The sequence below is a fragment of the Grus americana genome, chromosome Z (genome assembly GCF_028858705.1).
Source record: "Grus americana isolate bGruAme1 chromosome Z, bGruAme1.mat, whole genome shotgun sequence".
Classification (NCBI taxonomy): Eukaryota; Metazoa; Chordata; class Aves; order Gruiformes; family Gruidae; genus Grus; species Grus americana.
The window spans coordinates 60,304,623-60,376,711 of NC_072891.1; the positions used below are offsets into that span (position 1 = coordinate 60,304,623).

Here is a 72,089-nt window from a genome sequence, read left to right on the forward strand (position 1 = left end):
AGCAGTGAAAGGAAAACCTTGAATGCAGGTGTATCTAGCAATAAATATAAAGTCTTCAATGCAAACAAATGAGCCATGGTGAGATACTGGCAATACAGTGATTGCACAGCTGTGCTGATCCTTTGCTGACATGAGATAGCAATGAAGCAGCATAACCCAGTTTTGCCTTCCATGTTTTCTTTTGAAGGAATTGCAAAAAAAGCTAAAATGTGACTAAAACTTAGATTCCAAAGGGGAACTTTAAATAAAGTTTTAAATCTAAACTCCCTCAGCCTTTGGAGAAATTTGGACTTGGAGATGTCATGGATGACTACTATTTCTTTGGTGGCTAACTCAAAATTCTGTTCCATTTCATAGCAAAATATGTACATCTTTTTATTATTATTTAAATTTATTATCTAGGATATGTCTAATTTCTGAAGACATTCTTTTATGATTCTTCAGAAATATTTTCAACCTACTTTCTTGAGTTCCCATTTGAAGTGTTGTGATTATAAAGATAATAGCATTCTATAGTTACTGAAATAACTTGAAGACTAGAAAAAGTAGTATTCTACTTCATGTTCTTTCAAGCAGAGTGTATTTCTTTCTTAGTCCCATGGGAAGGCCAGAAAAGACTTCCATTTCTCAGGATGGAGGTAGGGTTTTCCCTGTGATTATATTTTTTTCACTGTTCTCCCAACATTTTTTCATGTGAAGATAAAGGTAAAACTGTCAGCAGTCATTTAAACTATGCCAATTGATTTTGCATTAGAGAAAATGAGGAATTATCACACAATTCTTCAGGCTCATAAAATGTGGCATTTTAACATGTAACTTTCCTCATGTGAGGATGGCAACAAGCGCCCACGGCGTAACAACAGCTAAGCTGTTGCAGTTTATTGCTGCAACCGGAGATAGGATGCATCAACAGCAAATTACAACATTGCGATGCAAGACCAGTGAGTCCTTGGACATTTTTGTTTGAGAAGTCTGAGAACTCTCATACTGAAAAATTGCTAAACATTAGGTTTTTCTTAAAATATCTTCTATAAACTACAGACAAAATGATGTTGAGAAAACTCTTTCATTAGCTTGCATCCAGACTCAATTCTAACCCATTTTAAACCCACAACTTTTTACTTTTTGTTTCAAACCCTAATTACAGCTTGAAAGGCATGCTCTTGCTTTATGTCTCAAAGTCACAAATGTAATCAACAGGATGCAAACTGCTGTTGCAAATATGATTCTGTAAAGTGCTAAGCACGACAGGCATGATCCTAATTTCTAATCATATGTTTAAACAGAGAGAAAAGACCATCTATTTGACTGGTGCGATTGGATTTGGAATATTCTGCAGTCTTCGCATCTGAGCCCTCAGACTGCATGCATTATGTTAGGTAAACTGGAGGAAAAGTTGTTCTTCAGTAAGACGCTCACATTCCAGTATGCTTTTTGCTGTGGTGCACTGTTACCCAGGAAGAGCATGGATGTGACAATTCTGCTTGTGGCTTGACCCTACCTTGTCAAGAAAGGCATTTAGTTTATTTATTTGGCCTTAAAACATTCCTGTTTAAAGATCACAAATAAGTAAACATAAACTGCACAGTACTAAAAAAATGTATGTTTTAAGGTTACTTGTGTAATAAAATGTACCTGTTGAACTAATTAGAAATTACTTCCACATTTAACCACATCTGCCATCTAGTAACTTTAGCACATTATAGATGCCAAGTATGTCCTGGGAAAAGTGGTGTCTGCTTATCTCTTGTTCAAAATTGTGGGCGGAGATCTGCAAGGTCAGCACAAGAGGCAGCCAGAGGAGGAGTTTTATGGTGGCAAGTTGGTCCTGGTTTGGCTTAAGAATGTGGAATAAACAGACAAACAGTTTCAACACAGAATCTTGAGGGCCGTGGTGCCTGGAGTGAGACCTTTTGCTTAATTATCTGTGAAATGAATATTAAAGTTAACACCCCTGAATAGGATAAGGAGCTTAAAGAAGTACATGCTAAACATATATGACTATACTACTCGACTCTCCACCCAAATCATGTTAAACATTTCCCCGAGAGGGAAACAGCTAAGGCTAGGGTATGAAGGATATTGAGGAAAATACCCTTGGCGGAGGAGAGAAGAGATTGAAGACCTCGAAGAGGCAGTTGATGGGCTGTGCTCCTCCTCCAGCGAAGACAGGGATGCCTTCTTAAGCACTGCGCCTTCACCTTTTGGTGAATACCTGGTATAGCATTTTGCGAGTACTAGCATCATATATTAGCACTACTGCAGTAAGTGTATTTATCAATGGCAATTTCAAACTTCTTGTATCTGTCACCTTAATAAATTACCTATCTTTTTCAACTTTGTGAAACTGTGTCAGTGAAAGTCCTTTGGGGGCTCTGACATGCAAACATTGACTCTGATAAGTGGCTACACGCATAATCCTTCAGACATAAACCATTTCTGGTGGCTGGGGGAAGTGTCACTTGCTTTTTTGCTTTTGTTGCAATTGCAATGGATATTTTCCAGGCTAATAATAAAAGCAAGCAAGTAGTTGAGGTTCTGGTGTGTTCAAATGATCTCAAAATCTCTAAAGACCATGTTAAGACCAAGTGTCACAGACTTTGTAATAAAATCTCACAAACTGGCAATTTTTTTGTCTGCATTGGGTGTGTATTCTTCTCCTTTCTGTATTTTGCTGCAGCATTAAATTGCAAATTTCTTAGGATGAGATGTTTAGTTTGCACGTGGCTTCAATAAATAAATGGAACAAACCTTAGTTATTTTACTCAAATTAATATTTTGGGAGGCTTGGAAACTGAACACTCAGATTTATTCATGGGAGGAATTATTTTAATGTTAGAGAATAATGGTGTCAAACACTACATATATGACTAGCTCTAATAACCACAGATGTCTAACTCTGATATCCCTGATGAAGATTTATGGTGCTGTCTCTTACTGCTAACTTTGGAGGAAACAGTGTCTTCAATTCTTGAATTGATTTCTTTCCACAAATGTGCTGTGCTGTGATGGCAGATGGCCAAATTGAAACCACTTTAAAATTAAAATTTATGTTAATATAGAATGTACAAGAACAAAAGTATTCATCCAAATGCTACAAATTTATTCCATTCCCCCAGGCATGCTGTAATGGCATGTAGCTGCTAGCCTTTCAGTCAGCCTAGCCTGTCCCAACCTTAAGCCTTGCACCATCTAGAAACTTAAAGGCAAACCCACATTTGAAACTTCTGGATGGAAAAGCAGAAGTCTTTGCAAAGGGTGCATTTGCAAAAAAAAAAGGGGTGCAGATATAAAACATCAGGAAGTACAAAATACACATTGAAATACAGTGCTTTCTCTTTTGTCTGCATCAGATAAATGTTGATGTCCGTTCACTGCTGTAAAACAGATTTTATGCATGGTCTGAGTTGAAGTAGAAACACAAATTAAAGCCACACAGAAGGCAACATTGCTTTATGTTTATTTACTAATGCTTACAAAAGTTGTGAATGAATAGCAATGCTAAAGATTACCTGCTACTAGAGCATCTTTTGAGATGAACCAGAAGATATAGCATGGAATTTTTAATGGAAAACAGAAATTGAGGGAAAAAATGTGCTTTCTTCTTACATCCTTGTCTCCTCCAGTGGTCTGTTCATGAAATCTTGGATTGCTTGGTGTAGGGGTAACCATTTATTAATTGAAGCTTTCAAAGCTGTAATCCACCTAGAAGAAATGAAAGACCAGCAATTATCTCTGATCAAGTGTTATGCATGCATTTTTACATTTTTTGAAACGCACCTTTTATAAATGGTGTTTGTGCAGCTGTGTTACTATGTATGCTTATAGAAAGTGGATTGGAGAAAGGCAGGAGGGGGAGTTGACTATAACAGCAATGTACCTTAACACCAATTTCCAACATAATGAAAAGCTGTGTCCTTTGCTCATTAAATTAAAACCCAAATCCTGTAATTAGTAGGCTTTAGACAAGAAGAACACCCACTGACAGCCATGGAATTTGGCTGGATTATGATAAGGGAATTCACCTTCAGAATGTGTTTTCATAGGCCATTTTTCTTTTTTAATTCTAATGTTCATTGTTGGAAGTAAATAATTCTTGGGAATGAAGAGGATATACTTTCTGTTATCTCTAACTTTCCATTAGTGGTACCATAGCTTTTCTGTTTAGTGTAATCACCCACATGTCATTGTGAAAGGCACCTTATCCAGGTTTCTTTCTGAAGTTCTGCAAGCCAGCCTTGCTGTAGTTCTGGCATTGTCAATAGCAGAACTGATGACTCACACGTGCCAGCATGTTGTACTGCAGTTTGACTAATGCTACAATTAAAGGGAAATTTGGGGAACAAGTGAAAACAGAATGAAAAGTTGTCACTAGATCTTTCCAAGGTACAGTGTTCCCACTTTCCTAAAGTCTGGCAAATAAAATTGAAAAAAATGTTTGGTTTACCTTTTGTTTTCATTTACATTCTCTGCACATAAGTAGAAAGTCTTAAATTCTTCAGATGGAGGTTTGAGTTCAATTACAGATCTCTTGGAGCCCAGAGACTGTTCACTCACAATATACCCCTGTAGGTAAAGGCCACCTGGACAGAATAAAATAGCATGCATCATGTATATTGCAGATACCATGAAATTACCGTCAATTACAAGCATACCAGCAATTCTTGCAAGTTGGGTTTTCAGATGCCTTGTGTTGGGTGTTTTGACAGAGTTGTAAAGAATTTACATATAAAATATTAAAAAATGTGGAAGTTCAGATGTTTTTTCTAAAAATTGATTTGAAAATAGTGTAAAACATGCCTCCTGTCCAGCGAATTATCAGTATAGTTTTATTTAGCTTTTCATTAAATAAGAAGTTGTAAAATATTTTTTCTAGCTTTTGATGTTCTTTTTCTTTCCTTTAAAAACTAAAGGGATAGGAATTTCAACATTACAAAAAATTCTGGAGTCAGTATTAGTTCCCCTTTCTTCCATTAGTAACTGGAACATCATTACAGGCCACACTAGCCAGCTGTGAAGGAAGGGCATTAGACAGAATTTGGTCTTCATGCCCTTTTCATTTTAGCTGGGATTTTTGTGGGGGTTTTTTGGTTTTGTTTCTGGTTTTTTAAAGATGTAACTGCAAGTTAGGCATATTTTCACTTTATACATACATGGTGAATAGCCAAAAAGACCTGCGGAGCTGATTAATTGCAGCCAAATGTTCCTGTTATTGTCTGTGTCCTGTTATTGCAGCTGAATGTCCTGTTAGGGTCTGTGGGGTTTTTTGCCTCTCACATTTAGTGACAAGAACATCAAATTAATGCTGTAGAATTGAGAATGATATGTGGGAGTGAAAATCTGTAGTGAAACTGGAAAAAAACAATAGTTACAATAACAAGAGAGAAAACACTACCATATACAACGGTATTTAACCATGAAAGTGACACATTTAGCAGTAGAAGGCCTGGGTGTCATAAACACATAATGCTTAATTTTTGCCTTTCCACTAATTCATTGCTTAGCTCTGGGCAAGCCTTAGCTTCGGTTTTGTGTAGAGAGGGAAGTCCGTGGTCATTTCATATATATGGCCTTTGCCAAATGAAAAGTGCTATGTAAATGGTATAGACTATAAAGTGGAATCCCTCTTGCCTGATTATGTGGCAAATAGCATAAACACTAAGAAAACAGTTTTCTCTTTTGATCTGAAAGCTGGCTAGTAAGCAAAAGTACAACAGCATTTTCTTTCTGATTCTTCTGACTGATAGCTTCCTTAGCACAGGGAGAGCGCATTTGCAGGTCCTGACCAATTCCTTCTCCCTGAGGTACCTCTTTTTTTTTTAAATACTGACTTTCATAGAGTTGTGCTTGCAGGCTGTCATCAGTGCCTGAAACTCAGCTCCTCTACTTTCAATTGACCCCAGTAGCCTCATGTTGCTGCCTTCAGAGAATGGCCAGACACCCTCTTCTGGTATGGGGAGAGCTGCTAGATGGCATCTGTAGCTGTGAATGACCATGGTCACACTCTGTACCACCAACCTCTGCTGGAGTAGGGAAGTTCTGCCTGTTGATTGGTGGACTAGCTTTGCCAAGGCCATGTGAAAACCTGGCAGTGGCAAAGAAACCAGTCCGAGTTCATGAGGTCCCTCCCTTCGAGGATGCTACCTAACATGCAGGAGTCGACAGCTTTCAGCAAACTGCCATCAGTGGGACTGGCTCAAGCCACTGTGAAGTGCTTTGGAAGGGTAGCTCTTGCTGCTGATACTTGCTCCTGAGACAATGTGCACAGATCCTGACTAGCTCCATTCCAGAAAGAAAAATTCAGACTGTGGGAGGAAAAGGAAAGAAGATGGGGAGGAATGAGGTGCCTATTTTATGAAAAGAGACTGAGTCTGGTCTTCCTTCACTCACCTTCACAGAACAGAGTAAAACATCATTAATGGTAAAAGTTATATTTGGAAACTGCTGTGAAACATATCTGCTTTAACAATCAATTAAAATCCATCAGCAGCCCGTACCTTGGGCAGGTGTAGAACGGAGAGTGGCATAATAGTACAAACAGCCATCCTTCAGAATGCAGTAGTGCTGAATCCAGATGTCTTTGCTTCTGTCCAGCTGGTGGAGGAGCCCCAGGCACTCTGGGTTTTTGATAGCCAAGGGTGGAAGTGTAGTGTTATGCAGTGTGACATCTACCCACACATGGTTCTGTAAAATAAACATGTAATGAAAAGCTCTGGTAAAAAGTTAAGGAGCACCTGCTAGTATTAAAAGATGGAAGCTCTACTTCCCTGCTAGGAAATCAGCTTTTCTTCTGAAAATAATTTGAAAAGTCAACACTGAAATTGCAATTAGGAAAACCTGTATTTGATGGCAAATAGTGATCTTTCTACTTTCTCCTTACAGTAGCTTGTCTTTTCTGCATCTGTTTTGTTTTTCAGTCCAAGTTTCACTGGTAGAAACAGAGTGATTTCAAAGCTGTATGAAGAAGCTTTTTTAAAAAAAATTGTCCGGCTGATTGACTGACTTCAGCAGTCTTTACTGTGTGTAATCTGGCAAAACAATGCTCACCATCTACCCTCTGGGTTCCAGGGAAAATGTGGTGATATCTGAGGCCAGAATACAGCACTCCTACTTGGATGGAAGCACTACCACACACAAAACATTTAGGGATGTCTTCCCATCCCTTTCTGGAAAGCAGGGTCTTTTTCACTACTAAAATTATCCTATTGTCATTTACAGGTGAAGAAAAAGCTCAACCCATGACACACTGCCATTGTATAGGCTATTTTTATGGTAAGAGAATCCAAAAAGAAAATCAGGAAAAAATAAAATGTTGTTTAGTAAGACCAAGTTGTCTAATGTGAGATTAAAGCATTTCTTTTCCTTTAAATCTGAGAGGTTTTAGGAACTCAGCCTCCCCTAGTCTGTTTTGCTTATCTGCAATACATATTTCAAATTCTACATCAACCAGTGTCATTGTCATTTGAAATCCATGGGGAGAATGTGTGCAGTATCAACAGCATCCTGATTGTTTCCACAGGGTTTTTTTTTTGCATTTATTTATGGTATTTCTTTAGTATCCTTGACAAGCAATGACAGAAAAAAAGACCTGGCACAATATAGCTAGCTATATTCTTTGTTATGAATGGGAAACCTGCTGAGACTTATTGCAGCAAAATGCAGAAGAGGACTTCAGTAATACTAAGTGTACTCATAAAATAGTTATTGTCGTAGATTCATTAAGATGACATAGCGTCAGTATATTGGTCTGTTAAATCACTGTGTTGTGAGCCCTACTGTAATGCACTAGCGATTGCAAAAAATCAGTAACAAACAGTATAGCAACCAAAAAAGAAGGAAAATATAAGCTTTTTCTATTCAACTGAATGGAAAGTCCAGTTAGACGGAAAGAACAGAAACAGTGTTCATTAAGAACAGAGGTTAGGCAATGACAGCAACATATTAAATCAAACTTTTTTTTTTTTCAGAAAAGGATATTGTTTGCTCAAAGACAAAACTAAAAGAGATAAAGCAGTCAAAAATAAGATGCAATACCACAGAAAGGACCCAACTTACTATGTTGTTAGTAAGTGATGCATGAGAGACCTTTCTGTATACATAATGTTGGAACTTTTTATCTAACAAGTTATTTTTCAATGTTACACTAAAGAATGACTCTTTTGATGTGTTTTCATTTGTGTATGTGTGCCTTTCTCATCCCTTTTGGCTCAGGCTATTTTTTGTTTCCTTTGGCTAGGGTACACACTTAAAATCGCTTGATTTATTTTTTTCTGTTTTCAAGTATATGGATTCCTTTGTATTCTTTTAAGAAACACTGCCAGGTAGAATATACTTGGAAACAAATTTTGTTTTGCACTTGCAAACTCATCTGAAAGCTGAAGCCAAAAGAAAGATATGTTTGATCAATTTTATTTCAGTGGAAAAGAAATTAAAGCAACAATAAACACCTCCTTTCACTGGAAACCCATCACTAAAGCACGTTGTTGAAGGAGTTACTCGTGTCCTCGGCTGAGAGGAGGAAAGTACATATTTTTTGGCACTGCATTAATGCAGGTTATAATTTGTACCTTGCAATTTTATTTTTTACTGATGATTTTATTTCATCTGCAAAAAGGGTAGACTTTGATACTTACTCTGCATTTGAGCCTCACATTCTTTCTGCTAAAAACCAAGCTGGTTCAGTAGCTAAGCCTTTTTAAAAAAAAGAATTTACAGATCAACAGCATATTTTTAGAAAGGTAGTCTACCTATAGGAGAAAACAGTAAGAATCATGGGGCCAGGAACAGGCAGGCTAAAGTGGCTTTGACCCTTACGCTTCCAACCCTGGAAGTACTAAAATTAGCTTTGCAGTTCCCAGTTCAGGGGTCAGCCGGAGACTATTCATACTAAATTATGTTGGACTGAGCAAGGTCTCTCTGTAGCAGCTCAGGATCAATTATGGCCATGTTTCTCCCAGCCATAGGGGCCAGCAGAGAGTATAGGTGTATAAAGAGATAGAGAGGTAAGTCAAAGTTTATCAGCTAACTTATCTTTCTTCATCTCTGAAAATACAGAAAAGAACTCAGCAGCATATCTTCCCCGCCCGCCCCCAGTATTCTGTAGGAAAAAGCAGGTAGCTGGCAAACAAGGCAGACTTGCAGGGAATACTTAAGAAGATAGAGCCCTTCTTTCTCTTTACCCCAAATAGTATTGCCTAGGAGAACATGTGTTGTGAGAGCCGTCTCTCCCCTTCCTCCCTTCCCACTACCCTCATTTTAGGCTATGTTTCTGAACTAGCTTAAAGCTGCTGATATCTGGAGAGGAAGCATTTTGATTCATTCCACCATATGGCAGCAAAGCATATTTGCTGAGTCACAATAATGTCTGTATATGGCTTTTAGACTGGAGCTGATTCACATCCCAGCAGCCCAGAACAAAAGTATGCAGATTCCACATTGCTGTCTGCACCTGACCATGTACTAATACATCTGCTGTCCCTCAGTCTTCTGCACAGTTTGCTATGCACATGCTTCTCATATAAATAAAACGTTACCTGGTGGACAGGATGCACTGCTTTATCCATAGCCTCCAGCCATCTGTAATATGACAAAAAATGAGAATAGCTTAATTTGGTAGAGCAGAATAAACGTGCTCCCCTGCCTCTTAACTCTTGCTGACATAGCATTTAGAGGGATTTGCAATTTTCAGGACACATTCAAGGTTTCAAGATAGAAAAACAGTGGATTAAATCTAAATAAACATTGCTAACTTGCAGAAAAATAAGTCTCAAAGCTTGCTGTGTAACACATTGTAATAGATTAAGGCAATATTGCAGACAAGGGAATCTATATATTTTGAATACAGTTCAACATGCCAGGCTAAATGATAACTTTTCTTGTGTCTTTGTTATAATTTAGATAAGGAATTTGTGGGAAACATAAAGACTCCTGAAATTAGAGAATTACAGAATAAAGCAAGCTATTTGTTGGCAAAGTTACTCCTTTTGCAATATGGATGGTATAGAATTTGGAATTTATATTACAGTGGTGGGTGCTATGTTAAGTAGTAAGATGTTATAAAAAGATGGGTGGATGAATACCAAATGTCATCCTACTTCATACCTATATATTTTTGATAATTCACAGTAAACCAAAGAGGAAAGCAAGATTAGATTTTAGTACATTTTGAAATTAAATCCTAAAATGTTGTTACTTGTGTTTTGGGTCATTTTGGTCTCTGTTTTGTCAGCTGTAGTCTTTGGGAAATGCAAAACCAGTATTTTTGAAGTCTAACTGAGAAAAATCCAAACTCATTGCCTCTTATCAGAACCAATATGCTTTTGTGGTATGTTTGCATTTTAAAATACTAAAATGATAATATGATAGAATGACAGAAAAGGAAATGGAAGATGGGATTGTGTTTATTACTAGCACTGTCCTTGCTGGGCAGAAGAGAGATCATTCATGTGAAATGACCGATAAGCAATTTACATCCACAGGAAGATTTACACTTCCATTTGAAGCAGTGGGGGAGAAGGCATGAGAATATGGGTGAAGATTTTTTTTCTGCAGATAAATCAAGAATTCAGGGGGATCTTGAGCAAAGCATGATTATAAAAGACTTTTTGGAAAAAAAAAACCACATCAAAAGAACTATGAAGCTGAAAAATAATTTTTGAAACTTTGCAAATGAAAATAAGAAACACCATCTTCCCATAGTAGCTGACAGACTGGTGTGTGTTCTGTTTTTCTTTTCTACTGACCAGGGCAGGTATTGTGAATATCCTCCAAAGATTCAGACTCCTCCTTCCCAAACCAGAATAACAAAACTGACCCTGTAAAATGAAAGTTCACTTACCTCTTCATTTCTTGGTTGGAAGTTGCACAGAAGTAGAAAATCCTGTTTCCGCTTTGAGGTGTGCATTTAAAAACAAATGGTTTACCCAGACTGGTGTCAACACCAATTTCTGCTCCTTCCAGCTTTGTTACTTCCAGGGGTCTGCACTTCCCCTCATCCTGCAATTAGAGACAGAGTGCCAAAATTCAGAACTAATATGAAATGGATTCCTGTGAGATGGGGATAAACTCAGGGAATATTCAAAGGTATAGAAGTTAGTGATAAGCTCTTATGCTTTTGAAACTATTCCAATCATCATATGGTTTAATGATCAGCAGAAAATATAGTGCAGTCATAAGAGACAAACTAGTCAAACACCCTCTAAATTTGGATCTCTATTTTTGCTCTCTTAATTGGTTTTGGTTCATCAGAAGTCATATCTGCATGTGGAAAACTCACTAGGTATTTGTAAATATTCCAACTTTTGAGGGTGCGGCTGAGTAAGAGTGGGATTTTCAAAGTGCACCAAAGAATTTAGGAACATGAGTCTCTTTGCTATGCAGTGCTGCTTGCAGTCTGGGTTAATGCTGAAAACCTCACTTTATATGTGAAGATGGATGGAATAAAGGTTTACATTCAGAACATAGCATAATTTAAAAGGCTGGATTTCATTTTTTTTGCTAAGTTGCCCTAAATATCAGTATGTTCATAACTCTTCCCATTAATTTCAGACATATTTCAATGGAAAGCATTTCAAAACTTTTTGTACTGTATTGTTCCTGATTGAGCTAAAGCTCTTTGAGACTGAAGGGTATTGTCAGTGTCTTTGTGGTTAGTTACAAGAAGCCATTAAGCTTCTTAATATAAGTCGGTAGGTGAAGCAGTTCCTCCCCCCACTTTCCCACCCCAGCTTCCCTCAGGTACATGTCTTAACTCAAAACCAAAGTGCACACATCTGGACAGTGAACTCTAGCAGTGTTTTAAACAACATTCTTAGCCCCCTTGCTTTGAAGAGCTATAACTAGAGCTCTAACAATTGCATCAAGTTTTGCAGCAATAAAATGGAAAACATGAGTTACTGCTGGGACATGAAAAGCATTAGTGCTTCTCTGGAAAATGCACAGATGGTGGAGTGTCATAGAATAAATTCAGTTGATTATTGGGAGTTAATTAAATGTTGTCAGTAGAAGCTGAATTGTAAATGTCCCATGTATTTTTTTTATTAGCCTAGAAATAATCATACATGTCCTTCCATGAACAAAACATGCACCTGTGGGTATTAGATAGTTAAATACTTGTTTTTATGCTCATCGGCACATGTAATTATTCTTTTGTTATACATGAATTTTCTGTAGGAATAAAATAACGCCTAATACTGAAAAACAGTATAAATAAACATTCATGAATGCATTTCCTAGATTATTCTGCTGCTTCTTTTCTTTTTTTTAAATGCAAAAGTAAAGTCAGTACAGAACATGACGGCAATCCTGAAAGTCATCAGTGCCGTGTGACCTACTTTACTTATAAAGCTTTCAGAAACAAAACTACATTGCAAAGACAGCATAACCAAAATATGTTTTCAGGCTCCAAATCTCATTCCTAGTGTAAAGAATAATAAGTGCTTGGTTGATGAAGTGTTACTTAGCAGGATCTTACCCACTGTCTGGGTTCTGCTGACTGTCTTACTCTGACGGCAACAGTCACTGCAGACACTGAAACGGCTGTGCAACCACTATTATTGCACATCCCTATAAACTTTTCTAAACACTCTCTGTGCTGTCTAGAATGAATGCAGATAGAGCTCTGTGGCATCAAGAGTGATTTATGTCCACTCCATTTCAAATGAATACATCTAGGGTGGAATAAGATGGATTTGAGGCGTTCAAAGTGAGCCCAAATGCCCTTCATTGACACATAGGCAGCCACAGTCCCCTAGTTCTGATAAGCCAGATGTAAGGGGTATTTAATGAATAATATCTTGAGAGCATTCCTTTGGCAAATATCCCTTTGTTAGAAAAAGTGCCCAAGGTATATTGCTGAAAAAAAAAATTATAAAAGTAATTTCTTATGCCTGTGACTGGAGCGTAACCCACTGATGATACTGCCACTATGGAGCCTAATATAACTATGTGAAGCTGCTTGAGTTGATAATATGCATTGTACAGATTTTAAATAAACTAACTCAGATTTTAGCTACTAATGTTCCATTCAGCACTTAAGAAAAAATGATTTCTTGTTCTCTCAAGGTTACTATCAGCTATTTCATGGATTCTTGGCAATCTGCAGTATCAAACATGGATGGAGTCTTCTGGGTAGAGGGCAGAAAGCATATGCTGCTTTGGTAAATGGTGTTCTGAGAATAATAGAAACATCTGAAGTAACCCTTCCCTTGCTGCTAGTTTTCTTAAGATGGCCTGAGTTTTAGGGGAAATGTTTCTACAAAAAAAAAAAAAAAGAAAATATTAAACAATGTATAACTATGAGAGACTGAAATAAGGGAGAAATAAGAATAGAAGAGTAGATGCCTCCTTCCTTTATTGTATAAAATGGTCATTAAGGTAGTGTATGTAGCCTGGGGGGGTTTTCACAAATCAGGCCTCTTTAATTTGGTGTAAATACTTCCAGAAAGTAAATGGCCTTCATAGCATTTCCTGAATGATTCACTGTGTTCAAAGAATTTTGTTTGAGCAGAGTTTGCTATTCTACTTAAGCTTCTTTATCTATTAGAATGGAGAAGCTGAAAAGTTATATGAACATTTCATGCTATTTGCAGTGAAAGAAACCAAAATCAACAACAGGATTAACTATGAAAAGAGATTAAAACTAAGCTACACAAGGGAGTGCAAGTACTAGGAAAATGGAATAAAAGTAACTTTACATAAAACAAGATCAAAGCCTAGAATAAGAAAAAAATCTAAAAGACACGGTGAAAACTGAGCAGTGGTAGAAAGCAGAAATAAAAGACTGGCTAGCTCAGGAGACTGGCAACGGAAAGTGTAATGCAGTCGCCCCTAGATCACTGTTTCAAATTGGTTTCAGACCAGTGGCAAGACTATTTTTTTCTGTCTTTCAAAAATGTCTTCTTGGATGTTCTTAAACTAGACATCTCTTAAATGAGATAAAAGAACGAATTCTTTTTTCTTTTGGCTTCTTATTTCTCATTTGCCTAACTTTCTCCATCACAGCTGTCATGGCCACAACTCCCTGGCACGCGGGCTTGCAGCATTTTCACCATCTGTTATTTTCTGGTTTTCTCTGACCAGCTTCTCCCCGAGTGCTGCTTGCTTAGTAGTATCTCTAAAAGCTTCCTCACTCTGTCTCTTTTTTTTTTTTTTTTTAATCACCATGCTTTGTGGTAGGCTTATTGTTTGGATATTTAGGATATTATAGCTAGAATGTCTTTGCATTTCTTCTTTTCTGGGCACATTGGTGCAGAGGAGAGACTAAAGGTTTTACACCTTTTTCCCTACATCTTTTTCCTTTCCCCTTGAGGAAAGGACTTGCATATGTCAGTGAACAGAGAGCTCTAGACTCCACAACTGTTTGTATGGCATTTTTTGCCAGTACAGCTAAATTTCTTTAGTTTTTCATTTTGTTTTGCTTTAAACAATTTACATCTAAACTAGAGAGAGTAGAAACATACTGAAGAGCAGGACAACAGGGGAAAAAGATGTAAAAGCTCCTCTGATTTGAAGAACCTAATTATCCTACACCTAACTATATTGGCTGTCAGACAAGGTACAATCAAGTGGTCTTGTGATATGATTAATCTTCACATTCCAGTTTGTACTTTTGTTGAGGTTGAGTCATTCACTGCAATTAATTGCACAAAAAGTAATGAACAGTTTGCAGGACAAAGCCTCACAGGAAGAACTATTGATTGGATTAAAATATTGAACAACTTGATTCAGGTCAAATAATATGACTATGACTCTTTCACTGGGTCAGGGTATGCAATCTGTTAGTAGTCCAAAATTAACTTGCATATCATATCAGCCAGCATTATTTATCATTTATTAATAGAAATAATACAATGGGAGTATTGGAAACCTTGGATTCAGCAGCTCCTTAAATGTAAATTGAAAAATATATCTTGGAGTCATGGAAGTCATGGAAAATTTAGAGAAGAAATCAGACTGTATACCAGCTCTAAATAATGTGGCAGCTCCCAGACCATGATGATAAAGCTCCAAGCAAGAATGAAGAACAAATAGAAGTGGTATCTTTATGAGCAATGGCTCATACCTGAATCTATTTATAGCTAAGTCTTTTATATAAAAGTTCTTAGGCTTAGTGATGAACACATAGGCCTGCTCAAGAGAATAAAGGACTGAACGTTCGTCATAGGCTGAAAAGATGTGAAAGGTTCACATATGGCAGGCAGCGGATTTCTTTCTTGCTACAATAATTAGACTCTGCATATACCACAGAAATTAAGATAATATAAAAGTTTCCCTTGCTTTGCCTTGCCTTGCCTTGCCTTGCCTTCCCTTGCCTTGCCTTCCCTTGCCTTCCCTTCCCTTCCCTTTCCTTCCCTTCCCTTCTTACAGTCTTAAGAGTGCACACAAGCAACCACAGGCATGTACTATATTGTCTGAGTTACAAACTTTCTGTAAATACACTTTGTGTAAAATGCCCTGTTCCCATCTACAGAGAAAACAATTGTAGAAGGAAAAGGGAACATTTAAGTCTGCATTTAAATTTCCTTTCTGCATTTAGGGAGGGCTTTCACTTGTTCTGTGAGGTCTGGGTGCAAAGTGATGTGTCTTGATGTGAATAAAGGGAAAATGGAAGACTGGTATCCAGCTGGTTATATGAGGTGTGTAAATGTTGTGTTGAATCTTATTTGGAATAAAAAGAAATAGCAAATTGTAATACAGTTTCCAGGTGTTCTGAATAAGGCAGAGGGTGAGAACAGAATGATTTACAAGTACAAACGTACCCTAATTGAGACAACTAAGGAACAGTTATTTCCTTCATAGAGACACCATTAATTAAAGAATATTCAATGAGGAAAGCATTCTGCTGTTGAGAAAAAGTGAAAGTTATGGGCCCCTTTGAATGTAAATAGCACTGTATAATTATCTGAGCAATACTTAATTGCCAGTGTACTAGCTGCATTAAATTGCAATAAACAGAGAAGACAAGATTCTGCTGAACTATTGAAATGGACTGACTTCATAATGGTAACAGGAATATGACCTAACATCTGATCATTTAGGTGATGTAATAGCTGTTTACCAGGCTGGGGTCTAATTGCTTTTAGATGTTAAGAAATGCATGTTTTTGTTCCCACTGCTCTCACCTCAGCTCTGAGAAGTTTTGTCTTAGTCATTCATACTGTGCCTGAGGGCTTCCTAGAGGCATAAAACTTGTGAGCCTAAGAAATGCAAATCACAATTCTTTTTTAAACTGACATTGTTGTATATAATCACAATGAAGGTTGACAAAAGGCACATCCCTCCACTGCTGCAACTGTGTTCAGTGAGAGTATTTCTCAAGAGTATGTGTTGCAGTTTTCTTACAGCATGTTTCAGATCATTACAACCATGAACTATCACAAAGGCCATTTCTCTGAGGCTTGGGCTACATGTGAAGGTGAATTTGCTCTTTATTCACAGTTCAGTCTCTTGCTATGTTTGAATCACTACAGCATGCTCTTTTACACTGTCAGGACAGCGATTTTCAACTTAACTGCTCTAACTTAACTGCTCCTACTTCATTCCTATCATAGTTTCTTCTTTTGACTTTCCTGCTTTGAGTCCGTACAAAATGCTAGCAGCAAAGTCGTACTCTTTAGACATTTATTCCTAATTACTGTTGTTCCACATCATTCTTAGCTGAGGGAATTGGCAAGATAAATGGAATAAATGACAAAAGTAACGTAAGGACCTGACAGACAAAACTGATTTGACAAGAATACATCAGTTTCTGATTTCTGGAAGGGAGGTCTGCAAGGGAGATATATTGATGACACTTTCCTCTTTGGAACCAGTCATCTTTATAGATTCTTCTAGACCATAACCTCAATGATACTTAATTCTTGTTTTCCTTTTCAGATACTAGATTAGTTATCTGTCTCACTATCCTCTTTCCCAGGGTCTATTTATGGCAAAAGGACAGGAAATAATTCCTAGGAACATAGCATGACACAAACCAGAAAGAAGCTAGGGCATTGTTTCAAACATAATCTTTTGTTAATTCTTTTAATTTTATCAACTCTACTTTTTTTTTCTCTTTTTTGACCCACAATAATCACTTCTTATACATATTTTTTTTAACCAGTGTTATTGTAGCAAGAAAGCAACGATGAATTCAAACTAGGAAATTCTGGCTTTGGCTGGCATTTTTAGTGGCTTTGTAAATTTAAATTTAAAAGCATTTAATTAGCTGAGCTCCTTATATGATGCATATTTGTAATGAGGAATTTGGGAAACATGTTTTTGGCTTTTGGCTTAGTTGTGCTTTTCCATTGAGCCTAGAACCCAGTTAGCTCTCTAGCAGGTATGTCCTCATGATAGAGGAATGCATGATCCACAGCCTTTAAACTCCTTATTGGTTCATTTGTTCCTGGATCACAGACATTATATTCCTTCTTTTTAATGGGTTTACAAGAGCAGTATTTCTTTTATCCTGAAGAACGCAGCAGGTTGTGAAGTTACCAAGTTAGCTGACAGGTTCTAAAAGCAACTTGGTGATGGCAGCTCAGAGATCTGTGTGAACTTATTTAACCTGTTGAGGTGATGCTCTACTTCCGTGGCTAGGTTGCTTTTGTTATCTTACTGGTCTTGTGTAAAGCTGATTAAGTTTTCTCTGTCCTACACTGCAGTCTTCACTGTAGACATTTTGCAGTGACTTTGTAGTCACTTCACTGTACTGAGCAGCAGATGCTAGTTTTAGAGGAGCAGACACTGCTATTTGTAAAGAAAGGATCAATGCTTGACTATGCTGATGTGCTTTCAGCTTTCTCTGAAAAAATGTGTAAGTAAGTTCAAGGACAAGAAACTTGATTGCTTATACTTGCCTCAGGGTAGGGCCTAAATGTTCATCATTGTCTATCTCCTCACAATGTCCAGATATCTCGCCTTTGGGAGAAAAACTGGGCACACTGGCAAAGAAGAAAATAGCATGTTTGAGACAATCCAGTGATCTGGACAATGGGGGATCAGAACTGTAGACTGTATAGTGGAAATCCAATGCTGCTGCTAAATGTAGGCAAAAATATTATAAATCATTATATCTCCACTGATCTCAGTAATTACACAAAACAGTTCTAAATTAATGTACCCAATGTTTTTACTATGAGGTGAAAAGTGTTTTAGTTACTTATACGGATTGTAGAGTCAAGGTAAGTAGCAGCATCTGTTTGAGTGTGACATACAAGTGACCTTGTATGTAAAGTGACTGAATCTGCTGCAAAAGCTATCACTTCATCAATATGTGACTGGATAGAGATGAGACTGAAACAGCAGCAGTTACATGGGCAAGTCAATATGTAAAAAGCTCTAGAAACATCAATCTCTTTTTTAATGTAGGTGGGAAGAGGGAAGCTCAGGATGGATAATTTCTGCCTGTAAATAGCAATGATAAGAAAATGTAGCTCTCTGTGTTTGTTGATAAAGACTAAGGCAGAAGATGAAACACCCTTTCCTTTCTCCACAGTAAAACACTATATGCACCCTTTCCAGCATAAGTAAAAGGCCTGGTTGTCTTTTTACATAGGTGGAAATCAGACACGAACTTGCTGTAGTCACTGGAATTACACTAATGTAAATTGCTGTTCTTAACATCAGGATCAAGACCTGAAAATTGATGACTCTGGTTAGTTTGTTGCATACTGACATGCAGATTATCCTGAACTATTTTTGTCTCCCTGAATTATTCTTGCCTTCAATGAGCTGTTTCAAAGAACATCTTATATCCACTAAGTGGAAAAATTTTTCCTCCTGAGTGACGCAAGGCCTGGAACATAATGTTTCCAACTTAATCACACAGCTGACATGTTACATAAATGCTGTGTTAAACTAAGAACATAATTTATAATTCCCTTAGAAAAGAAAGTGGGATGAGCAGCATCTGTATGCATTGTTGTTCTTAGTCCCTGATAGAAATCATACCAAAAGAAAGAAGAGCCAACGAGTCCAGTTGAGCTCCCTCTTACTTCATTTGGGCATTGGATCTCTCAGTAGTGAAGAAGCATATTTGCATTTAAGTAACTTTCTTTCTGTCTTACTAAATGACTCTTCAGAGTACCCTGTAAGCACATGAGGCAGTGAAGAAGGTCCTTGTGCTTTCAGTTGCTAAAATAGTACTACAATATTTCAGTGTATTCTTTGGAGTCCAGAGATAGAGCGCAACTGGCAAAAAAACGATATGAAGTAACTTAAAAAGTGATTGAATGGCACTAGTCTTGGATAACGCAAAAAACCAGTCAGTAGTTATTACTATAAACTGTTTATGTAGTGGTTTAAATTTATTTACACTTTTTAAGCAAAAGCAATTGCGCACTTTCAGTGACTAAAGAGCCTACTATCAAAACATAAAGTTGGCGTGATTGAGAGTGTTTAAAAGGTATAACTTTTTCTTTTACATTTCAGGAGTTTGATGAAGGGCCTGACCAGAGTAAAATAAAAACTTCTCTCCAAACAAATGTTCCTATATGCTCCTATATGTTTGTGTCCTTTTTAATGTGTGATTTGTTTGTTTATTTGTTTTTCTTTTGAGGCCAGAAGACATAATGTTGAAATAACAATGAGGGAAGGCCGGACTGCTTTGTGGTATACCCAGTGCAGCATAACCCTGGTTAGATGGCTAATGTGTATATCATGGTACATGCAGTGAAATAAGCCTACCACTTTCTGCTGGAAGTGTCAGGTGGATAGAAAATTGTAGAAGAGCAAGCTCTTTCTATAATTTTTAATTGCTTTTCATAAAATGTCTTTTTCCCACAGAAGTGTTTAGTTTTGATCAAGAAGCTTATATGTTGAAACCTTGATTAATTTCAGTTTGTATATGAAACTGCAGTGCCTCATGTGAATTCCTTTCTTTGTCTTAACAGTATTGTCCATGAAAAACTATGCTTAGGATCACCAGGAGGAAGGACCAGAATGCATTGTGGCACCTGTAGAGAAAGATGAACCCATGCAGTCCTCAAAGTGCAGACCTTGGGAAGCATTGCATCAGCATCTTTCAGGTAAAAATAATTTGGTTTCTAGTTTTTACTAAAAAGGAAAAAAAAATTAAAGTGAGGATTTTACTGGAGTGGGTCTACTGTTCATATAAAAATGACCAAACAGGCTAATATATAATATATGAGCTAGTACATGAGCAAAAATTGAAATACATAGATGGGAGATTGATGTATGAAACACAGAGAGATGGCATAGTAGAAAAAAAAGATGAAGGTAGATTCATGATTAGGAGTGAAGCCTGTAGATTAGCTTCCCTATTATCTGCTGTTGGTTGAACTTCCTTAACACCTAGATTATATTCATGTTTATTGCAAAATTGTGCTGGTATGTCTCCATACGTACGCGTGTACATGTATGTCTACATCCTTCATATGCTGAGTTGACCAAAAAGTGTGTGACCATGTTAGCGAAGATAAAAACTATGTACAGGTCAAGGACTTGGTTCCAAGCTCAAGTTCTCAAAAAACCCCCATATTTTTTGATTAAGGGTGGTTGCCATTGTATTTCACTAGTACGTGTTCAAATTGTGTGTTGGAGACAAACTTGTTTCTACCTGTTTCTAACCAGTTGAAATGTCCACTGATGCCCTTCCTAGGTTAGCTAGGAGATTCCCTGGAAGCAATATGGGCTTCATCTAGTGATAAATCCCTCATGATGCAAATTTTCCCAGCTTCACTGTTATCTTGAAGTCAGGTTAAAGTGAATGCCAAGTGGATGACCTTGAATCTTTTTTACAAGCTGTAAAATGCTTTACCACAAAAACTCGGAACAGACCACAGGCTTTGAAATCAATCTGTTTAATTTTATAGGCATAACTTTCTCAATTAATAACTTCATCACAAAGCTGCACAGGGGAAGGGATTAGTAACTTGTAATTACATGCAGCACCCGCTGAACCTCCTCACAGCCTACAGTAAAACACTGCTGCAGGGCAGGTGAGTTCACCAGCTCTGCCACAGCCAGGGCTGTGAGCTGCCCACTGCCCGCTGCCCTCATCTGCTGGGCATGGGCCGGCCAGTGCACACTGCCACCTCCGGGCCTGTCCCCCATCTGAACTGCTGGAAAGTCACCCCCGGTGGTACCCGCTTCAATGGAAAACTCCCTTCTTTTAAAGTTTGGGGTTTTTTTTAAATGCGATGTCTTTATTCATTTATTTAGTGGAGAATAACTGTGTAGGATACTCAAATGTTTGTAGCTGAGATAACCGTGAAGCCACTGATTAAGGACTACTAAGACTCACTATACAACTAGAGGGTTTTATATTATGCTATATTGAAGTGGAGCCTCAGGATAAAGCCAAGTAAAATATTTCTCTTCATGAAGCACCTGTTCTACTCCTTTTTTGGATGTCTACTATTAGATGAACTTGAAGTCTTACATACTACTTAGGAGTACTATACAGGTGGCTGCTCATATGACAGAGAATGAAGTGCTGGGCAATGCTACTCTGAAGAAACTAAGCCTTCCCAATACCTGTCTGTGCATGTCTATAGCTTCTTCACACACACAAAGAAATCTCATGGTCATACTTGTTTAAGAAAATACATATAATAGTAGATGGAATACAGAGCTCCTACACATCTGAAAGAGCTTCTTCTCATCAAGGCCTCGCAGAGCCTATTCAATTCATAGACTTCTTGGTGATTAGAACTAAGAGATTAAATGTCAATCCATAAAAGCCTGACAGTGTCTATGTCTGTGACTGAGATATAGGAAGGCAGAACTACTCAACAAGCCTCTTCTATATACCACATACTGAAACATCTTTAGTGCTGCTGTTATTCTGTAAAAAGTCAAGACAATGATCTGTAAATTTGAGTGCAATACTGCTGCGTTTTGTAGATGAGGTCACAGCTTGCTTCCTCACCAGCCTCTCTTCTTACCTTCTTGTGTTTGTAATAGTGTAGGTAGCCATTATGTTTCAGCACAAACCACCTCTTTCTCCAGCCCTTCAATATTGCTGACTGTGTTCGTTTGTGCAAATATCCTCGGCAGGTAGGTCTGGGGTTGTTAGGGTAACGGCTGATATCTGATCCCACCACCATAGTCAGGATATCTGGACCTAAAATATTACATGAAGAATGTGAAAACATATGTCAAAACTACAATCTAGACTGTCAATATTTTTGAATACCCCTACAGGGTATAGAGCAGGAAGGCAGTAGTCTATTGCATGCCCTTCTCCTCCCAATGTACAAGCAAAAAGGAGCAAAGCAGCCTAGGAAACGGTGAATTAAATCAAGTAATATTTGACCTTCTTTTAACAGAAATTCAGGAATGAAACCATTTTTTTGATTGAGAATTAGTAATGGAGCCAGCTATCTGAAGACACCTCTTAAAACAGTTTTTGTGACCTACCTTTGCAAGCATTAGCTTAGGTGCTTGCATATTTTATCAATTTAGAGAAGTGGTTGGATTTCATTGCTCAAATGGGCGTACTTAAATTTGAGTTCATACAAAAATTGCTGAGAATGCTCTTAGGGGCACCTTCAGTGTCTGTTATCTTACATACGTTCTTGAGAATTCTTTCTTTTCTATGTCTGGGAGTCTACTAACCTTTCCTGCTATCTGTGCCCCTCACTGAGGGTGTTTGCTGTTGGAGGCTAGCCTGTGCTAAAGTATCTGCTGATCATTTGCAAAAAGTAAGTGCTCGATGGAAATGTCGGGTTGCAAGATTGTCTGAAAATGTGTTATTGTTATCAACAATGCGGTATGATTTCATAATATTTGCTGATGCTATCAATATATCTATGGCTTTGGCCCTAAAGGCCTTAAATTCTGATTATATCAGATACTACTTCAGAGCAGGTGGCAACACCTTAAAGGGGATTGAGAAATGTGACTAGGACATATTTACATTTGCAAAACATTTCCTGGATTTCTCTTTAGGGGACATTTGACTTTGGGAATGCTGTCTGTATGCCAAGATTTAGGCCAGGGGGTGTTCTCTGAGGAGTTAAAAATACCCAGTAATCAGAGATTTATCTACTAAAAAACTTGACATACTCTTAAATATAACAGTGTGAATGGCACCTCTATAATTATAGAACTTGGTATGTGTCAAGTTAAATTTGTCACTGTCTTGTAAAAGCATTTGAATTTATTGAATTTCCCGTAAGCCCTTGTCAAAACCGTATCTGGGATAAATTAAAGAACTGCAGTAGATTAACTTCCAGCATGCAAACATAGGTATCTTTGGGTTTTAGTCATCACAATTCTAGGAAGAATAGGCATGATTAATATCACTGACTCCTTGTTTCTGTGGTGCTGTGAAAGGATGCCTCATGAAATAACCTCTCTGCTCTCCTGACTAGACTTAAGGTCTTGGCAACACAGAAATAAGCACTGAGTGCGCCGAACCAAGCTGTGAAGTCTCTCCCTGAGGAACCATAACGCATAAATAAGGTATTGGTGTCTCTGCAGTCAGTTTCAGGACTTCTTCAGTCACTTTCTTAAAGGCAGGAGAGCCAAAAGCTTTACTGTCACACGTGCTCTTCGGGGAATATTTTGTATGTCCGTTTTCTTCTGTGTACCTGGATACTCCTAGATAAAAAAGTGACTTAGGCAATATTACTGTATTAAATACTAATACATTAAACTGCTAATTAAGATTTCTGTTGCATTCATCACCTAACTTGTCTGGATGTATGTGAAGCATTGTACAGCAATCCTGACCCATCCGTGTAATTTATTGTGTTCTCAAATTTACCTTTCCTTGCCAGATTGGCAGCTTCTGAATGTGGCATGCTGGTGACATCAGTTCCATTGACTGCTATCAGAATATCCCCAACCTGAAGTCCTGCTTCTTCAGCTGCACTGTCTGGAATAAAAAAAGAAACAAAACATTTTATTTACAGTTAGGACATCAAGCATGTCTATGTGAGCAAGCTTTTCTAGCAAAACAGATATCTGTCCAACCAGTCAAGGATTATGCTTTGGGGTCTTCATGATGTCAGCTTGGAGGTGGACCAACTTTTTCTGAGCAACCTGTTAGTCATCTGTAAATAAAACTTCAGGATTTAGGTACTGGTTCAACACTAGATAATCACTGGCAGTGGAGAAATTTGATTAAAAATGCCAGTAGGATATATATGCTTTAAGATGAAAACAGGCATTTCAGTACCTGAGGGTTTTAGCCTACATTGTAAACAAAGATTTGGTTCAATTTTCAGTAAAGTCAGTAGAAAAGAAATCTATGATTCTGGTGAGCTTTAGACTACTTTCTGTGCTGATGATTCTCTTCATTGTTAGCAGAATTTGGCTATAGTATTTTGTGGGTTTTGTCTTTAGAAGGAAACAACGTAGTAAGTTAACAAAGGGTCAGTGAAGGAGGGACTTAATCAGATTTCTTAATATATCAACCTTTTGTTTATTTGTTAACTGTTGCAAAGTACATGCATTCCTAATAAAATAGGGCTCAGACATGTGCCAGCCAGGAATGGAGGCAAATTAGGGAAGAGATAAATATGCTCCATTCACAGGCAGCAGTACACAGTTACTTAAATCCCAGGTACAAATTTCTCAGACACAATTTTTTCCTTCTCATTTATAATTAGGCATTCCTAGTGTACTGTCAAAAAATTGTTTTTGGAAAATACTGTTCCATGTCCATACTATTTAATGTATGTTTTTAAAGATTTTGTACCCTATCATGCAATAAATGTGATTGTTCAGTGTATTTCTGAGGATGCTTAGAAGTTGTAGGGAAGAGATTAGTATAAGCTTAATAATAAACAGGCACAGAAAAGCCATAGAATCATAGAATGGTTTGGGTTGTGTCCTGGTTCTGGCAAGGATAGAGTTAATTTCACAAAGAGCCAGGACAGGTGAGCCAAGCTGGCCGGGGGCTATTCCATACCATGTGACATCATGCTCACCATAAAAGGGGGCTAATCGGGCAGGGGCGGGTTCGGCGTGGCTCCGGGACAGGCTGAGCGTCTGGTCGGTCGGTGGCGGATGGGTAAATTGTTCTTTGTTATCACCCATTGTGAATATCTGTTATCAGTACTGTTGTTGATTGTTTCCCTCTTCCTTGCTGTCCCAGTAAACTGCCCTTATCCCAACCCTCGAGGCTTTGCCGTTGTTTTTCCGTTCTCCTCCCCAGCCCGCCGGGGGAAGGGTGAGTGAAGGGACCTTAAAGATCATCTAGTTACAACCCCCCTACTGCAGGCAGGGACACCCTCCACTAGACCAAAGCCTCTGCCCAAAGCCTCATCCAGCCTGGTCGTAAACACTTCCAGGGATGGGGCATCCACAACCTCTCTGGGCAACCTCTTCCAGTACCTCACCACTCTAACAGCAGAGAATTTCTTTCTAACATCTCATCTAAATTGACCCTCCTTCAGCTTAAGGCCATTACCCCTTGTCCTGTCACTACACTCCCTCATAAACAGTCCCTCTCCAGCTTTCCTGTAGGCCCCCTTCAGATACTGGTAAGCTGCAATTAGATCTCCCCGGAGCCTTCTTTTCTCCAGGCTGAACAATCCCAACTCTCTCAGCCTGTCCTCCTAGGAGAGGTGCTCCAGCCCTCTGATCAGCTTCGTGGCCCTCCTCTGGACTCTCTCCCACAGCTCCATGTCTCTCCTGTACTGGGGCCCCCAGAGCTGGACGCAGTACTCCAGATGGGGTCTCACCAGAGCAGAGTAGAGGGGCAGGATCTCCTCCCTCGACCCGCTGGTCACACCTCTCTTGATGCAGCCCAGGACACAGTTGGCTTTCTGGGCTGCAAGCGCACACTGCTGGCTCATGTTGAGCTTCTCATCAATCAATACCCCCAAGTCCTTCTCCTCAGGGCTGCTTTCAATCCATTCCTTGCCCAGCCTATAGCTGTGCTTGGGATTGCGCTGACCCATGTGCAGGACCTCGCACTTGGCCTTGTTGAACTTCATGTGGTTCACACGGGCCCACCTCTCCAGCCTGTCAAGGTCCTTCTGGATGGCATCCCTTCCCTCCAGTGTGTCGACCACACCACACAGCTTGGTGTCATTGGCAAACTTGCTGAGAGTGCACTCGACCCCACTGTCCATGTTGCTGACAAAGATGTTGAACAGTGCTGGTCCCAGTACCGACCCCTGAGGAACACCACTCGTCACCGTTCTCCACTTGGACATTGAACCATTGACCACAACTCTTGGAGTGCGACCATCCAGCCAATTCCTTATCCACCGAGTGGTCAATCCATCAAATCCATGTCTCTCCAATTTAGAGACAAGGATGTCATGCGGGAGTGTCAAATGCCTTGCACAAGTCCAGGCAGATGATGCCAGTTGCCCTTCCCTTATCCATCAACACTGTAACCCCATCATAGAAGGCCACCAAGTTTGTCAGGCACTATTTACCCTTACTGAAGCCGTGTTGGCTGTCACCAGTCAGCTCCTTGTCTTCCATGTGCCTGAGCATAGTCTCCAGGAGGGTCTGCTCCATAATCTTGCCAGGCATGGAGGTGAGACTGACCGGCCTGTAGTTCCCTGGGTCTTCCTTTTTACCCTTCTTAAAAATGGGGATTATGTTCCCCCTCTTCCAGTCGGTGGGAACTTTGCCGGACTGCCAGGACTTCTCAAATATGATGGAGAGTGGCCTGGCAACTTCATCCGCCAGTTCCCTCAAGACCCACGGATGCATCTCATCAGGTCCCATGGACTTGTGCACTTTCAGGTTCCTTAGATATTCTCGAACCTGATCTTCTCCTACAGTGGGTGGTTCTGCAGTCTCCCAGTCCCTGCCTTCTGCGACCTGGGCAGCGTGGCTCAAGCATTTGCCAGTGAAGACTGAGGCAAAGAAGTCATTGAGTACCTCAGCCTTCTCCATATCCTGGTTAACCAGGTCACCAGTTTCATTCCAGAGGGGACCCACATTTTCCCTCGTCCTCCTCTTATCACTAACATACCTACAGAAGCTTTTCTTGTTGTCCTTGACATCCCTGGCCAGACTAATTTCTATCAGGGCTTTGGCTTTCCTAACCTGATCCCTGGCTGCTCGGACAGTTTCTCTGTATTCTTCCTAGGCTACCTGCCCTTGCTTCCACCCTCTGTAGGCTTCCTTTTTTTGTTTGACTTTGCCCAGGAGCTCCTTGTTCATCCACGGGGGTCTCTTGGTGGTTTTGCTTGACTTCCTCTTTGTTGGGATGCATCACTTCTGAGCTTGGAGGAGGTGACGCTTGAATATTAACCAGCTGTCTTGGGCCCCTCTTCCTTCCAGGGCTTTGTCCCATGGTATTCTACCAAGCAGATCCCTGAAGAGGCCAAAGTCTGCTCTCCTGGAGTCCAGGGTAGTGAGCTTGCTGCGCGCCCTCCTCGCTGCCCTGAGGATCCTGAATTCCACCATTTTGTGGTCACTGCAGCCAAGGCTGCCCTTGAGCTTCACGTCCCCTACCAGCCCCTCCTTATTGGTGAGAATAAGGTCCAGCATGGCACCTCTCCTCATGGGCTCCTCTGTCACTTGGAGGAGAAAGTTGTCATCGACACATTCCAGGAACTTCCTGGATTGCTTGTGCTCAGCTGCGTTGTCCCTCCAGCAGATGTCAGGGTGATTGAAGTCCCTTATAAGGACCAGGGCGTGTGAGCGTGAGGCTGCTCCTATCTGCCTATAGAGGGCTTCATCTGCTCGGTCTCCCTGGTCAGGTGGCCTTAGCAGACCCCCGCTATGATGTCCCCTGCCCCAGCCCTCCCTTTAATCCTAACCAATAGGCTCTCAGTGGGCTCCTCATCCATCCCCAGATGGAGGTCCATGCACTCCAGCTGCATTGACATAGAGGGCGACACCCCCTCGTCTGCCCTGCCTGTCCTTCCTAAAGAGCCTGTACCTTCCATCCCAACACTCCAGTCATAGGAGCTATCCCACCATGTCTCTGTAATGCCAATAAGGTCATAGCCTTGCAGGCACACACGTCTCCAGCTCCTCTTGTTTATTCCCCATGCTCCGTGCGTGCGTGTAGAGGCATTTCAGTTGTGCCCCTGATGAGGCTGACTTATTGGCTGGGGTGGCTGGAATTCTTTTGATGTATTCTCCCAGTGTTACCCTGTTGGTTCCTGTTGCATCCGGAGCCCCCGGCTCGTCTCCTCTAGGCTTCGAGCATGCTGTGGTGCATCCAGCACGTCTCTGAGCATTAGGCCGAGGGCCCTTGCCAGTGCCCCGTCCTTCCAGCCTGGGCACATCATCCCACAACTTGTCGCTGGCAAGCCTGATGTTATCCCCCTCCCCCTTCGAGTCTAGTTTAAAGCTCTGTCGATGAGCCCTGGTAGTTCCTGGGCAAAGATCCTCTTCCCCCTTTGAGAGAGATGAATCCCATCAGGGTTCATCAGGCCTGGTGCTGTGCAGGCCGCCCCATTGTCAAAGAACCCAAAGTTGTGGCGTTGACACCAGCCATGGAGCCATGCATTTATGGACTGTGTCCGCCTGTTCCTCCCAACATTGCTGCCCTTAACTGGAAGGAGGGAGGAGACTATTACCTGCACCCCCAAATCCTTCAGTGACTGTCCTAAGAACCTGAAGTCCCTTTTGATCGCTTTTGTGGTATGTGTCTCTGCTTTATCCCCACCCACGTGGAGGAGCAGCAGTGGGTAATAGTCAGAGGGCTGTACCAGGCTGGGGAGTTTCCTAGCGATGTCCTTGACACGGGCCCCGGGGAGGCAGCAGACTTCTCTGAGAGGAGGGTCTGCCCTGCATATTGGTTCATGGTTCACCCTCATGTGTATTACAAATCATTTGCAAGTTTGCAAATGCCAGCACATTTTGGTTTGCACTGACCTTGAGGATCTCATAGAAGACTTTATGATCATAAGTAGTCTTTAAAAAGTCTTTAAAATATTATTGAAATAATGTCTCAGTGTGCAACCAAAAAGGGATACAAATGCAATATTTACCTCTGCTTTAATGAAATGAATCATATTTTGAGAATACGGAATTTTAGTAGAAGTTTGTCTGTAAAAAATAATATTATTTGTTGTTGTTGTTGTTTTAAAGCAACTGCATTTGAAAACAAAACATACAAATAAACTTAAGAGGAGTAATATACAATGTGAGTAGCTGTTTTCCTATACTTAATTTTAATTAGTAAGTTACAGGGTTAAATTGTTAGGTATTAGGGCTAATATTGTATGCATGACCTATGATTTATTTATATTTAGGTAAAAAACTTTCCCACATTCTAATTTGAAAGACCTCTTCAGAGGTTATACTCTCTTAAGAATGCTAAGAGAATCTGTATGTTTACAATGGAGAAATAATCTAAAACTTTTAATGCTAGAGACCAGAAACATTTCTTTGCAACAGAGGTAACTTTGTATCAATAGGTACTGAAACTCCCAGCAATCTGGTAATAACTGCTGTTTGTCCAAGCACACACACTTCACAGTTGTGCTACTTAGACAAATGATGGCTGAGCCCAGTAATTTTGTTTTCTTAAAATAATCAGCAATGAATGATACTGACCTTTAACCTTCTAGTCAAAAGTAACATTCTAATAAGATGAGCAGAATGCGTTTTTTCATTCAAAATTACTTTCTCAGATTCACAGTATATTGCTTTCACATAAGTTATACTATGAAGATTATCTAGTCTCAAGGACTATAAAAAAATAAATTCTGAACTAAAATTAGGTTGCTGTTTTTCTGGATACAGAACATTACATAGCCACTTTAGCCACACTTTAATCTTACTAAGTCCTTTGTGTAGTATTCTGTAGGCAATGGTTTTTTAGATTTACATTATTGGCAAAGCTTCAATTGATAATGGAAATTCCTGATTGTCTTTAGACATGTATAAATACAGAATGATCTCTAGGATCTGGTGTCAAAATCATGTTTATTTTCATGTAGTTTACACTAAAAGATTAAGAGATCCTTTGATAAACAATAGGCATAGCCATATAGAAGGTAAAGCAACCACTTCCAACATTTTTCCTTATTTGTTTTGAATAGGTCTGTCCTTTGCTGGAATTCTCTTCTGGACTGAAGGCTTTATTTTTTGTGTTTAATAAGTAGAATATTTGCTCTCAGGCAACAAGTTAGAATGACTTAGAACTGAACAGCAGCACCATGCAAAAAGCACAACTGAGGTATAAGTCTAACTAGGTTCAGATCTTAAGGAGATGCATCTGTTTCTAATACAAGTCTTAGAGTTGTAAAGTGTTGGCCTTTCCAGATACGTAATTTTTTCTTCTCTGCATGTGCTCCCTTGCTCAGATTTCTGACTTTTCTGATCTTCTCTAGTGGAGTTTAATGATGACCCTATTTGTAGCTCAGCAGGCAGTTTTTAAAATGATGGTTTCAGCTAATGGATTTGCACACCTCTTAAATTACAGGCTTTCCCAGTGTTACCAGGAAGCTGGACAATATAATACATAAGGCTGGCAAAGTAACAGCTATTCTTAGATGCCTTGCTAGGGGGCACTCACTACCATTCTTGGCCTAGAGTGACATTTTTCACTGTATCTGCCTTTGATAGCAGAAATCTATGAGAGTCTTCTACACCTTCTGCTCTTTCTGTAATTCTTTTGTGTCCATTCTAAGATGCAGGGAGCAATACAGCAAGCAATACACTAGATTTACGTGAACCAAGGTTTTAGGTCGCAGTAAAAATGACTCTGACTCCCTGTGTCTCATTCTCACTGCTGTTACTGACAGAGCCAGCTTTTAGCCAGATCTCTAAGCTGCCATTGCATGGAGAGCTGATGATTTCAGAGATCTTTCGGTGGTCACTGCCAAGATCTCATTCCTCAGTGTAACTGCCAATACCATGTTCTCCATCATGTAGGCGTGGCATAGATCATTCCTCTCTAGAGGCATTATCTTACACTTCCTCTTTGCTGAAATTCATCTGACACATTTTTGCTCACTCACTCAGATGTGTGAATTTCTTCTGGAGTTCCTCACAATCATCGGACTACCCTGCAGAAGTTAACAGCACACCTGTTGAGATTTGTAGATGGCTCGATGGAAACCCATTCAAGCAGAAGTGTCCTCAGCTAATAAGACTTTTGGAAATGTTGGTATGAGGATCACTGCATCTTCCATTTCATTTTTAAAGGCCTGTTGTCATTAAAGGATATCAGTCCCCACAAGTTCTAGACTTTACATCTGGAGAGAGGCTGGATGCAAACACTTGCATGAGGTATCATCAGGCATGGAAGGACACAGAACAGCGGAGGCTGGTTTACCCACAGGCTTACTGAGGCCCTAAGAAAGTTTGTCAGGAGCAGTCCGAGGACATGTTATTAAACACCTTACATCCTCTAATTACAGAAATTATTTATGTACACCTATATTATATATTATTATAAATGAGATGTTATGTATTATTTATATTACTAAATACATATTTTTTAAAATACATTTTCTTAGGAGAAGTTAACTAGCACAAACACAACTTACTTGTGTCAACTTCAGTCACAAGGATAGGCTTTGAGAACTGGATCCTGAAACCCCAAGGGTAATTGCCAGTTCCTTTAGTGATCTTCACCGTTCTTTCACGAACTGCAAAACAGGGAAAAAGACATCCTTTTTTCTCTACAAGTCAGGTTCAATTTAACAAGCAGCAGCCTGTTTTTAAAACTTTTCATCTATAGGCACTGACAGTTACTGATTCTGCAAATGGCTGGGATGCTTTCAGTATCACTCCTAGCTGTTTGGTGCTGCTCCTCTGCCAGTGCATATCCCCCTCACGCCACGACTAATCAAATGTCATTCATGTTAGAGCAAAGACAGTCAGCATCAATGAAGCATACTTTCATTAGCAGTTTAAGTGCCTGGACTTTGTAATAAGAGGTGGAGAAGCATTCAGATATTCCAATCTACCGATGGCGTTCTGGAAGAGAAAAGAGCTCCTGCACCCTGTGTCAGACCTCTAACAACAAAATACACTCTAAATTCTCAGATAAGTTTAAATCTGTTTCTTGTAGTTTTATTCTTTTTATATTTTAGAAGGTCTCTATCCTTTGGATACCAATTGTTTCTTTTCCTTTCGTCTACTTTTCCCTGTCTGCTCCCCACTCCCACTGCCTCCCAGTCCTCTAGTCCAACCCCCCACCACACTGGCATCTCCTGCCACCAGTGGCTGTACGCATGTGAAATGTCTCTCAAGTCAGCAGAATTTAACATGTAGAGGGATCACCCTCAGCGAAAAGAAAGATCAGGGTCTAATTGCCTACTTCCAAATTTTTCTCAGGGTCTAGTATTATCGTGTCTCAAATGGTCTGGCTTGTTAGTAAATCTTATACTCAGGAAGGACTTCAGTGAGAGTGTCTGCTTTTGATATTTGACTATTTTACTGGGTTTGTTTAGTAGAGGCCAATTTAATAACAATTTATGATAGCTGTTTTGTCTTCAAATTTTGTACTATTTGGAAGATACAAATTGCTTTAAAGGTTACTTTATTTACAGGCCAATTGATGTTACCTGTCTAAAAGAGCATAGATACTTCAATACCTACTTTAACTATCTTGCTGAACTTCTGAGCTCTCCCCTGGGAGAAGACGTAATCAAAAAGGCTGTCCAGAATATTCTCATATGTTTTAAGGGAGATTTTTCCTATCTGGAGATTTATAGAGGACATTTGTTTTCTCTCATATTATGAATTATTTATGAGCTCCAGCAAAGAACTATCTCCTGGAAAGCTACACGGGTGTTTTGGTTTGTCTTAGTTCTTTGAACTGTTACCTTTCAGTAACTTAACATTTAAAAAGTGAAGGAAAACCTCCCGTCACCCTGCAAAAGTTATTCACTACATCTGTTTGCATGACAGGGCTTAAACTACAGATAGAACAACCCTTCTTTTGCAAACTTGATTCTTTTCTTTCTGGATCTGCTATGTTTGAAAGTTTGATGGAGAACAGATTTTATGACCATTGTAATACTTTATGTACACAAATAGCTCTCTGATTTTGCCATGCTTGAAGGAGCTATGAGCATTACATTGCTTCTACCCTTACCATGCAGCAAGAGATGAGGTTTAAGTATGACCTTTTATCAGTATTAATTTTGTCAAGTAATTATGATATTTTGCAAGACAGTAGCTAAATAAGAACTACTTATTTACATTTTTCTATAACCTTATATTTTATTGAGGTGCTCTTTTTCCTGTCTTCAACATAAGTGTTCAGCATCTTCTCCAAAATGTTGGTCCCCTGGAATCCTCAGAGTGCCCAAAATAAATACAGTTTTATGACATTTATTACCTGTTGCATTAGCCAACTTACTTGCCACTGGTCTAGGCCTTTTGCTGAGACATCTAGGACTATTATCCGGAGAGACATCATCTCCTCTGAAAACCCAGGAAGCAGAATGAAAGTTTTCTGTATAAAAACCTCTGTCCTCATTTTCAGAATGTAGTCCCAGATCTACTGACCGAGCATCCTCTGAGTTTACTGTCATGAGGATAAAACAAGTAAAAGTAATGTCAGTAGGGAAAATGCATAAAAAATAACAGACCTAAGCCAGTCAGCACAGAAGTGCCACAAGCTTCTTTATGAAGTGTTTGTAATATCTGTACTTAGTTCTGTAATTTTGCTGCTGTTAAAGAGGCAATCTGCAAAGATGTCCAAGGAGAAGATCACAATATTGGATGCTATTGCATCTTGAACTTGAATGCCAAGTGAAGTCTTAATGCAGCAAATGGTCAGAACAGGAGCTGCACCTCTTTAAGAGAAGGCTGACTTTAGCCAATTGTTAAGCATTCTTATGCAGCCCATTTGATTAGGAAATGAAACAAGTTTCCTAGAAATTTAGTATGAGTTCAGTGCAGGTAATAATGATCATATTTTCTGTTTGCTTAATCCTAGCTCTCCAAGATGTGTATATTTAGTTTTATTAAAAAGGAGGTGAGGAAAGAATAGTTTTGGGTTTAGTGGTTTGGTTTGGTTTGTTTTTTAATATAGAATTTCTCACTTATCCTAGGCTGTTGAATATTTGTATGATGTTACATGTGTTATCACGAGGATTTTCAGATTCATATTTTATATTAATTTACATTTACTATGTCTTGCAGTGAGTCCACTGGGTCAAACCATTGTCACCCAGATTAACACAGAGATGGAAGAGAGGTCTAATTTTCTGCTAAAGGAAAAAGCATTAATGTTCAGGCTCACAAGCAGATAGGGCAGCAGGCAGCTGGCTGTGTGACAGTCAGGCTATAAACAGCACTTTGTGGAGAAAAAGGCTATGCAATACTATGACAACTTCCCAAGCAGACCGGGAGCTGGAACTTCAAAGCTAAAACTGGATGGTGAAAGGTATATAAAAGTATAAACCATCAGAGACTGCGCTAACAGATTGACTGAAAAAATGCTTTAGTATGAATTGTCTGAGAGGAAAAAAAAATGTTCCTTTCAGTACAAAATGCCTGGTATAATGCAGCTAGAGTTAATGCAGCTGGAGAACAGATCTGTTTGCTTTGTTTATCCTGTGTTTGATGTGGCTATTATGCAGAATGATTTCCAGTTTCAAAACAGAAAAGATAAAAATTAACCTTTATTTAGTTTTGTTCAGCAAGTTACTTCCTGAATATATCTACATGGCAGTCTTTTCGCACTTTGACAGTTTGCTTAACTGTATCTATGTAGACAAATAATCCACATTCACTGGCTTCTCCCTGTTGTGGTTTAACCCAGCAGGCAGCTAAAACAACCACACAGATGCTCACTCTCTCCCCCTTCCCAATGTGATACGGGAGAGAATTGAAAATGTAAAGGGAAAAAAAAAACCCTTGTGGGTTGAGATAAAGACAATTTGGTAGGACAAAACACAAAAAGGTGATGATGATGATGATATAAAAAAAAGTGGTGAACAGCATAATTTCTCACTACGTGAAGTCGATGCTCCACAAGACCCCAAGCTGACCCACCTCCTGGCCCACCCCCCAGATATATATGGAACATGACATCATATGGTATGGAATATCCCTTTGGCCAGTTTGGGCCAGCTGTCCTGGCTGTGTCCCCTCCCAGCTTCTTGGGCGCCTTCTCATTGGCAGGGCAGTATGAGAAGCTGAGAAGTCCTTGGCTGCTTGGCAAGAACTAAAAACTTAAGTGTGTTATCCACCTTGTTCTCATCCTAAATCCAAAACACAGAACTATACCAGCTGCTAGGAAGAAAACTCTATCCCTGCCGAAACCAGGACACTCCCTTATTATGCAGAAAGTATGAGGTAGCATGATTAACTGTATAAAAACCTACTAGTAAATAAACAAAAACAAACAAACAAATAAATAAATACTACTAGGCTGATAAATTTAAAGCACATCGTAGCTTGCTACTATGAATTTATAAATTAAGAAAACCTAGACTAACACCAAGCAATCCAGAACAGTACAGTATTTTTGCCGGTTCAATACTGAATTGTTCTAATTGTAGCAGAGCTTAAAATGTGCAAAACTGCAGAAATATATGCTGTCATGCTGGCACTATGGACTTATGCCAAGACATTTGATTGTCTTTTCACCTCTGTCCTCCTCAATCTTTCAGCACAGATGTCAGACTGAGCAGTTTATGAGTGTCAGGAACAAGCTGCACTTAGGTTTTTCTCAGCTGCTGGAAGTAAGCATGAAAGGAGCTGCTGCTTCCAAATATTGATTAGAGTTGTCTCAAGCCTTCAAACACCAGGGAACAGCCTAGCTACTGAAGAAAAAGGGCCAGAAGTCTCGGGCCTGTAGCATACTATCCAAAATGTAGGATTTGTCACTAGGATTTGTGACAAAATTGCTCACTCACCAGTTCTGGAGACCACTTCAGGTTCCTGCTATGTGCTACGAAAAGCAACGCTTTGTCTTAAGGAAAGCAATTCTAGGTTTTGCAACTTGGTCTTTTTTCAGTTGGTTGGTTTTTTTTTTCTAATTAATTTTTTGTATTTTCTCTATGAAACTGTTGTGTGCCTGATCTAGTAAAATGTATGGTCCTGCTTTATATTCAAGAAACACTACTATTGAAAACAATGAACAATTTATCTTGGTTTATGTATCTCCTTGCTGTGGATTTGAATCTGTGTTAGGGGCAAAAAATGGAAACTGCTACCAATAAAAAGCTTTTTCATTTCCACATGAAATAAGTCAGGCATCCCTGCTGCTTTGTTATCAGGCGTTAAAAACTTAGGGATTGACTCAGTTATCTGAACATAGGTGGCTAATACCATGTTAGATGCCTTGGGGTACCTCACTTGCTGTCCATTTAATGCTTCAGAAAGTCATGAGTCCCCTGTAGGTCACATATCTCAGAACTCTATTGGTGTCCCAGCTGGCAATGGACACCTATGTTTAGGTAGCAAATTGAAGCCCTGCTGATGTAGGACTTACCTATATTATAGGGATAGAATGTATTTACAGTTTATCTTGTATTGGACCTGCACTGACCTGCACCTTACAGCTCTCAGTCTTCTATAGGTTTGCGTTTAACCTTCTTCAAAAAGGAGGTTATACATCTACAAATAAAACTTCCTTTGCCAAAAGTAAGCATTGTATTACAAAACATTTCCACAGGGAAGTGAACATTTCTTCGTCTGTACAAAGTACTTGTTACGTTACTAAAATAGCAAAACAGGAGGGAGAGGAGAGGAGAGGAGAGGAGAGGAGAGGAGAGGAGAGGAGAGGAGAGGAGAGGAGAGGAGAGGAGAGGAGAGGAGAGGAGAGGAGAGGAGAGGAGAGGAGAGGAGAGGAGAGGAGAGGAGAGGAGAGGAGAGGACTCCCAGCTCACCATGGCTTTGACATATGTAAAGTAGTCATCAGGATTATGATTTTTGTTATACACTCAAAACTGCTGCCATGATTACCTGTTTGTTCTGAGAACTTGTCTTAACATTAATTGCATATGGATGAGGATGGTACAATCAACTTTTTTCAGTCAGATTGTTCGCTTGGTTATATGGAGGAGAGAGGATGCTAACTCCTATGGTGAGGAACTGTTCAATTGAATAAAATATGCTTTCTCATGATAATGACTAAGACAGAGACCCAGGTTATGAACTAAAGATCAATTTCCTTAGCTGAAAACCCTGTCAGAATGTCAGTCACACAAAGGAGAAAAAACAGAATCATAAGGCTAATGTACTCACTTGATCCCTCAGTGATTGTGCTGTTTATGGAGCTTCCTCCAGTCGAACCGCATTTTTTGCTGTCTTTGAACTGTTTCCGTCTCCTGGCCCACTGGTCTATTGCTTCTTCCTGGGAACTATCACTCGCTCTGGTGTCTTTCATCAAAGGTAGCTTTCTGGGTTTATTCATTTCTGATTTCAAATCTAAATTATAACCAGACATTGTTGGTGAGGAATGCGTAAGACAAATTAAGCAATTATACTATTTAAAATTTCCACGTTCTAAATATGAGAATGATCTGACCAATCATAGAAATGAAAATACCAAATAATACTGAAAATATTCATAAAGTATATATTCTAGACTAATTGAGGTCTTCATGCAGAGAAAAGTAAATGCGATTATCTTCTGGTAGTTGTATCTGTAGTTAAGTACCTACGTAGCCATTTGTATGGCACCATTTTTATGCAGAAACATGTAAGTTGCTCATGGACTTTATTTACAAGTGCTCAAGACAAGTTGCAAGACACATATGCAGATACTTTGTATTTTAGGTTTGTTTCTAGGTAGGGCAGTATAAATTTATTGGTTGCATTACTATTTCAGCTAAAAAAAAAACAACTGGAAAACAGACTTTATGTTAGATTCTGTTCTGAAAATGCAACCGTACCCACTGGCAAGGGCAGATAGGGAGAAAGTGAGCCCAGCCCCAGCAGGCTCCCTAGAGGATTGTGTAAGTGCTATCTTGGCTCAATAGCCTCTTTCTGGCATCAGTCAGATTTACATCACAGACCTGTGTCACTGAGCTCTTTTTCCAAGGCACCCAACTATTGCTGAGAGTTGGGACCCCGATTTCTTGTAGTGCCTTTGTAATGCCCTTTGCATGAGTCCTTGCCCCTGTGGAAATAATTAAGTTCCCACAATACCAGCAGACTTCTAGATTGCCTAGATTCCTTTCCCCCATTCTGTTTACAACATTTGCATCTATTTTTCTCCTCTGTTCTAGATACTCTCACTTTGTTGAAAAATGCCATGTTTCCTTTTCAGCGTCACTGAATTACCAAGCACAGGAAGTGCCACATTGCCCCTTGTGCCCAATGTCTTGACTAAGTAGGTTGGTATTCCCTCATTACAAGTGGACTTTGATTCATATTAATGAGTTTTAAAACTTTAAATGCTTATACTTATTTCTGGATGTACACATTTACTCATTTAAGATACAACCTCCACACCATTGCTAAGAATAACACAGATGGAAAATCAAAATATGACCATAGACCAAAAGAGGGCCAAAAGTTACATGCTCGGTAATAGGTGATAGGTAAGAGAAAGAACACACATAGATAATTCTTAACAAGGGGCAAAAGGGAAGAGGAGAGAATAAAATCAAAATGCAAGAAATAGCTACACCTCAGTTCTGTGCAATGTGTTTAACCACTGAGGTCTAATGTCTGAGAAGTCATGGGTTTTGAGCACGTAGGCTTCCTTCAGTGTCTTCTTTCTATACTTTGTTCTAAAGAGATTTCCATTTACTTCATTCTCTATTTATTTTAGTATTTTAGATGCTGATCTATATAAAAATATCTACCTATATAGTATTTCTATTTAGTCTATATAGACTTCAGGTATTTTTGAAATTTCCATTACCAGTGCCAAACAAGACAACCTTGGAGGACACAGAATAAATTATTTATTTAATTTGGAAGGGATCTACAATGATCATCTAGTCTAACTGCCTGACCACTTCAGAACTTATCAAGAGTTAAAGCATGTTATGAAGGGCATTGATCAAATGCCTCGTAAACACTGACAGACATGGGACATTGACTGCCTTTCTAGGAAGTCTGTTCCAGTGTTTGACCACCCTCTCGGTAAAGAAATGCTTCCTAATGTCCAGTCTAAACCTTCCCTGGCGCAGCCTGGAACCATTCCCAGGCATGCTGTCACTGGATCCCAGGGAGAAGAGCTCAGCACCTCCCTCTTCTCTTCCCCTCCTCAGGAAGCTGTAGAGAGCAGTGAGGTCACCCCTCAGTCTCATCTTCTCCAAACTAGACAAGCCGAAAGTCCTTAGCCTTATAAGACATGCCTTCCAGCCCTAAGACAGATATACCAGTATTTTCTGTGGATATTGTGAACTAGAAAGATTATTTAAAACTTTCTGATGCTTTTTACTAAGATTCTTGAAGACATTTTACCATGATAAGAAAGTATGTATTTTTCAACAGTATAAAACTCCTAACCTCCAAACCTGCTGGAAACATTCTCTTCTGGAGAGGAAAATCTGAGTTATATTTGCATATAACTTGATTAATATTAAAAAATTAAAGTGTTTGGAGCAATATTTCACGTGTGTGTGTGTACATATTCACAATGTAAAAAGCTTACATTGTAGTGTGCAGTGTCCCAGTATGGCTTTACATTTTTATGATTCAAAACACTCCTTTTAAATGACCAGTTATGGATACCGGTAGATGAATTACAGAAGGGAAGACAAGTAAGTTTGTAAAACATTAGCTATTAAAAATAATTCTTTTCCATATGCAGTGTTCTTAACTACATAAAGAAAGAGGAAAAGAAGGTTAAATGATCCACTATGGTCATTCAATGACACATAAAGGCTCAGACAGAATTAGGGCTGAGATGTACTTAGAATTCAGCATTTGCTTAGATCACATAGATTCCAGAAACAGATTTATGTTGTTTTAAACACTAACTAGAGTTCTGAGTTCATACCACATGGCAACTGCAAAAAACCCCTTCCTGTTTTGGTGTTTGCTTCTCTCACTAGGTATATAGGATGGGTTGACTGTTCAATGTAGGAAACCCACTTCTCGAGCAAAGCTGCATTAATTTTTTTTCTTTTCTTTTTTTTTAATTTAAGTTACTTGGTTCTACAGGATGGCTCCTAGGATCCTCAACACAATAACTGTATATTATAGCCAAATGGCCAAGCATACTAATATCATGCCTTTGAAAATTTATAATATACTTTCATTTTCCCAGAAAAGATATCACCAAACATTAAACTACCTAAGTAAAAGGTGTGTAACTGATACTAACTCCAAAAGTCTTGTAACACCTACCTTTCTGACTAATCTGTTTTACTGATGATGGGGGGATATCTGCATTCTGATGAAAATCTTCTTTCATTTCAATCTTTCTCTCAACTTCATCAGAGTTGGATTTGGCTAACTGAGGTAGTGGATGTGCTCCAGGCTCTCTCCTTATGCTATCATCAGTTGATTCTTTACTGCAAAGGTTCTCTGGTCTTTCCTTGACATTTGTATGTTCTGTGAAATTCTCTTTCTTTTCTGTAGATGCTGAAGAGATAGATAATATGGCAGCCTGTGCTGAATCATTATGGCAATCAGATTCAACAAGGGTATTCCCAGCTATGTCTTGTATCTCAGAAAAGCTTTCTGATTCATCATTTATGTCATGCTCATCAGGATCTAATAGAAAGGGTGACAGCAAGGATTTTTCTTGTAGACTACAGGGAAGTTTAGGCTCTTTTCTCACTGCAGAGCCGAAGGAATCAGGTATCAATTTAGTGTCACCTTGGATGAATCTTCGTTCTAGTGCTCCAGTTACCACAGTCATTACTGACCCTCCCCTTTTCTTTGTTACCTCAGCCTCTGCAGAGGGTGGGTGAACACTTTGCTGTAAAGCTGAAAGCAGGTTTGGGGCATTTTCTGTAGATGCATAATTAGTATTTTCCTTGTCATTAATAAGTTCACCTGAAGGGCTTCTAGAGTGTGGAGAGACTTGTACCAGCTGAGCTTTGCTCAGCAATTCAACATGCTTTTCTAAATGGTTGTACTCTGGTGTCCATTCATCTAAACCATCTTCGGTAGACTCAGAGTCTTCCTCCCATATGGCTAGGTTTCCTAGAGGCTCTGCATGCCCATTTTCTTTTTTCTCATTTATAGTACCACTGGAATGAAGACTCTCCATTAATATTTCTTCTGTTTCTTCACCTTGCCCCACACAGTCTGCATAGTCATTCAGTAAACAAGTGTTATCTAGACTTTCTTCAGGTTCAGATGGATAAATGGTAATATTATGATCAAATGATGTGAAAGCATACTGATATGAGGACTTAAGACCTCTCAAACTTTTAAGTGAGAAGGTCAAGTCAGGACACTTACAAAGTTCTGTATAGCTGGTATGAATGTATGAGTTCCTGTTATAGACATCTCCTGCTTTGGTCTCCTTAGGTGATAGTTTTAATGATGGCAATGAATGAAAATCAGAATCCCTTCTAGGGTGAACTGGTGATGGTACATCAATCGTGGTATCTGGGAAAGACTTTCTTCTTGCTAGTTTTTGCCCTGTGTCTCTGCATTTGTCACAGTTATTTCTTTCTTGACCCAATACATTGTTCTTACTGATACACTCCTTCCCAGTGTTTGGGTTATTCAAGGTATTACTGGCTACAAGACAATTTGTGTTATTTATTTTTGAGAAAAGTATTTTATCTTTTGAAAAATCTTCCTTTTCATTGGTGTGGTCTTCATAGTCCTTTTTGTTATGTTTACAGAAATTATTTTTTTCCCCCAAAATTCTCAGGGCTGTAGAGAGATTGTCAGATTCCTTTCTGTCATTAACAGGGTACAAAGATACCCCCTCTGCAATTGTATCCAAATGCATTTTGTCATAGTCAGCAAATTCTTTAGGTGGAGGGAGAAGTGTACATTCATCTAGGGATGCATCGTCTACTTTTTCATGAAAGCTAAAAGATGACTCACAATCTGTATTGCAAGGTGCCTCTGTTACAGAATAAAATGTTTCACTCCAATACGTATCTTCATGTTCCCTATTGCAGGTTTTACTCTGTGCCTGTTCACCAGATTTGATGTTAACCTTTACATTTTTCTTTCTGCTAGTATATTCCACTTTAATTTCCTTTGCTTCAATGTTCATTTTCAGGGAGGCATTTTTGTTGATGGCAGTTTGAATTTTATGTTTAGAGGATTGCTTGTGTTTTCCATTGTGTTCTGTTGAATGATCAGTTGAAGGACACTGACACTTTGAACATTTTGAACACTGGCTTTTCTGGTATTGTCTTTCATGACAACGTTTATTGTTCTTTGAACTTTTCCTTTTTTCAGCTACAAGATTTGTTCCAGAATCAAACAAAGAAACATTCTTAATTTCTACTTTCACATTAAAGGAACCATATTTTACTTCAGCAGCAATTTTTCCAGTAGTCAAGCTAACAGACTCTGCAGAGTCTGGCTTGCCCCACAGTGTAATTTTCCCTGTGGATGAGCCCTCTGATTCACCAAAAGTTACTGTAGCTAGGATTTCATCTTGTTGAGGAGAGAACATTTGAGGAGGGTAGTTCTTTTCCTTCTTTCCTTCTTTTTCACTGTCTGATATGTTATCAAGGTCTCTATCTTCTGATGCATCTGAGCTACTCTGATTCTTGTTTTCATGACCTTTTCCATTTTCTTCAGCACACTTTACATCCAGTGGCTCAGTGAAGTGAGCCAGAGCCTCGTCTGCTTTATTTTCAAGGCTTCCTACATTTTGCTGGCATTTACAAAAGGGTGACAACTGTTCATCTAATTTAAGGTGAAAAAAAGAAAAAAAACCATTTTTTCCCATGATTTGGCAAGCAGTATCACAAATGTATGATTAGCTTTGAGACTAATGCCTGTTTTATTTTTAAAGTGTAGTATATTTTCCACAGTATTATTTTTATCATTTCAATATTAACTTCTTTTGTCTTAAGTATCTGATAAGTAATGTCAAGTCAGATAAACAGGGTAGGCCATGTTAACTCAGTCTGATTGGAGGAAATTAATGTATTAGCACTTTTTTTTTTTCCCCAGAAAGTTTTACAGTTGTTAGGTGTTAAGGTATTCTGTTTGCATTTAGAAAGACCTACCCTTTTTACTTCCATCACTCCTCTCAGTATTCACTTCATTCCTGTCAACACACTGGGACAATCAATATCCAATTGAATGTTTGCAGTCTGGGGTAAATTACATGGAACTTGAATTTCTAATCTTTTTATACAAGAGCAAACAAAGGGATTAATGAATATTGTCACAATCACACAGCGGATCAGTGGCACATTGCCAGGAGGTGTGAGCCACAGCTTCCTGTTTGAAGCAGAAGAAAATACTATTTCCTGGCAGGAGCTGTACTAGCCAGATTCCATGGCATTCATACAACTATATAAAATTCTGCCTTCCTTGGGCTTTTTTTAGAATAGGTCGTGTGCATTAGAGGATAACAGTTTACAGAGACATCTACCTAAGCAGTATTAGAACAAGCTGTTAAACTTCGACAACATTGATAAATTTACAGCAAGAATGCTAAAAAATTGGGGCAATTAAACATCAGCATTTTTTGAAAGACTTTACCAGGAATAGTTGGATAGCAGCTCAACTAAAACAGCTAGCCTCATCAATACATGACCTGTATGTACCCACATTTGATTAAATATTTCCAATGTGACAAACAGCTTTGAGCACAAAGATGGATTTCTGTCTTGATGGGTAAACGGAGAATAACCACCTATGATTCTGATCTTTTTATTTCAAATTAAACATTTCTGTAAACTTACATTCTCTGGAATCAGAGCTCTTTCTATCCTTGCAGCTTTTTCTTCTTTTTCTACTCATTTCTAAGAACTGAGGGCATCTGGCTTCCACTCTTCTCTGTGGGAGGGAAAACATTGGATAATAAGACAGTTTCTCTGGAATAATTTTGCTCTCCAACTCTCTCAGGCTCTCTAACTGGGCTTTTCTCTTGTACAAGAACTGATTGGCTATAACAAAAAACAGAAAAGTGCTAGAGCAGGTACTAATGCACCTATTTTCTTCTCTTGGTTGTTTATGACCAAATTTTCAAAGGTTTCTAAATAAAAGCTTAAAGTCAAAGTCTGATGATCTCAGCTATGGGGCCTAAACCCATATGCTTTGAAGTCTGTGGCTGAGCTTTTCCAGCCTATGGTTTTATCTGATTCTGATTCTTAGAGATTAATATTTTGTTTTAAGCATTCATTTTAAATTCAATCATCTTATTTATATACATAATGAAATACTTAATAATCATTGTTTTTTCTCTTGAGAAAAGTTTGGACTTGATATCAGAGAGTAAAAGGCCTAAGCCGGGACTAAGTCCATAACTGAGATGCATGCAGAACAAACCAAACCAATGTATATCTCACAGTTTAGGTTGTCCCTTGCATTTGCTTGTGGGAAGAAGAAAATTGTCTTAGACTCAGATTTTTTCATCTCATAGACAAAATTGTTAAATGTAAGATTAACAGTTAATGCTGACTTAGTATTGAAGATACACTTGACTGTTGTAGTTTAACCTGGCAGGCAGCTAAAACAACCACACAGCCGTTCACCCAATCCCCTCCCAGTGGAATGTGGAAGAGAATTGAAAAGAAAAAAAAAAAAGTAAAACTTGCAGATTGACGTGGTTTAGGCCCAGTCGGCAGCTGAGCGCCACGCGTCACTCACTCACCCCTCCCACGGTGGGCTGGGGAGGAGAACGGAAAAACAACGGCAAAGCCTCGAGGGTTGGGATAAGGGCAGTTTACTGGGACAGCAAGGAAGAGGGAAACAATCAACAACAGTACTGATAACAGATATTCACAATGGGTGATAACAAAGAACAATTTACCGATCCAAGGACCAACCAACCAACCCACCGACCGACCAGACACTCAGCCGTGCGGAAACCATGCCGGCCCCCACTGCCCTACTAGCTCCCGCTTTTATGGTGAGCATGACATCACATGGTGTGGAATAGCCCCCAGCCAGCTTGGGTCACCTGTCCTGGCTCCCTGTGAAATTAACTCTATCCTTGCCAGAACCAGGACATGGACTGAGATAAAGACAGTTTAATAGGACAGAAAAGTAAGATGATGATGATGATGATAAATCTACTACTAATAACAGAATATACAAAACAAGTGACAAACAGTGCAATTGCTCACCACCTGAAACCAATGCTCTGCTAGTTCTCAAGCCAAACCATCTCCCAGCCCACCCCCACAGTTATATATTGAGCATGATGTCATATGGTATGGAATATCCCTTTAGCCATTTTGGGTCAGCTGCCCTGGCTGTGTCCCCTCCCAGCTTCTCGGGTACCCCCTGCCTTCTCATTGGCAGGCCAGTATGAGAAACTGAAATGTTCCTGACTGCTTGGCAACAACTAAAACCATCAATGTGTTATCAACTTTATTCTTATCCTGAATCCAAAACACAGCACTACACCAGCTACTAGAAAGAAAATGAACTCTATCTTAGCCAAAGTCAGGACATCAACTCAGAATTAAATGGCAGTGGAAAAGCTCTAATAATTAATTTTAAAATATTATTCGTCTCACAGAAATTATTCAAGAAAATAAAAATTAAAAAGTTTATTTTGTGTTTCTCCACTGGCCTGTGGGAAATTTCACTGTCTGAATTTAACAGGTCTTAAGAAACGGGTCTTAAGGCCTTAAGAAGGCTCAGTCCAAGGGAATCATTATTGATGCTACTATTTGTGTCCTTTAATAATTTGGGGCAAATAAATAATGTCTAACCCCTCTACTAGAGCTGAGTTTGCATCCATGTTTAGTTAGTCACTTTTTTGCAGCTAGTCAATGAACTGAGACCTTAAATTTATATTGAACTGAGGAGAACAGCTAAAATCCAGAACTTACCTATCATTCCTATCATGCAGTGTGGCTGAGTGCTGACAGAAGGCATGGAGTGATGGAAGAGGGCTGTATCCCATGCAGCAGGGTTACTATATAGAGGCTATTTAACCAACCAGAATTGGTAGCATTTTCTGGGATGGATGTTTCCATGGAAAATTGACCAAAACTTACAACTGTTTTTTTATTATTTTTTTCTTTTTTACAGTATTGAAATATAATGAAACTAGTCAACTTTCCAAAATAAGTCAATGTGTTAGGATTTGCTTCCGTCTATTTAAGGAAAATATTTTCTACTGCATTTTAAATGACCTTGGAATAGAGAATTCTCATTGTTTGAAATTAGAAGTATTTGAACTGCTAATACATCATTGGGATAGTCTTGAAAATCAGTAGACTTATGTTGGGAAAAATCAACTGACTGCAAGTGTTCCTAGTCATAACCATCTTTAGATGATTGTTCATCAGTAAATCAAATAATACATCATTGTGGAAAGAGCATGAGTGAATTATTCAGGGACAAACCTACCTGAGATGTATGGATTCTGTTATAAAAATGAGGATAAGGATAAAGCTTTTTAAATCATTGCATTGACATTATAAGACTCATGTTACATGTCACTGTATGCAGTGACAAATAGCTAGCCAAGTAACTGGGAAGAAATTCTTCTTTCAAGACACAGTCATTGACTTCTACTTCTGAAAATGTCTTAATTTTGTATGAAGCTAGATGACTGAATATGCCAGTACGCTAACTGCTATTAGCTGCAAAAATGCAGGGATTCTCCCGTCTTTTTGGAAGACGCTCTAGGGAGACTGAGGAAGTTTTGTATTTATTTCACAGCAGACATTTTGGAATGTTTACATTGACAATTTTCTGGATGAAACAATACCTTTCTGTTTTTTTTCCAGGTGTCTGTAATCAAAGCTTGATAGACAGCCAAACCTGCCAGCTGAGCTCTGTTCTCAGTGGGAAGAAGGATCTTAAAGACAAATTCAAGGCTTTAAAAGACACAGAGGCAAGAGTTGGGACTGATATTTATCTGGGGTTTTTTGGATATGAGGCAGTGTCTATGAGTTCCAGATAAAAATCAATATTCTGTTAAAGAGTCATATATGCAAGTATGCTAAGAGTATCAAACTCATATTTAGTCGTGTCTTACCTTATGTAAGATCTGCAGATTGCATATTTATGACAATAAACCCAAGTCTAATAAAGGTCCATAATCTGAGTGTGATACTTCATGTTTCAGTTATATTTCATTAAGTTGTAATTGAGAAAAATATTTTTACTTCTAGGAATTCTCTCAATTCAACCTAAGGAAGATGCTACACAGTTCCTTTTCCTTCTCCTTTCCCTTCTTGATGTTCATGATTGTGTTTTTTTACTCTCTTTTGTTACACTATTTTTTGTCTTTCCTTAGGAATTCCACTTTCATCGTTTTTTTTCCCCTATCTTACGGTCAGTAATGAAACAGTTAATATAGGAAATGTGATTGCTAAGTTTCATTGCTAAAATGCGGTTAAAAATTATTTGCAGATCATGAACAGCTGCCTGTTTTACTCTAGTCTCTCTTTGCATTTGACAGTTTATTGAATCTGTATGCACTAGATTACTCTCTACTTTAAACAAAACCTGAATTTTCCAGAATGCTGAATGCACCTTGCAGGCCAGGAATATATTTAGTACATAAAGTGTTTAAGGCCTTTTTTTAGGGAGGAATAATAGGCCTGACTGTAACCAGTGAGCAGTGGATTTGAATTATGAAGGCTTTGGGGATAAGGTTAGCATGGTTCAAGATGCATGGAGGAATAGAAGAGTGAAAAAGAACATTGAACAATACCAAAAAAGAAAAGAGGAAACACTGCAAGAAGGATGCTGGACTATTAAGGCGATAGAAAGTATTGTGGATGAATTCAAATGAAAATCATATTCACATAAGTTTCTCCTCATAGTTGTAATGTGTGTTTTTGCCAGGTTTTGTCATAGCAAAACTTCATATGAATTTGCAGAATAAATTCTAGATCTGAGGTGGTCACTAGTTCTACTACTATTCAGATAGCATTTAGTGGCATGGGACAATCTGAAGGTACTGAAGGTAAATAGTGTTGGTTCTTTGTGTGCCAGGACTGTGGGAAATAATCTGACACCTTCTTAAATTTAATAATCTGAGCATGTAGCAGTGAAATCAGTAGAGACAGCCACTGGTCAAAGTTGCTCACAGTCATAGGATTACAGATTTTGCTATGTGGTCAAAGATGAGATGTAAGACCAAGGTGAACAGGATGATTAAATCAGGTTTTTTTGGTTGGGGTTTTTGGTTTTGGGGTTTTTTTGGTATTTCTGTAATTGGTAGTAAGTAGATCAAAATTATAATTTAGAAAGATTGTTTTCTCTGTTCATTTGTGATTAAGACCCTCAGATGTTAATTTTCATATTTATAATTGATTTTAATTGTACATGCAGTGTGTTAAATTGTGGTATCTTAAAGTAATTTTCAAGTAAACATTGGAAAGAACCTTTATGATGCAAATAGTTTTGTGGTCTCTACTATATTTCAGTATGTTAATTTATGGTTTCTCCTCTGAGGTTTACTTTATCAGAAGAGGCACCAGTTCTTTGCTTTTCACTCATCTTTCCTATGCATGTTTTTCTTGCATGGTCTGTCTATTCTTGCTTTGTTGGTCCTACAGCTGAAATGAGCGAAGAGATTTAGGAATCTCATCACCTTCAATCCTAGTCTCATGAGTAGACCCACTGACTTGAATAAGTATTAGTTGTATGCATCAGGACTGCAGGGTAAGACCCTGCATTAGGGACTATTCTGTCCACTGCTGGACACTAGATGAACACTAGTCCAATTAGCTTAGATGAGAATAGAAGCACTCAGCAGTTCACTGGGTAGAAGCCAGTATTCACTGACATAGTGCTCTGCGTGACAGGTTATTCTTGCTACAAACAGCAGTGCTTGGGTTAGCTCAGAATAATAACTGAATTTTGAGTGAAAGACCACTCTCCATCATAACAATAGATCAAGCTCTGTCTAGAATGTATTAATTTTCACTGTGAATTACACCTTTAATAGTATTTCTCTCAGGATAATGCAGGCGATGACAAGCTTTGTGCTAATAAAAGCCACAAAATATTTTTCTAAAACATGCCTCTGAGATCATCTTATTAGGCAGAAAAAGTTGCCTTAAAAAATGCTGGTTGGAAGTAAAATTGAAAATATGGGAGTTATTTTACTTCACTTTTATATATTTATGTAATGGAGATTTTATGTGAAAATATGTGTTGTTAAGATTTCGAAACGAGCACGTTCAGTGAACCTATACAGTAATGATGAAACTGGCAGAAAAGACAAACTAAAAAAAGGAAAGGAAAACATGGAGAAAATATTTAATAATGTTGAATTGGAATGGTGTGCTTACATAATAAATTTGCAAAATATTCAAAGTTCTTTCAGAATAATATTAATTGCCCTTTGAGATGGTAAGTCTCTCTCTTATAATTTCAGTATCTTATGTTTTAGAAGGCATGGCTATAAATATATTCAGTGGCAGCTCACTGAATACTTCCCACTGAATCCTATAGCTTTCACAGACTGTAGAAGAATGATGTCACAGAATACCCAAACAAGCCTTTCTGAAACAGGAACTGCTCTTTACTTCTGTATTTCAACCACGTCAAATCCTTCTGATTAATTTCCTCCTTCTGGATACAGAATACTACTTTATGTCTCTATTGCCTTAGATAACTTTAATTACACTGAATTTTGTTCTCATTGACTTCCATTGTGTCTCTTCTTGATTTCTCAGTATTCTTTTATTCCATACTAATTTTTGCTTTGACTTTGCTCCTCAAGTTACCAAGTATGTTTGGCCCACTCTCTCACTCCTTAGTTCCTCTTCTCCTCTCTTCCTGTGAAATTATTCTTAAAGCTTGATTTTTCCTTTTGAATTCTTCCTTTTACTCTCCTTACTGTTTGTGTTTTGTGGTGTATTACCTGTCCTGGCTTTTATGCATTGAGGCAGGTGCCTCACAGATAATTTACTCTTAACAGAGACAATGTCATTAGAATAAGTTACGTATGAGAGCACAGTAGTTCCATACAGAGAGTAGGCAAAAAGAGCTCATCATTAATTTACCTCTTATTTACCTCATTCAATTACATCTTATTCAAGTACCTTCTGGTTTTGCCTTTTTTCTACAAAGGTACTCCAAATCTCACTATCAAGTTCCCACTATTACCTTATTTGAATAATTTCTGAACACCCATTTCTGCAGTACCATTGCAAAAGAATGTTATTTTATGCCAAACACATGCAAGAAAAGGGATGTGTTATCAAAAATGCCTGTCTTAGTAGTGTTTCTTAATCTCTGCCTCAGCTGTATATATCTTATTTTAATTTGTTTATAAATTTGTCTGTGTATTTTCCAGAAAAGACTGGTCTTTAAAAAAGTCTTTGCAAAATGTCTAGAATAAAGGAAGCAGGCAGCCATTTACAGGAGCTGTAACAGGACCCTAAAGCATTTTACAAAATTAATGAAAAGATTAATTACATGGCTGCAAAGAATCAGCTTCCATTCAAAAATGGAATTCAGTAGTTATCTGGCAGTATCCAATTTGCTATGAGAACAGCGCATCCAAATGAAATGCTTAGAAAAGCACAAGTAAATGAAATTATTCTGCAACGGGTATTGTACTAGGACCCAGTGATCAACCATTTCATTTGATGAAATGTGCTGTGGACTTTTAATGAGCACACCAAATCAGGATTTTGCTTTTTCAGATTATGAAAAGATAGCAAACACTAGTCACTAATATTTCTGCTGTTCTGATTCTCAAGGAATCTCAAGGTTCCTGTTGAAGCAACTAAGAACATCACTTATGCCATAAATGAGAATATTCAGGAAATCCAAACCCCATGTAATTAGCATTATTTTGGACTCTTCTATAAGCAACAAGTGACACCAAACGAAGTGTTAAATAGGTTTTGACCAATCTTTTTTAAAGGAACAGTGAGTATACCACTCTGGCTATTATGTTAAAGATATCTCCCTGCAGGTAGGGTGCTCTTCACTTTAGTTTTAAAAAAGGCTCATAAAGTAGCAGTCAGTCAAATGTTTTCAAGAGTATTTTAACCGAGAACTGAGTATGCAAATGCCAGAAAATTCATAGTGAAAATAGTTCAGCTATCATGGGCTGTATGTGCACAAGCACTTCTGCCTTTTTAGGGAGAAGACAAGTCATAGGTCCGGCTTTCAGTTCTTAAATTCTGCGAAAACATATATAAAACTCATTTTCTTATAAAGCTTCTGCCTACTTACTAAGCTAATCTTGCTGTTTAATTATTTTCAGCTTTTGCCACAACAAGAAGACATAATGTATTAATAAGGATTTATTTAATCTTTTGGAGATGTTTCATTTCTGCACGAATGCTGTTCATTTCTACCCTCATTTAAAGACATGCACTGTTTTCCACTGCAACAAAATGGAGAACCAGTAGGTAGCTTCTGTGCTGTAAATGGTCCATACAGAGATCATGTGATGATTTTAGCACAAGTACTATATCATGAATATTTCAACTTACTGATCAGATTTTTCCAGTGGTACCAGTTTAATGCAATGGATATTCATGTATTTATTAGCATGTATGTAAAAATATATTTTAAAAAACTGGCACAGAGAATGTACTCTATTTTGCATTGTATCTGTTATAAAGGATACAATAATTTTGTCTTCAACAAAAGTTCTGGAAATATATTTAAAAAAAATCCCATGAATTGTCATTTCTGTTTCCACTGTTGGACCTCTGCTATTCCTGTTTTAGAGACTAAAGGAAAAGATGCAAATTTGAATGTTAGCTGGATTAGCCCTTTTCTTGTTAGTGAGTTTGTCATTCCGATATTTGGTATGCTATCTTGCTTTTTAGTCACTTTTGCTTCTGTTTTGGCATGTAATTCATGCTTTGTCAGAATTAAACATGACAGCAGGTAAGTGAAATACCGTTCAGATGTGATGTGGCAACAGGTCATGAGATTAGTAGAAATCTCACTATAACACATGACCATTTCCATTAATGAAATATAATTCCTATAGTCAAAGACATTACTATCAATGAAGTACTACAATTCTTTGTCAAGCCTAATTATTCAACTTTTTTGAGCTTCAGAATTGTTTGTCCATCTTAACAGAAATAATGTAAATCCAAAATCTTTGATTACACTTGAAACTCAGCTCAGCAAGAAAGACTTACGCAATAGTTGCATACTTTAGCAATTTTCTTTGGAAATGAGGTAGCTTTTTATTTTGAGAGTGTCTGTGACTACAAAATATAAATTACAATTAAGTGAGAAAAATCTTTCATATCTCATAGAATGTAGTAACGGCAAAACCCCCTATCCACGCTTCTGGGATTTGATTTCTAGCATCTAAAATAGGGAAACTTAGACACCATATTTTCTGACTATGCAGTTTCCAGGGTCAGTTTCTCCAGAAGAGCAATTTATACTGCATAAATTAGGAGTAATTTGGGTTTAGAATGACAAAAAATGGGATGTTTAATATTTCATAGGCTCTTTTTTAGTTTTAGCAGGTGTGTTGAGAAAATGTCTACATGGGAGAACTCCAGCGTTAGAATGTTTCTCTCCTTAAAGACAAATAAGAAATTACTTTACGAAAGGTAGTTTAGCATGCAAGATGATGAAATGGTAGGAATAAAACCCCCTAGTATCCAGGCTTATTTATGTGCTGCGAACTGAGTTTGTAAGCTTCTCTACTCAAAAATATGTAATATTCATTCTTGATTAGTAATCCTGTAGTCTTGTCATAGCATTCCTCATATTCTACATCTGAAATATTAGTTGCAGAAAGATAATACAAATAGCAAATTGAAGTTCATTCAGGTAGGCTTTCACTTCTAAAGTTAGATACTTACGTGCTTTAGGTCCCTATATGTTAAAATGACAAATACAGTGTTAGGAATCAAAAAATCCATCTTAGAAATCCCTGTCATTTAGAAAAACATTCTTATTTACTCACAATGAAAAATCTATCTGAAAAATCCCTTCTATTTAGGAAATGATCATTCATATTTATTCAGAAAACTGAACTATATACTGAACTGTAATTGAAATTCTTTAAACTGTATTTACTATGTAAAAAACCCTGCAGAAATCCCATATTTTATAAAAGCTGTGATAAGTTACAACAATTAGTATCTACAGAATACTGCCTGACACGGTGTAATTTAAAAAAAAAAAAAAAAAAAGAAAAAAAAGAAAAAAAGATGTTTATACTTACTATGAGCCAATATTCATTTTCATCAGATGCTTCTATTATGGACTCTCTGTGAATACTTTTCTAAGCTCATGAAGGATGGGCTGGCTGTCTTGCTAAGGCTTAATAGGATAACAAGTTCAAATTTCTTTTTTTCCTTTGGACTTATCCGCTTCTGTACTGCCAACCCCAGTCAGTGATGATGCGCTGTATACATGAATCCTTCCAATCACTGAAGTAATAAAGGACTACTAGTTGTTCAGCTCTTAACTGCTAAAACAGATAAGAAAAATAACTTACCAGGGCTTTACAAAATGTCAGGTTTGTCTGAAAAGTCTTAATCAATCAGACTACCTAATTAAAATTAAAGGAGGAAGCAATGTTGTTCACAGTCTTGCTCCACTTCTTTTTCTATTTCTGTCTCATAAGCTCAGAATCTGATTAGTATATTTAATTCCATGAAGCCTCATGACTACCTTTAATCAGTCTGTTGACATCCACCTCTTTTTCCTTCACATGTTGTAGAACTCAAGATAATAATTTACCAACCTGGCAATATTCCTACACAAAATATAAAGTTCATACTATAGTATCAACATTGGAATTTTATTTTTCATGGGTTTACACATATCCAATATAAAAAATGAGATAGAAGAAGTATGCTTTTAGGGACCAATGCAAATTTTGTAAAAATCTCATAATCAATGTTGCACTTACATGAGCTTAAATGAGATGTCATTACACCACATGAGTTTACAGCTTGGTTTAGTAGTATCCATTTTGTTTTGTGTTTAAACATCTCATCTATTTTTTGCACTTTATTAAATTACTACTTCTATTATTTGTAAATTATAATTTCAAAACCAGATAAAATACAGAATATTTACAAATTATATACTGAATAGAACTTAATTCTCATTAGTGTACAGGCAAATTGGGAGAAAAGACCTCCATAATTTTCTGTCTTGTACGTCTACATGTACTCTTGCTCTGGTACCATTGTAGAAGCAAGGGAGAAGAGAGTGACAGATCATTATTACACAGCGTGAACAAAACCCCTCTATTTTAAAGAGAATTTTAAGGAATACCATTTTCTTAATGTACTGCATTAACTTTAGTTGCAAGAAAGAGCCTGCTTGCAAAGCTGCAGTCTTTTGGATAAAGCATACAACTCAAATCTTACAGAACTGTTGGCCTGACCATACTCCAGTCAGAATTACCGCACTCTCTGTTTAAGTGTTGCTAAATTTAATTTGGCACTTTTCTAAATTGCTCTAGTTGCTAAATAACTACAGCATTTGGCTTTTCAATTAGATATTTCATATGTAATCTGCAAACAATAACTACCCTTCAGAAAATTTCTATGGATAGATATTTTTAAACTAAAACTCAATCCTACAACCTACAAAGTCATCAAATTAAGCAAAAAAAGACAGAAGAAGTTTCACTATTAATAAGAGATTAAAATTATCGAATTAGTTTTCTTAAACAAGGGGTGTTTTTCATCTTCTCTGTGAACGTTTATCTGTTAGGGAGGGAAAAAAGAGAAGAAAGCTTAAAAAAGGACTGTTGGTTCAGCTTTTGAAAATTTATATGTATTAAAAACTGTCGCAACATCAGATGTTATTAGAACTGAAAGATCATTAAAATGTTACTCTCAAACTCAGAGATTATTGAAGTGTTGTTTTCTTTTTCTAACTATCCTTCTTCTGCTTGTGTCATGCAGTAAAATGAAATTTTTCAAATTATTTATTAGGATCGTAATTGCAGATATAAATATTGTTTATATAGATTTTCAGTTAAAAAATAGTCTGATTCTTGATATCAGTATTGGTTATGGATACTTTCTTTTGAGTTTCACAGTTACAAACCCATATCTATAGAAACCCAACATAACTCCCTACACGAAAAACATTACAATGGGTCTTATACGTGTATTTTTAGTTACCTCAATGTGATAAATTATTTACCTTTACGCTACCTATATTTGCTGTTTGCTTTATCCTCTCTATTCCATCTGCTCCTCATTCCTTCCCTGTTCACCTTTCTTAATGTGTAATCATCATACAACTACTTAAAAATTCCTTCCATTGCTTATCTTCCACTACTGTTCACATACTGTCCAATGTTCTCCTTAACTTGTATGAACAACCTGCAACAAGGCTTCCTTCTGTCCCAGAATTTTTTTAAAAGAATAATTCCACTGACAACATGCAATCCTGCTGGTAGCTGTGGTCCATGACATCTTTTCATACTTCCCCTTCTCTGCAAAACCAATTTTTAAGGGAAGCAGTGTATTGCTTCCAGATAGCTCAACAAATAACATGATTTTCTTCATTTGTAGGTATAGCTGAAACAAGGGAGAGAATGAAGCAATGTAGTGATTTGTCAGCTGTTCCAAGACTGTCAGAAATGCTTCTTGCTTTAAAGTTTGACATGCACTGTCTTTAAAAAAAAAAAAAAAAAAAAAAATGCTGTGGAGCATAGTATAACACTGGATGAAAAAAAAGAACTATAAGGATTTATAAAACATTTTTACTGATTCCAGTTTGCAGAGAATTTTGAAACAAATCTGACATCTTTCATTGATTTAAAAATATTTAAATTACTCCAAATAAACAAATTACCATATGATAGAAAGTTAGTATTTATGACTATCAGTGTATTTCCTTCTGGTCATTTGCATTTCTTTTTACATCACTGCAATGACTGCATAATAACAGACTACTGAAGCATTACATAATGACTTTAATAATAAAACCAGTATACTTTTATAACCTTCCATTTTGAAAGAATACAAATAACACAATAAATTAAGGCACAAATCTGGACTGTTGCATTAAATATACATAATTAAATATTTTAATTCATATATTGCTTTCCCAGTCTTACAGCTGGGGTTAATATATTTCTTTCAACTGTAAAATTCTTAATAGCAGTAATAATCTTAGGGTCTCCATTTCCATAATAAAACTTTGTACATATTTTGAGATACTATGTCTTGTTTAATTAATCTACTTTTCTCCTCCATCACTCTACAGTTCCATTTCTAATTATCACAGAATGAAATAACTCACTGTTTTGGGTCAATAAGTACATTATTATCTTATAAAAATCTCTAATATTTAGGCTTTTTGGGATGGTTCTCCAATACTTTCTTCATAAACAGAGTATTGTGTTACACCTTTAAATTCAGGCTGATGTACAATTGGGAAAGTGCAGGCCAAATCAGACCGGAGGAGTAAATATTCTACTTAGAGTGCTATTAATGTAAAAGATACAAAGTACTACATATTCACCATTTAAGTATGCTATTAGCTTAAAAATAACCGTCATTGATAAGACTTTCAGCACTGAATGTTGATTTTTGTGCCAGGAAGAATTTAAAGAATGGAGGCAGGAAAAAATGAGGAAGAAATAATTAAGACAAAACAAGACGATGTAAATACAGAATTTAAACAGCAGGCAAGGTCAGGCCTCTTTGTAATGTTGTGACTCCTTCCAGTGGGGGACACGAAAGACCAAATCAAACATTAAGAGCATAACAGCAAAAGGCACAATAATTTGATTCTAAAATGAAAAAGCAGCCTGTGCCCAACAATGTACCAATTTTAACTATTTGTTGCTTGCTTGCTTGCTTGGGATGATCACTGGATTGCTGTTGAGTTCTAACTCAGATCTGAAAACAGCTACAAAGGTTTGCATAGTTTAGCTCAGGAAATAAAGGAAAGGCTCACATTTGTGGGCTGCACATTTACTATATAATTATTTCTAATTTAGTCCTAATTTAGCATTTACTAGAGAACGTAATTTAACTTAAAGAAATCAATTATTTGAATTAAAGATTAGTATTCATTCCAATCCAATGTTTTATCAACTGGTGTGCAATAGCTCGACTTGGTGGTACAAAAAAAGAACGCTGATTTCCTTTAATGAGAACTTCGATGACCTGTAATAAAGACAGATTTTTTTTTTTCTTTAGAAGATAGTATTATAAACTATATGGAATCTAACATTATATTAATGCAGGAATTATCTTACAACAATAATCCATCAATCATTACTATAGCTTTTAAAAAGCTACTACCAGATTCTCCAAGACAGATGCAGAGAAAAAACCACACCGGATTCTGTGTGAATTCTGACATTTTTGAGCTCAAATGTGCCCCAAAGGATACTTTCTAACACAACCGTGGAGATTGACTGTTAATATTAGTGAAGGTTTTTGTGAAGCCTCCTTAAGGTAAGGACCACCAGATGGTGCTCTACACTGTTCCATAAAATACTATTTTTTTTTCCACATGTAGTGCAGAAGGAAATGTGTTTTGTTGTTTTTCTGAAGCAGTTGCTAACAACATGGAAGTACACTTTTAGTTTAGTATATTTCTGAAGTACATTTATTTCCAAGTCTAGACCAATCTGCATGTGACTGTATTCAGAACTGGTACTCATTTAAAATAATGCTGTTGGTTTTGTCAGGAGTACACTGAGATTGTATATGACTAACTTTGCCTTCCAATTGATTTACAGAGTTGACTTGCAACTGCTAGGCAGAAGTACAGTGTTATTAAAAGTTTAGCTCATAAGTAGCCTGTGGAAAAAACTGTGAAGTCTACGTTGTGTAAGCAATCTTTCCTTTTTCCACTCATGAACTTACATCTCTCTTTCTATAAGTGTCTTTTTCCTCTCTTTCATTTGACTATATTTTAAATACTCAGGAAAGCTTAGTGCAGAATTTCCTATTAATGCATAGTAACTGCATTTAATACCAGAGTATTAAAATAATACTGCGTGGAAAAAGTTCAAACTAATTCCCAGAGTTTTTACCTAAACCTGTCCCCCCTCCAGCAAATCTTGTAGCATGCTTGTTTGGAGAAACTCAGATGATGAATGCTATTAAATACTACTTCTGCCAAAATGAAAAGCACAGGCTTACTAGGAAAGTGGGTTAAAATAACAATAACTTGGATATCTCCCATAAGGAAAAGGTGAAGAGCTAACTGACAAAAATGTCATAAAATGGACAAGTAACTCAGAAATTACCACGAATATCTGCCTTTCTCTGGTTGCGTGTAATCTACAATTACAATATAATGCAATTGTAGCAGTACGATAAAACGAAGAGTATATGTGCTCATTCAACTTGCTGGAAAAAGCAAGTATGTATTGTATGCCAATACCAATACAGTCACAGACTAATCAATACAAGACAGAAATTAAATTGAACTTTACCTGTTCTCTAGTAAACCAGCAGGCATCCTCTATTTCATTCTTGTCAACTCTAATTTCTGTAGACACTGCAACAGCTAAGCAGCCAATCATCAGGGAGGAGGGCATTGGCCATGGCTGACAAGAGACATACTGAACATGGCCAACTTTCACTCCAGCCTCCTCTTCTACTTCTCTTCGAACAGCATCTTCTATTGTTTTGCCTGATCAAAAAGGGCAAAGAACAAGCAGCAGATGAAAATACGGAAAGTAATGATTACATCCTGTGTTTTGAACTGACTCAAAAGATTTGAAACTGCCCCAGTGTCCTGGTTTCAGCTGAGAGGGTTGATTTTCTTCATAGTAGCTAGTATGGGGATGTTTTGGATTTGTGCTGGAGACAGCATTGATAATATAGAGATGTTTTTGTTCTATGGACCTGTTGTTGAGCAGCGCTTACACAGAGCCAAGGCCTTTTCTGCTTCTCGCACTGCCCTGCCAGTGGGATGGCTGGGGCTGCACAAGGAGTTGGGAGGAGACACAGACAGGACAGGTGACCCAAACTGACCAAAGGGATATTCCATACCATATGACGTCACGCTCAGTTTATAAGGAGCTTGGGGGAAGAGGGAGAGGCGGGGTGGCAGTGTTCAGAGTGATGGCATTTGTCTTCCCAAGTAACCATTACACGTGACAGAGCCCTGCTTTCCTGGAGATGGCTGAACACCTGCCTGCCCATGGGAAGTGGTGAATGAATTCCTGGCTTTGCTTTGCTTGTGCGCACGGCTTTTGCTTTACCTATTAAACTGTCTTTATCTCAACCCACGAGTTTTCTCACTTTAACTTTTCCAGTTCTCTCCCCAATCCCAATTAGAGGGAGTGAGCGAGTGGCTGTGTGGTGCTCAGCTGCCGGCTGGGGTAAAACCACGACACCCAGACAATTATCTATAGAGATCTAGGTCACAGATTCGGGCACAGACCTTAAGTACAAGATACTTACGTCTAATAACGTAAAACTAGTCATTAAAGCAAAATGGAACTTTGAAAATAAAGTATGATGATTTCTCCAATGTAATTTTTATTTCCTGAATTGATAATTTCTTATAAACACAAACTATTATTACCACACCTAAAATGTCAAAAATTGGGTAGGAAATACATTGTTCCTTTAATTACTTCTGAAATGCCGATCTGTTTGTTTATAAATAGCATTAATTTTTAGATTTTCAGTATGATTGTAACAGCACGTAATACAACTTGAAAAATCAGTATTTAAAATGACAATAGTAAAAAATAGAGACTTAAGAAGACTTGCACGCTTTTCTGCATTGTATTATTCACTTTGCCTGACTCATTCATTATATTCACATACAGACAATTCTCCAAACTTACACTGCAATGGAAAGCTTTACTTCCATATTCATGGAAAATTCCTAGATGTAGACGTGGAATGTTGATGGTCGTAGGCTTACATATGCCTACATGTACTGTGTTGTAACCATGGATTACAGGTTCATTAAAACAGACAGTCTGTGCATCAGAGAGAGAACAGCTACGTTCAACTGATTAGAAGCTAATGATAAGATCGGCCACTTTTAAATTTCAGTTTATATACTTGAATTGAGTATCAGAAAGTAGTAAGGCTGGCAGGAGAAACAAAGAAGGAAAGAAATAAACATCTTGAGTTTTTTCAAATGACACCTGAATAAACTTATTCATGCTGTCACCATATTTCACCTACACACAGTTACTGAATATATACACTATAATTTCACTGGCGATTAAGATGTATTCCAAATACGAGAATATTTTGCAAATTATTCTGCAGCAACTAAGTAATTCCAACTACTACTGCTGAACACAGCCAGCAAAATATCTCTTTACTTTTCTTTCAAAATGATATAATTTCTGCTTATATATATATTTCTGCATATAATCAATCAGGTCCTAAACATGTAAGCATATGCTTAACTTTATGTTAACTTTGTTATACTTTAACTCTTATTTGTCCTATGCTAAAATCCCTTGCTAAGTATCACCAAAGAAAGGACCTTGTATGTGTTTTCAAAATGTTTTTTCACTTAAATATGTGATTTAAGAGTGCATGATGAGAAAAGTACTTTAAAATTTTATTTACTCAAGTTGTTTTTTTTTCTTTTTTTTGTATAAATCAGCTGCTGGAAAGTACAGAATAGGCGTATTTATTATAACAACTTATCTAACAGGAAGTAAAAACATTTATTTGACATAACACTGAACATATTTCTATATTATTTTCAAGGTACAATACTGATATGTGAGAAAATCCATTTGGTAAGGAAAAATGGAATTACTCACCAGGTTCTACAAATCCAGCAAGACAGGTAAACATTCCTGGGGGAAACCTCTTCTGCCTACCTAAAAGGCAGTGGTTGCCATCTGGATGGATGACTTGCATTATCACAACAGGATCTGTAAGGGACATGAAAGGAATATATTTGAACATTTAAGGGACTTAAAAGCAGTAATAAATTTCAGCCTATTTGACATCAATGCATGTAAATACAAATAAGATACCTTTAAGCGATTGAAATCAGTATTCTATAGGTGCCTAGAGCAAGTTGTTATTTCATTTCACTTTGCTTTTCTTTTCCTGTGCAAGGTATCTGTTTGTTTTGTTTTGCAACATACATGCTTAGTAGATGCAGTTTGCTAGCCAAGCCATGAAATGCAGAACATAAATTACCTGCAACCAAAGCACACAATCTATTGAGACTATCAGTAATACTAACCTAGCTATGCATTCAGCAGATAGCAATAATTTCTGCAGCAAAACGAATTTACTATGACCTCCTCTACACACACAGGTTTGAAGAAAGTACTTTTGACCGAAATACCAAAGAGCAGCCAAATACTCTAGTTACAATGTAAATACTGACTAAACTTTCCACTTTTGACTTTGTTGACTATTTGCTATCAATCTCTCATCTGATGTTGCACTTTTATCTACTTTCTCACTTCTAGTCATTTTATGTATCTTTTTCTTTCTTGCTTAGTATTTTCTCCTATTGGTATAATTCCCTCTGTCATGCCTTTCTGCACACTGTTTCATCTACGATTTTTTTCCCTTTTTTATCTAGCTCTTAAGTATCTCAACGTTTTGTGGTTTTGTCTATCTACCTCTGCCTTTAAATATTTTTTCTCTTGCTATTGTTTTTCATGGGTTTTTTGGTCCAATACACCAGTATTTTCTCTGTATGAAAACGCTTGATTCAGCAACCACTATAAACAATAATTTCAATAATTGTTGTCCTGCTCAAAGATATCTGCCTCATGCAATAGTGTAGCATATGCAGAGTTGCTCTCCGTAAACTTTCTTCAGAGCAAGGCATCAGTAGAAAATGCTGGTTCATCAGTCTTTCCTATATAATCCGATTCCTTCTCTAAGTTTGTTGTGCTAGAGACTGTAAAGAAACGGCCACCAGTATTTTTGGAAGCTTCACTATAGTCCATAAGACAGAAGAATATGGCAGGATTGCTTTGATTATTACAACGATATATTTAAAGCATGTAAAGGAACATGAAATTCAGAAATAAAACACACATAAAACACCCAGAACTACAACTGCAGAAAAGAGGACAGGGTAGGGGAAGGAAAGGTGATCAAAGAGTAAAATGTGACACTTTATATTGCTGATATCTCATTTATGTTGTTGGAACTTGTAATTGATATTACTCCATTGCAATAAAGATTGGTACTGTCACAGCAATTCTTTGTCACAGACTACTGCAAGAAAGAGAAGCCTGAACGACTTAAACAGAGCTGAGACACACATACTCTGGGGAGAGACAAGAATGTAAGACCTCGGACAGAAGCAAACAATTGAAATAACTAAAAAGAAATTGATTTACATGTATATAATAAAACAAACAAGCTGCTTTTGACCAAGTTTATCCTGCACTATTCTCACCAACTCTTGGATATGATGTGTTGTGAACACCTTGGAGACTGGGACAATCTTCTTTTAAGCAAGTTTTCTTGTAACCCCCTTCTTCAGTCTTGGTTGCACTCCCACATGTTGGGCAGAATTGGTAGCGGTTGTGCCATGCAAGAACAGATCTAGCCTGGGCTACTACTCCTTTAAAGGAATACATTGAAAATACACAAAATTAAATACTAATTCATGCAAGCTTTTAATAGTATTGAAAAAGCAAGTAGTAAATTTTAAAATAAAAATCAAATACTATGGCTTGAATTGTAATCTACTACAAAAGAAGTTGAACAATATAAGTTATTCAGATCTTTTACTTCGTAGCACAGCACATGCAATAGGACACAGTACTATGCAGCTACAGAAGCAAATTAATTCAGATCAATATACCCTGTTTCTCCGAAAAGTTACTCTGTCTGGGCGAAGTGCCAGAATTATATATCCCACTTTTTTCAGATGGCCATTTTAGGGCTACTACAAGTATTGACATAATAATGCATTGTTCCATTTAAGCTTCAGCTGCAAGTCAAGCTTGCCCTTTAGCCTTCTGTAAAAGCAAAATTGTTACAACAGCAGTTGTTAACAACATGTCCATAATGACATTCGTTCACTTTGAGATCCTGACTTTCCAACACTTGCTCACAGTGTTTCCTTCTCAGATGAGTATCCAACACACTCTCACTAAGGAATTAGTTTCATTTCTTGTAATGAAACTTCACTAATGACAGTTTTTTCCTTCATATTAGAACATTAATGCACATGATGAACAATAGATTTTAGTCTAATACTTGCCATTGCAGATGTTAGCAGTTTGCAACCACACGTGTTCTTACCTACAAAATTCTTCACAAAACCACTGACAGACTTTTAAAATTAAAACATTTCTAGAGCCTCTGAATATACCTGATTCCTTTGCAGTGGTTTGTCCTTGCATTGTATCTCAGTGAATCCCAAAACATATATTTCTGATTACACATTTGTTAACTCTTGCATTTTACACATCTTACCAGCCTCTTTTTCAGGTAGCTGCAGTAGTGCTGGCATTGGTGGGTGAAGAAAGTAACAGTCCTTGTGCTTCTGTTTAAATTTCTCAGCAGAAGCAGAATCTACACTAACAGCAAACCAAGCAACTAACCCATCCTCTTCATCTTCTTGCACAACTCTTCCATTGCAAGCAGCCAGCAGGTTCATGTGAAACTGAAGTTCAACTCCAAGAAAAATCAAGGTGCCTTCTTCAGTTTTGTTCATGCACTGCTCCACATCCTTGTGGTTCAGCCTGCAAAGCTTTACTTCTGGCTGCGGGGAGCTCTCTATTCCCCCACCCAAAGTAACCAAAGGACTTAGATTTGAGAAGAGGATGTATACTGTAGTTGGGTGGCTTTGTTTTTTGCTTAGCCACTTGGAATCTGTTCTTTTATCACTCCTTCTGTCCAGAAGTGTCAAGCCAAAATAATTTTCATATTCTTTCACTTCATTTGACAGAAAATTAGGTCTCTGCCCACCCTTCACATTAGCCAACAAATTAGCTATGTGCTTGTACCCCCAAAATTTAGCAATGTCCAGAGCTGTCTGCCTGGATTTATTAATGATGGACCTGTCACACCTAGAGAAACAGAAAAGAACAGTGGTTACCAGGGTAAATATGTTTAGGAAGAGTCCTGATACAGGATATACATCCGATACTATTAAGGTGCAAGAACTTTTAGACACTCCATTTATACTGGGGTGCTCTTTAGGCTAAATACTTAGCATTATGATAATGAAAAGTAATCATACTTCATTTTCTTTTGCTAAGGCCAGATCCCACATTTTTGTTGATCCACTCCAGATATCACTTACCAAAGTTCCTGCAACAGCGATAAATTAATTACAATCCCACACAATGCATCATAAAAAAAAAAAAAAAAAAAGGCTCAAGATCATTTACAAATAGAACTTTGATAGCCAGGCTACAGGTCTCTTCTGAATAACCAGTAATATAAAAAAAAACAAAAGCAGTTTAACTAGCACTACTTTTTAGAAGCTGCTGAAAGCAGCATCAAAACATGTACAAGAAAATGTTTACCATTAAATAAGAATCAAGAATACAGCCTCTGCTTAGTGAGAGAAGTAGCACCCTTACAACTATGGTGCTGATCCCTGTGAGGATCTCTTTGTTACCAAAATGTCTGCAAAATCACACAGATGAGGAAACATTACCTCATGATACATATTTAAATATTAACAAAAAAATTTTAAAAAGCTGAAATAGATAGGGGTTGATTAGGAGGTCAAAACTAATACACTTTTATTTTTTGTCAATTTTACCTCGGATAACTAAAACAGAAATTTCACTGTAAACTACAAATTATACAGTAGATGTGGGGCAAGACTCATCAATTTTTAAAACTAGAAGATGCTAGTGTATTCATGTTGCTGATACACAGGTTACTACCACAGGCAAGACCTTTTTGACTTGAGATTTTATATTAACCTGAATAGTTTTTGAGAGAGTTTCAGTATATTTTAGAAAAGCATTCAAAACTTAATTTACAAATTTTGGTGCAAAAGAAACTACTGTTGCCCATTTATTTTTAAAGATTAAGTATTGTTTAGGCAAAATCTAATTTCCCACTTAATTTCCTCTCTCTCAGCCACTGAATTCCACCTTGTATCTGCTCAGGTATCTGCAGACTGTGATCAGGCTGCTATTCAGTGTCCACAACAGTGGCCTGAACTCTAGATCACTAAGATCTTTTATTCCAGTCTACAAACGTTTCCTGTAGCTTTTCTCAAACATGTATGAATATAAAAAGAAATTTACTAGCTTTTCAGGATTAACCTCTGGAACATTATATAATAGTACCTCATATTTAGAGGTAGACATTCATATTTATATATCCAGCAATTGTATTTGTCCAAATGATTAATATGATTAAGCATAGCTAAAATGAGACCAATGAAACCACAGTATAACCTTAGGAATTATATTCAATTGCCTAAGAGAAGGGCCCTGAAAAGGACACTTACAAGTGGATATTCATTCTTTGTTTACAGTAAGTATAACTTAAAAACTTGTTATCCTGTTTACCAAACTGGTAAATTCCCCAAAATCTCAAACAATTCCTAAATACACAGATGATTTCAATCCACAAAATCTGTCACTCAGATACTCCTCTACTTGCTGGAATGTACTGATTACAGCACCAAACAGTGGTTCATCTGACGCTTCATCCTGAGATCCAGCAGAGAACACAGCATTTGGGTAGGACTGAAAAGAAGAAAAAAAAAAAAAAAAAAAGGGTGGGATGATCACTGGAGGCTGTGGAATGCTGTGCTTGAGATGACTCATGACTACAGAATGAGCTAAACTTGCTTGTTTCTGTAATTAGGGGTGCAGAAAGGAACAGACTGGGCTTGATTAATGTAGAGCTCAGTTGAACCGCAACACCTGACTCTCACCCTTAATTTTGAAATGCTTTCCATTTGAAATATTTGGATCCTGACTTTATTCAGGCTTCAGAAGAATCTTCTCTGGGGTCTCAAGGAGAACTTTGAAGCATTCTTTGCTTTTCTGAGTGTCTTGAAAATCTAGAAGCACAACAGTTGACTTGCAGATAGGCAACAAATATGATAGCAAGTTTTTGACAAGCAATGAACACGCTTGGTGTCATATTGAATGAAGAAAATAACATGACAGCTCCAGGAGGAAGGAGTAAATGAATTGTCAAAAAATTAAGAGACAAATTAAATTCATCAGTCAGTAACTTTGGTAAAGCTGTGTCTGTCATGTCCCACTTAACAGCCAGTACCTCAGCAAACATTCTGTACTGTACTGTAGATGCACGTGGATTACAAATAAATTTAGGAGAAAAAGTTGAAGTGGAACAATCAAATATACCAAATTTATACTAAGTACAGTCATTGGAATGGGATACAAACTTTGTTCTATTGTGTTGGTCTCTGGAAGGAGTGACAATATATCCTTGAAGATCAAGGCCGTAATTTTAGAGATGCTCATAATTTTTAAAGAGTTTCTTAGCAAATATGGAAAGCATGATGCAATAGCAGAATCCAATTATAAACAGACACAGAGTATATTTTCCTGAGTTTTAACCCTGAAAATTCTTCCACTATCTGTTATGTAAATTTACTTTTCTGAGATCAAGGTGAAATGGGCAGAAAGGGATTCAGGTTAGAGCTCTTCAATTGGATCTACCAAACAGCTTACCCTTCTTCAAGAAGAATCTGCACAACCTCAAGGTGTCCATTTCTGGCACCATACATCAGAGCTGTCCAGCCATTATCTGAAGGTGCATTGATCAGTGATGGAGAATGACCAAGCAGTGCTTTCAGTTTGGCTGCATCTCCAGCAGCAGCAGAATTATGCAGCTGAGAGATCATGTCCTGATGGAAATTCTTTTCAAAGTTTGTCATTTTGTCAACTAAGTTAAAAAAAGAAAAGAAAAATGCCTGAAAACATTTCCACCATTAGGAAAAGGATTTAAGTAAAAGAATTAAGTTTAATGCTATACAGATAAGCAACATTATCACCAAAAGTAAGGAGACAACATTCAAATTCTTGTATTTAGTATAACATTGTTATTGCCAACAAAATCTTAGTCCCACACATCTCCAGTGAAATTTTATCCTAGTAATCAAGATTAGTTTTAAAGAAAAGTAAAGATTTTGCTACTAAAATGAAGGTTATTTGAACGTGAAAAACGTGTTTTGGTTCCCGACCAGTAGAAAACTCCACTCCAAGAAATGAGTCTCAGATGCTTTGGAAACAACAAAAAACAATCTTCAGAGGGCAAGTCCCTTCGCAGGCAGAGGGACCCCGACAAGCACTGACTGACTGCTTTAGTAACTTCCGCTACGCCTCCGGCGGCCGCCCACCCCTGCTCCCCGCGGCAGCCGCTGCGGGGACCGCTGCTGGCACCGGCGCAAAGCGACGAAAGCTCCTATTCCGTAGCGAGGTGCCACCCGCTCCACGACCACTTCTCCAAGACACACACAAACGCACATCATTTTCTCCACCGAGCCCAAAACGGGGCCGACCTTCTACCGGCTCCCCGGCCGCCACACTGCCTCGTCCCGTCCCCCCCTTGAACTCTCTGCGCCCGTTACGACGGCGCCGGTCAGCAGCCGCATCCCGCAAGGCGCGGCAGAGGGGATGGGCGGAGCGTCCTAGGTGTGCGGGGGCAGCTGTCACCACGGCGCCTTGGGGCAGGGGCGGAACCGCGCATGGGCCGGCGCCGCTCCCGGCACCCGCAGGGAGCCCCATTACCGTGAGGGGTCGGGACGGCGCAGCTTCTGCGGGGAGCTGGGCTCTGTGCGCTCTTCCGCCTCCGCGGTGACGCGCAGTGGAGCGAGACACGAGTGGCTTTCGGGGGCTGTCGGTGAGCTGCGGCTGGCCGGAAGGCCCACCCTGGTGCTTGGCTGTGGGCGGTACTGGCAGTGGCCGCCGCCCTTCGCGACAGCCGTCTTCTGGGGCGCGAGGGGCCAGCAGGAGTGGGGAGGGTGGGGGGCCCAGAGTCAAGCGCCAAGCTACCGCTGGTGGAAATCGCCAGCCATTACCTGAATGCTGCTGCCGGTTGGGACAGCTCGCTGGGCAGGTTAAGAGCAAAGAACCATTTTGTCTTTCAGGCAGGAAACTTCATGGTTGCAAAAGCAATCAGACTGGATTTTAGCTTTGCTTCGCCGTGCTGGGGGAAGGCAAATCAGGTAGATTATGCAAGTACTTGTGAGAAAAGTGGAGCAAGTGAGGTGTCATGGCAAGGGAGAGTAGTTAGTGGGGAAGTTGCAATGATTATACCAGCTAGAAGAGTTTACAATAAAAGTGTGTCCTGTTAGCCTAAGACAAGCTTGGGGAAATTAAGGTTATACCAGTCCCAGAGAAATAAACGTGGGACTGTTGTTCCAGTGTGTTTGCCTCTGGTGAGTACTTTGCAAGCTTTGTGCCTGGTTTACAAAAACTGTTACCAAATGGCAAGCCTTAGTCCACATCAGCTAGTCTAAAGTCCTGATGTCAGCCTTGAAGTTTCAGAGAATAAGAACACTATTCTTTTAAAGTCCTGTTACTGGAAAACATAAAAATATTGAGCTTTCTTTTTACTTACCTTGGGAATTTTTGAGTTTGAGGGATTCACATCATCAAAAATCTTCAACACCATATATCTTTAAAGCTGGAAGAACTGGACAGCTTTAATGCTTTGAGAAAACATACCGTATTACCAAATTCATCTATTACCATAGTGCCTTATATTTCTGGTAATGAATGAAGAGGAGAGAAATTGTAACTGGGTCCTGTCAGTCCCAGTAATGGCACATGTAATTGCTGTATCTTGTGTAGTCATGGACAGAAAAACTTAACCTAGCCTTAATTTTTAAAACTCATAATAAGTCATAAGTTATTATTTTTTATATAAGTTATTTTTGCATATTATAAAGTTCATGCAAGTTATTTTTTGCATCATGTGCTGTTCTGAATTATTTTTAGATAGTCATCATTAAAAGTCAGCTTTCATACATCATACTAAGTGGTTTGTTGAACATAATAGGCAGTACAAAGTTTATGCATGCACTGTGTGGTCTTTATAACTCCTCAGTAAGCAAACCTTAAAGTCTATTGTTAGTGTTCTTAAGTTCTGTACTCTTATTAAAGCTTCTTTAGCAGAGGGTCAGCCAAGTGAGATAAAACTCCCCTTAGAAACAATGCAGATACAAACCAGTGAATGTGTGTGAAGAATTGATAAGAGTATTCTTCCAGATAGGAACAAATGAAAAAGGTAAGGGACGTGACTGTAATTTTATTCACTCAGCTGGAAGCTAGCCATGTCCTCTGTGGTGTGGGTCATGTACCCATAAGCAATTGTTTCCACCTGGTGAAGGGGTGCCACCAGCCCTTCAACAGCTAATGCCTAAAGTATTTTTTTCTTTCTGCTATGATTAATGTCTGAAGAAGAAAACAGCTTTATCGCTGTAACAAAGGCACAATGCTAGTTCATATCATCTTAGTAATGCCTTAAATCTGCCATTTATGAAGTTCTGACAACTCAACTTTACATCCTGATCTGTGTAATGAATTCCCTGATTTCTTAGGTGGGCTAACGCAGTCTTTGTATTCTTTATTTGACTAACTCATGGGACCCTGTTAAGAGCTTTGAATCTTGTTTTCCTTGTGTATAAAACTCAAGAGAAAAGAAAGCATTGTAACTCCTACACAGCATACTAGGAGACTAAGCCGAAAGATGGATATTTTGGGATTCAGAAAGTGTATCACTTGATGCTTATATGAAGCAAACTATGTGCCATCTCTTTAACATTCATATTGAAGATAAAGACGTATGTAAAATACTTATGTAGAATCTATATATACACAAACATTCTGGTACTGTAGCACCAGTCAGCAAGTTACTGTGTCCTGCTACATGATGAAACAAATGATATAGATTAAAAGATCAGCTATGGTTTGGGGAGGCTTTTATTATCTTTGGTGGTGCTTCATGGGTTTGTGAGAGGAAGAGCGTGTTTAACAAACTTGGTTTCCTTCTATGATAAGGTCACTGTGTTGGGTTTACGTGGCAAGGTTTTGGTAGCGGGGGGGCTACAGGGGTGGCTTCTGTGAGAAGCTGCTAGAAGCTCCCCCTGTGTCTGATAGAGCCAATGCCAGCCGGCTCTAAGACGGGCCCGCCGCTGGCCAAGGCCAAGCCAATCAGCGCCTCTGTGATAACACATTTAAGAAGAAAAACACTTAGAGAGAGCTTTTGCAGCCGGAGAGAGGAGTGAGAAGATGTAAGAAACTCTGCAGACACCAAGGTCAGTGCAGATGGAGGGGGAGGAGGTGCTCCAGGCGCCGGAGCAGAGATCCCCCTGCAGCCCGTGGTGAAGACCATGGTGAAGCAGGCTGTCCCCCTGCAGCCCATGGAGGAAGGATGAGGGGGTGTAGTGATTCCACCTGCAGCCCGTGGAGGACCCCACGCTGGAGCAGGTGGAGGCACCTGAAGGAGGCTGTGGCCTGTGGGAAGCCCACGCTGGAGCAAGTTCCTGGCCGGACCGGTGGACCCATGAAGAGGGGAGCCCATGCCAGGGCAGGTTTGCTGGCAGGACTTGTGACCTCGTGGGGGACCCCACGCTGGAGCAGTTTGCTCCTGAAGGTCTGCACCCCATGAGAGGGACTCCATGCTGGAGCAGGGGAAGGATGAGAGGAGTCCTCCCCCTGAGGATGAAGAAGCAGCAGAAACAACATGTGATGAACTGACCGTAACCCCCATTCCCTGTCCCCCTGTGCTGCTGACGGGGGGAAGGTTGAAGCCGGGAGTGAAGTTGAGCCCGGGAAGATGGGAGGGGTGGGGGGAGGTGTTTTAAGAGTTGATTTCATTTCTCATTCCTCTACTCTGTTTTGCCTAGTAATAAATTAGATGAATTCCCTCTCTAAGTTCGGTCTGTTTTGCTCGTGACAACAATTAGTGAGTGATCTCTCCCTGTCCTTATCTTGACCCACAAGTGTTTTGTTATACCTTTTCTCCCCTGTCTAGTGAATGAGGGGAGTGAGAGAGCGGCTCTGGTGGGCACCTGGCCTCCAGCCAGGGTCAATCCACCACAGTCACCCATCTAGTTGACCAAGGGAAGCCAGTTGATGTCATTTTTTTAGATTTCAGTAAAGCTTTCGATACTGTCTCTCACAGTATCCTTCTGGACAAAATGTCCAGCATACAGCTTGACAAAAACATAGTGCAATGGGTGAGCAACTGGTTGACAGGTCGGGCCCAAAGAGTTATGGTAAATGGGGTTACATCAGGCTGGTGGCCAGTCACTAGTGGGGTTCCCCAGGGCTCCATTTTAAGGCCAGTTCTTTTTAATGTTTTCATACATGACTTGGATGTAGGACTAGAAGGTGTCGTGAGCAAGATTGCAGATGACACCAAATTGGGAGGAGCTGTCGATTCTGTCAAGGGTGGAGAGGCCTTGCAGAGAGATCTGGATAGATTGGAGAACTGGGCAATCACCAGCTGCATGAGGTTTAACAAGGGCAAGTGCCGGATTCTGCACCTGGGAAGGGGCAACCCTGGCTATACATACAGACTGGGTGATGAGATGCTGGAGACCAGCCATGCTGAAAGGGACTTGGGGGTCTTGGTCGACAGCAAGTTGAACATGAGTCAACAGGGTGTCCAGGCTGCCAGGAAGGCCAACCGTATCCTGGGGTGCATCAAGCACGGCATTGCTAGCCCGTCTAGGGAAGTGATTGTCCCACTCTACACTGTGCTGGTGTGGCCTCTCCTCGAGTACTGCGTGCGGTTTTGGGTGCCACAGTACAAAAAGGACATAAAACTATTGGAGAGTGTCCAAAGGAGGGCAACAAAGATGGCGAAGGGTCTAGAGGGGAAGACGTATGAGGAGAGGCTGAAGTCCTTTGGTTTGTTCAGCCTAGAGAAGAGGAGACTGCGGGGAGACCTCATCACAGCCTACAACTTCCTCAGGAGGGGGAGCGAGGGGGCAGGCGCTGATCTCTTCCCTCTGGTGACCAGTGATAGAACCTGAGCGAACAGCATGAAGCTGCGACAGGGGAGGTTTAGGTTGGATATTAGGAAAAGGTTCTTCACTGAGAGGGTGGTCGGGCACTGGAACAGGCTCCCCAGGGAAGTGGTGACAGCACCAAGCTTGACTGAGTTCAAGAAGCGTCTGGACAACACTCTGTCATATGCTCTGATTCAGCTGGTCCTGTGTGGAGCCAGGAGTTGGACTCGATGATCTGTGTCCCTTCCAACTCAGGATATTCTATGATTCTACGATTCTGGCAGTGCCTGTATCATTTATGGCATGTACAATGTGAAATGGAGTTTCAGATGAGCATCTAAGTAAACTCTTCCATACTCCAGTATTTAATTACTTTATTAGGCTTTTTTCCGTGTAAAAAAATTGTTTTTTAAAGGTTAAAAAAGTAATTGGTA

General features: G+C 38.5%; 2 protein-coding genes across 3 annotated transcripts; both read right to left on the minus strand.

Annotated features, from left to right (window-relative positions):
- Nucleotides 1-3,476: 3,476 nt before the first annotated feature.
- On the minus strand, nucleotides 3,477-40,758 carry LOC129199771 (uncharacterized). Its single transcript, XM_054810769.1, has 11 exons — nucleotides 40,105-40,758; nucleotides 37,042-37,224; nucleotides 33,200-33,367; nucleotides 31,377-31,478; nucleotides 23,717-23,827; nucleotides 21,891-22,069; nucleotides 10,838-10,995; nucleotides 9,534-9,576; nucleotides 6,498-6,684; nucleotides 4,448-4,583; nucleotides 3,477-3,705 (listed from the first exon to the last, which is right to left on the minus strand). Exons 1-11 carry the CDS (start codon nucleotides 40,619-40,621, stop codon nucleotides 3,606-3,608), a joined length of 1,884 nt encoding a protein of 627 aa, XP_054666744.1. The 5' UTR covers nucleotides 40,622-40,758; the 3' UTR covers nucleotides 3,477-3,605.
- A 14,955-nt stretch (nucleotides 40,759-55,713) lies between these two features.
- On the minus strand, nucleotides 55,714-67,568 carry NUDT12 (nudix hydrolase 12). 2 transcript variants are annotated; one of them, XM_054810770.1, is made up of 7 exons: nucleotides 67,160-67,568; nucleotides 66,365-66,578; nucleotides 63,162-63,757; nucleotides 62,134-62,301; nucleotides 60,521-60,634; nucleotides 58,208-58,407; nucleotides 55,714-56,924 (listed from the first exon to the last, which is right to left on the minus strand). In XM_054810770.1, the coding sequence occupies exons 2-7, from the start codon at nucleotides 66,568-66,570 to the stop codon at nucleotides 56,814-56,816; spliced, it is 1,395 nt and encodes a 464-aa protein (XP_054666745.1). In that variant the 5' UTR covers nucleotides 66,571-66,578; nucleotides 67,160-67,568; the 3' UTR covers nucleotides 55,714-56,813. The 2 variants fall into 2 exon arrangements, with proteins under 2 accessions (XP_054666745.1, XP_054666746.1); XM_054810771.1 differs by lacking the exon at nucleotides 62,134-62,301.
- Nucleotides 67,569-72,089: the final 4,521 nt, after the last annotated feature.

Bases quoted from the DNA above. Each gene is read 5' to 3' on its own strand.
- NUDT12 (XM_054810770.1), bottom strand. From the start codon at position 66,570: ATGACAAACTTTGAAAAGAATTTCCATCAGGACATGATCTCTCAGCTG. The intron at 62,302-63,161 runs GTAAGATGTGTA...ATTCCTTTAAAG, and splicing joins GCTACCTGAAAAAGAGGCTG to GAGTAGTAGCCCAGGCTAGA. The intron at 60,635-62,133 runs GTGAGAATAGTG...TGTCCCTTACAG, and splicing joins CACATCATATCCAAGAGTTG to ATCCTGTTGTGATAATGCAA.
- LOC129199771 (XM_054810769.1), bottom strand. From the start codon at position 40,621: ATGACTGTGGTAACTGGAGCACTAGAACGAAGATTCATCCAAGGTGAC. The intron at 33,368-37,041 runs GTGAGTACATTA...TCCTCATGACAG, and splicing joins CACAATCACTGAGGGATCAA to TAAACTCAGAGGATGCTCGG. The intron at 3,706-4,447 runs GTAAACCAAACA...CATTTCTTCTAG, and splicing joins AATGTAAATGAAAACAAAAG to GTGGATTACAGCTTTGAAAG.